We start from the raw sequence: 69,860 nt of genomic DNA, 5'->3' as shown, positions 1-69,860 counted from the left end.
GAAGGTGGTAGAAATACCAAAAAAACATAATCATACTATTTAATAGAATAATAAAAATCAAGAATAATATAGGATGGGTAATTGAAAACCCAAATGAGATAGCCAAAACTTTTGTCAATTATTATACAGATATCCTTGATAATTTTGAATCATCAAATTTAATAGCTTAGAATAAGATGTTAGGATCCATTCCAAAAAATAATAACCAAAGATAATATAAAGTTAAATAAGAAATTTAACAAAGAAAAAATTAAAGATGCCTTTTTTCAACTTAATCCTGATAAATCTCTAAGACCTTATGGCTTTCAAGTCTTTTTCTTTCAAAAATGTTGGGATATTTTGGTAGAAGACCTTTGGAAGGCTATTGAGGTAACTAGGAATTCTAGATCCCTTCTAACTGAAATCAACAATATATTCCTAGCCTTAATTCCAAAGAAAACTAAACTTATGAATTTAGGAGATTTTAGGCCCATAGCCCTATGTAATACAATCTATAAAGTATCTCAAAAGCACTAGCCAACAAACTTAAAAAGGTACTACCAAAGTTCATTTCAGAGGAATATATAGGTTTTGTTCCTAATAGGTCAATTCTTGATGGTATTATCATAATCCAAGAATTAATTCATTTTGTACAAAATAGTAAGGAATCTTGTATGCTAATGAAGTTACATATCCAAAAAGGCTACGATAAAGTGGATTAGAGATTCTTTATTAAAACAATCAAAACTTTTGGATTTTCTCATCAATGGATCAACTTAATTAATAGTTGCATTTCAACACCAAAAATATCTCTTCTCATAATAGTACCCTTGAAGGGTTTTTTAGCATATCTAGAGGAATCAAACAAGGGGATCCTATATCACCTTTTCTTTCATTATAATGGCAAAAGCTTTTGGCAGAGCTATAATTAAGGCTCAAACTAAAAGGAAAATTAGAAGAATCACAGTAATTGAGGAGGTCCTTAAAATAGCACAGCAACAAATTGCAAATGATACAATTCTACTAGGAGAAAGAACTTTGGAAGAAGCTCAAACTTTTAAGAAAATAATAAAATTATATGGAAGCTTCAGGTCAAAGTAAATGCCAGCAAATTAGAGATTTTCTTTATTAATACCAAAGAGAAAGTGGAGAGATAAATTTGTATTATAATGAAATTCAGAAAAGGAACCTTTCCATGCAAATACCTTGGTATTCAACTTGAAAAAGGCATTGAAGAAATTAAAGCTTGGAATACGATTTTCAAAAAAATAGATTAAAAAATGGGAAGTTGGAAAGGGAAATGGTTAACTAAAGCAATTATAATGAATATGATCAAATTAGTACTTTTGGCCATCCCACTTATCATAGGTCATGTCTTCCCCTCTCCAAAGGTGTAAAAAAGAAATTATACTCTAAACTTAAAAACTTCTTCTGGCAACGTAGAGATAATAAAAAATAAGCTTTCATAAAATGGGAAAAAATATGTATACCTAAAGAATTGGGAGGCCTAGGCATAAAAAATTTGAGTTGGCAGAATGAGGCATTAGGGGCAAAACTTATTTGGAGAGTGTTTAAAGAATATAATAGTAAATGGTCCAATATTTTATATCATAAATATTTAAACAATAGCAATCCTATGTCTTTGCTTAGAACTAAGAATCCTCCAAAAGGTTCAAGAACTTGGAATTTTATGTCGAATTGTCGTCCATTAATAGCTAATACTTAACTGGGGATGTCAGTTTAGGGAAAGATGTTTTATTTTGGAAAGATTCATGGGATGTGCTTTCTTTCTCCAAATAGTGTAAATCTACCTATAAACATCAACAACACCCTTTCAATTGTATGGGGTAAGAATGTGAGTGATTATAAAATTAAAATAAACGATAATTAGTATGGAGGATGGCAATAGAAAACCCTAGATGAAACTCCACTTTCATCAAAGAAAAAGTTCATTTTTAATCAATTTTTAAAAGTAGACAAACAAATTGTAAAGATAGGAAAGATGAATTAATTGGGGAGCCTCAAAAGATAGGAATTATAAAATCAAACTAGGGTATGAAAAGATAATAAATTCTCAACAAGAGATAAGATTGGCATCCCTCTAAATCTATGTTGGAATCTAGCATGTCTTCCAAAAGAATGTATCTTCCTTTGCGTTGCTCTTCAAAAGAGAATTCTAACAACATATAGGTTTACCAAAATGGGTTTTGAAGAACCATATAGATGCCCAGTTTGCGAAAAAGAATCTGAAACATTTGAACACTTGCTTTATGACTATCCTTTTGCTAAGAATTGTTGGTATTGGTTATGTGAGAAATTAAATTGACAAACCACATTTGCTAATAACCTATTAAATTTTTCAAAAATTTAGTTGAAACATGGTTGTTCTAAGGTTTATAATAATTTATGGAAAATATCCCCTTTCGTACTCGTATGGGAATTATGGAAATAAAGGAATAAAAGAATTTTCGTAATGAAAAGATGGATCTAACATCATTTTTAAATAAATTGGAGGCTTGTATTATTGAGGTAGCTAACACTAATCTCTTGAACTCATATAAAGAGGAAGGTTCCTTTCCAAACTAGGATACATATATGCGTAAAAAATGGTTTAAACTAATTGATCCACCAATGATTTACATAAAATCCAACAAGATTGCTAGGAAAGAATGTAAATGGGTACCTCCTCCTCCAAGATGGTCAAAGTTAAATTTTGATGGAGTCTCTAGAGGTAATCCAGGACTAGCAAGCTTAGGATGTATTATTTGTTCAGATAATGGTTCATGTCTAACTAAACGTGATAAACCTTTAGGAGTAATGTCTAATAACTTAGCCAAATTAGAGTCCCTAATAGAAGACTTAACTCTAAGTAGAGAGATAGGCATTAACAAATTAGTTATCAAAGGAGATTTGCAAATTATCCTAAATTTGTTAAGAAAAACAGAAACACAAAACTAGATCCTTAATTCTAAACTTGAATATGCCCTAGCCATCATTGATCAATTCAAAGAGCTAATCATAAAACATATTTATAGGGAAGGTAATAGAGAAGCAGATAATCTCACTAACAAAGGAGCAGATAAAGAAGAGATTCTAATAAGACAAGCTAATAGGATAAGTATAAGTTAGACACTTGTTCTTGAAGCGGAATTAGTTTAGAACCTTTAGCTGATCTCATGGAAGTTTAATGTTAATAAGTGACATATCTTTGATTATTCAAAACTTTTCCTTATATAATATTTGATTTTAAAATTGAAGATAATGGGAGATAAGTATCATTTTTTTATTATGTAGCATACTTATTTTCGTTCTAACAACTTGATCATGGCCAAGTCTACTTTTCAAGTTATACTCAAGGAATTAACAACTTGATCATGGCCAAGTTTACTTTTCAAGTTATACTCAAGGAATTATCAAGAGCAAAGTTATAAAATTGGAAACCAAAAATAGGTGCTAAAATTTGGCTAAATTACTTTGAGATATTTATGTAAGGGCTACACCAAGGATACCTATCAATCTGTGATCTTTGGTGCCCAATTGAAATGGTTTTTTATATAGCCTCATGGCCTCTTCTATATATATATATATATATATATATATTCCTCTTTTTATTTTTATTTTTGCTTGTGGTTGCATCTCTTCTATGTCTCTTCCTTTTCATATTTATTCTTATTTCTTGTATCTTTAACCTTATTTTATTTCCTCATTTATTTTTAATTCAAGTTATGAATTTTTTGCATTTTTAATTCTAAGGTCATAGATTGTGCTTTATTGTGATTCTATTCATTTAGTTCCCTATTAATTTTCTCCCATATTTTTTATTTTATTTTTGTAACTTTTGTCTTAGCTTATTTCTTTCCTTTTTTTTTCATTGTATTTATTAGGTGGAAACTTTTCTTTGTTTAGTTGTATTTTTGGCTCTTGTTTTTTTAGTGGTTTTTCTTTGAGGGTCTTTTTCCTTTTTTGGTTTTACTATTTTGGTTCTTTTTCTTTTTCTTTTATTTCTTATATCCTAGTTCTATTTTCTTATTGTTCCCCCTCTTCTTTTAACTCTTCAAGTATGCCTCTTGATCATTCATCATTTTGTTTGCTCTTTTTATCTGGGTAGCATAGTGTGATCTGAAACATTGATACAAAAAATCAAACACAATCAAAATAACTTATGTCACTTATTGCAACTACAAGTTAGAATATAGATGTCATGTAAAAGTTAAGTCAGTTACTAGAAGTAATTACTTAGATAGTTGTTAAAAGGAATTGCTCGAGTGATTATTTAAGTACCTAAATATTATTCTTTTTATACAACACCTATATATACAAAAGTTTTGCATTATAAAAGGAGGCTCTTACTAATGGGAAACTTTCAATAAATTTCTAGAGACATTTTGATGACTTTATTATTTAAACTTTGCATAGAAGGATTGTTGAGATTTACAATTTTATGGAAATAATAAGGATTGTATTTAACTCGTACCTTATGAATGTGCTTCCAATTTATTATTATTATTGATTTTTCTTATGAAAAAATTGATATGTTTCATTTATGTAGAAATCATTTGTCATCTTATGAAATTGATTAGTAGGAGATATTTTCCACAAAAAGTCAAAATTGTGATTTCACTAATCAATTGTTTGGTTTTTTAGTCTAACTAATTGACCCATGTTTCATGAGTAGTGGTTCACATGAACCATTACTCATGAAACATGAGTTGATGAGTTTTGACAAAAACTCACTACTCATGAAACATGGGTCAATGAGTTTGACTCAAAAACCACACAATTGAATCCTAATAGCAATAACAACCTTCTGAAATGATTGTAACCTGTGTAATTAATGTAATGAAGTATAATCAAATTTTGGTATCTTGGCTTGGATATATTGGAATTACTCACCTCTTTGTATATTGAGCTCTATGATCATTTTTTTCTTCATCATTGTATGTGAAAATGTACTCTATCAAGAAAACCTCTTTGGAATTGTTATCAATCACGAAGTTCTACTTGGTATTCATATGTTTGTTAATAGGGTTTGTGTTATTTAATTTTCTTTAGTTTTACCTTTTTCTCCTTTTTGTACTCTCATGTCAAAAATACACAAAAACTACAAATACCTTCATCATATCAAAGAATTAACCATATCAAACATAGATAAGATAAAATAAGATAAGATAAATTTATTAATGTCCAACAAAAGACCACAACGTGGGTCTATGGGACTGGAAGCTTACAACAAAGAAAAAGCAGACAAACAGAGCACCAAACGGTGTCCAAAAAAGAACAAGCACAACAAAAGAAGAAGAAAGCAGGAAACATCACGGAAAAGATTAGGTATTCGTCTTCACAGGGAAAAAGTCCAATAATGACTGATCTGTGCGGCTACCAGAAGCCCTATGATGAAGCTGAGTGCTATGAGAGGAGTGTCGCTGGCAAAAAGGTCCCCTGCGAGGTCTCACCGATCTGGAACAACCTGTGCTAGGGAAACTTTACAGTTGCTTCACACCCCGAGCTAGAGTTAAGGGCGAGAAGAAGGTCGTAATAAGCTGTGCTTGGGTCTGACTCCTAGGAAATGAAAGCTGTAAAGTATGGTCACGAAGCTGTAAGGACTTGTGGAGATAGAGTGCAATGCAACACTGATCGATGTACCTAAAAAAATTCGAGAGGGATCTGCAATCTCTAAACAGACAGTAAAATCTCCCTCTAATCTCGTAGTATATGTGGCATCTGAAAAGAAAATTAATATCAGATTCTGCCTCTGCTAAGGTACAAAGTGTACACACCCGGTCCTCTCTAGCAATATGGTGATCGACCTAAATCCGGAGTTTGTGTGAGCCCACCCTAAAGGAGCCAAGGGAGATACGCAGGGCGTGAGTCCAGTATCTATGTAAGTACTCAGAGCATACAATAATCCCATCTCGGATAACTAATAAGTGCTCAACGTAGAAAGCCATCCTTGGACGTAGTCCCCCTAGAGGATCCACCCAGGTCTGTGTGATATACTTCCTGTAAATGTCAAGTCTAACATGCCTGTTCAACTCCTGCCGAGAAGGGAGTAGATGAGCAGGGGCATCCAATGAGAACTGGTAGGGAGGAAGATGATCAATGTCGATCCCCACTGGACTCAGTAGGATAGTAGCCTGAGTATACCAACCGCAGGCTCTAGTGGCAGGATCGAAGTCAGCAATAGCAACTAAAGAGCAGTAGGCTAAATGAGGTTATCTGTGTTGGCCTTCCTCCGAGTCAGCAAAGCCACGAAGATGGTGGAGAAACCAGATCAAGTCAAAAATGGATGCAAGTCTGAATGGGTGAGCACCGAACTCGGCCAAAATAATACCGTGGGGGGTAGAACCGTGACATCTGATAATCCGACAGAGAAGCATAATCTGGGTACTCTCGATCTTGGCCCAATCCAAGTCTAAAAGAGAAGGATCCCAAACCACCGAACCATAGAGCATTGTGGGTCTTACTAAGGAATCCAAGAGGGATAGCTTAGACAATGTATCCTGAAAGTGGTGTCTGAAGCACTGTCTCTCGAGCATGGCAAAGGAACCCAACCCTTTACTGATCCGAGGCTGAATAGCTGATCTCAAGCTGAAACAAGATCCAAAAAATTTAACCCCAAGGTATGTGTAAGATGATGTAATCTCAACTTCCTGACCCTGGAAGTGAAAATGGAGATGTGAAGTCTTCAGACCGTTGAAGAGCATAACCCGAGTCTTCTCAAGGTTCACAACCAGCTGTCTCATATCACAAAAAGATGAAAGTCTATCTAAAAGCCTCTGAAGACGCTCAGGAGAGGAAGCAAGAAGAACCACATCATCAGCAAAGAGAAGGATGGAGATCAATACCTGGTGTAGATGACAACCATCACCTGGAAGCGAGGAGTCACTGAGAAAAGCCTCGAGTTCATCAATGTAGATCCCGAACAAGGTGGGCGAGAGAGGGCAGCCCTGCTTCACCCCAATGGTGCTCTGGATAGGATCAAAGAGGCCCTTTGTGGTCCTGAGTCTACCAATCACAGTCTCATATAACCTCATAATAGTCGTCAATAAAATCTCAGAAATACCAATATTTCTCAGTCTCTAAAAAAGGGTTGCTCTGAAGATGGAATCAAAAGCCTTACGACAATTCACAAAACAACAGTAGACTTTCTTCGAGTGATGTTGAGCCTCCTCGATAATAGCTCGTAGTGTAAAGATATGATCTATGGTCTGGTAGTCTGTCCTGAATCCTGCTTGACCCTTAGCCCTGCAATTCCTCCTATCAAGCTCACTGGATAAAATAGTATTCAAAGTTGTAGCATAAAGTTTGGCAAATGTATGCCCAATCATGATGGTCCTATAGTTTTCGAGATCAGAGGTCAACCCAGACTTATGGATCGGGTGAATAATGTGTCTCGACTAAGAGACCGAAAAACCAAAACAAACCACTCTATTAAAGAGCGTAGAGAGATAAGGGCCCAAGATCGTGGTACCGAGTTTGAAGAGCTCCGCCTGAAAACCCTCCTCATCAACCACCCTGCTACATCTCATAACTCTGATGGCCTCGTAAATGCTGGAGGTGGAGAATAAGTGACAATGGGGGAGCAGGTTGGGAAGGGGGGTGAGCTGACCCAGGATGTCATACAACGTGGAGATATGGGAAGCAAGGAGATGAAGGTTGGGGGTGGACTGGGGTTGGCTACGCTTGGGGAACATGATGTGCCAAAACAACTTGGGATACTGAATAAGTGTGTCTCGAAGGGATCTGCCCTGTGAAGCAATAAATAATCACTTCTTATGGCAAAGAAAGCATTTGTAAGAGAGTCGTAAATTGGTGAAAGCGGGGGAATGAGTATCAAAAGCTAAGCGCAAGAAGCGGTGGAAAGTTTTACAGTCATCATCAAACCACTGATTCATGGGACAAGTATTTCGTCGAGCCGATCTGTGAGTGCTAGAAATGGAGCGGTGAGGGATAGAGAGGAGAGCCAACTCTCAAATCGTGGTAGCTAGTGAATAAAACATGGTGGACACCTGACTATGATTCGTGAAGCTAGCTGGGCAGAGGAATCTTCTCAAATGGAAAATGAAGAGGTCTTGATCACTATCCTCGAAACATAAATGAGTGTGGGGGCGGAATCGGGCAGGGTGAGTGGAGATGGGTGGTAAAGGGTGGGAAGAAACACGGACCGAAAGGCTAAGAAGGGCATGATCAGCCAAGGGAAGACGGGAGATAGTAAAATTTTTGATGGAGGCGAGGAAGGAAGCAACAACGAGGATGTAATCCACCACGCTCGCACCCCCACTATGAGGCCAACACGTAAAAAGCTCAAAACTCGGGAAACAAGAGAGGCCATTCAAAATCACCAAGTTGGAGGACTCACAGAGCTGGAGAAGGTGGCGACCATAACAAGTTAGAGGTCCACTGTGATCCTTGGATAAACGTTGAAGCCCCATACTAGTAAGATCCCTCTCAGTAGTACAAATCAAATCGGACCCATGGTCATATTGGGGGGTCTGGAGATCTTTAGTCCGTGCATTAAAATCTCCTAAGATGATGATGTCGCCCATAGCCCCAAACTTGGAGATGCTCTCAAATAGGTCAAAAAAAGGGTTCCCATCCTCAACACTATGAATGGCGTAAGGTGAGGTAGTCGGCGAAAAGTAACAAACAGCAATGAAGATATCTTTCTGATGATGACTGGTACCTCCAACTCGGATCCACGTAAATCTGGCATAAGTGTCAGAAAGAACCAATGTGGTAGTACTAAACAGATCATCTCTAATCAAACAAGCAACTCCACCGGAACCACGCACACCACCCGAAGCTCAGACCTCCTCTCTGCAAACTGAAAGCCACTGATACCCTATGTAACTTGGAAGGGGCCGAGCAGGACTCTCATGAGTCTCGGTAACCGCTAACAAATCAGCATCCCCAACTGCATCATGAAGTAAGCCTAGCAAAGACCGTAGGGAACCACTGCCATTCCAACAGTTGACAAGCAAAGAGCCAATGGAGGGCTTAGACTTGCCAAACTGTTGGTGCTCAAAGTGTCATTTGGCTTGGGTATGTATCTCATCCCAACCCTTGAGAGGTGAGTCACAAATAACTACCTTTAGATTCCTTATTACTGCCCATTTTCCGTTACTCCTTGCTTCTACCACAAGACTCCTAGAGTGCTTTAGTTCAGCTACCTGTGATTTTGTGAGACCCTCATCAAAAAATATCTTTGTGTGAAGAAGGAAGAGCTTCTTTACTCTGAGAGCTTGTAGTCGATCAGCCAGTGAGAGAAACCTAAGAAAAAAGGTGCCATCGTGTCCAAACCATGCTCTGTCTAATGTAATATCTGAAATACCCAGTTGCTCGTTGAGAAATGAGTAGCCTGTGGGGAGAGGATCGATGGAGGACGAAGGAAGACCTCTAACCCGAAGGTTGAGTTCCCTGAAGCGCCTAACTCGGTCCTCTGCCAACTTCTCTTGGACAATTTTTTCAACCACTGGCAGAGGCGTAGTGCTGGAGTTTTTGCAAGTAGAGGCCCAAGTTTTAATTTGTTGCTTTGTTTCAGTCAAAAGAGATGATTGTTTTTTAACAAGCTCAGTCTGCTTATCCTTGAGGTTTCCAATGTCTCTGAAGTCTTCAATAACGGAGCTGATATCTTCTATAATGCCTTCCATTTGTGTGGTAAAAGTTTCAGAAAGGTCTTGGATGCATGAAGAATTAACTGGTTCAAGTCATTTAATGATTGAGATAAGGAGTGAATAGTATCCTGGAGAGTTTGATTCACTGATTCGAACTTCTGAAGCTGCACTAAGAGACCTTGGGAAACTGCTGAAAGAGAAAGAGTTGTGACTTTCAGAGCTGCATTATCCTTCTCTAATAATGCCAAGCGGTCAACTATCTGTTGTAATGTTGTTGGATTGGGTGGGGGGTCCATGACTCAAAACAATAGTAAACAATATATGAATAAACAATACTAAGTCGTATTTGAATAAAACAAAGCAAAAATGATACCGGACATTCTGTCAAACAAATCATGTACGGACTGTCTTGTGGATCATAATCTGTCTTGTGGTGTAGGTACGAACTGATTACGACTTCTCCATACTTTACTTGCACGTTCATTACAAGGGGATGATTTCTTCACGTATAACTTCACGGCGAGGCATCTACAGTCAAGGGCCTCAAATGTTAGGGCATAGAGGAATATCAACATTCTCCAATAATCTCTCCAAGTAAGCACAATTGTCACTACTCTTTAGAGTGAACAAGGTCAATTTAGAAGATAAATTAGTAGAGATAAATATGTATACCAACAAACCTAAGTATTTTCCCAGCCAAATAATATTTCTAAACAATATTGAATCTAAAAACTCAAGTTTTAAACACCCATCAAATTATATATTAAATAAAGACTAAAACTTAAACAATATCATATTTGTAGTATGTATAACATTATGGCATGATTATTTAATTTCTAAATTTGAAAAGCATAGATATTTTTCACTAAGTTATGGTTTTTTCTTAAATCTCCATATGATTTGAGGTCCATTTTTTCATTGGTTCGAATTCATTGTTGTTATTGCCTTTCTTTATGTACAAGATTTTGGGAATCTTTCAATTCCTCTTATTAATTCATTCCTCTAACAAAAAATGTTTTTCTAATAAAGAACATTGTATTCCAATCTTATTTACAACCAAATACCATTATGTTTTTCCAACATCAAAAATATAATATTTAAATTTAATAAACATAGCGACATTATTAGTATTGAGATGTCAATAATACCTTGAAATTTCACCATTTAAAGATTGCATTCCATTTCCACACTTACAGCAAGAGAAGGACAATTATTTTTAAAAAATTGAAATAGATATTTGTAGAGTAAAGAACGTAAAAACTAATTTCTTTAATTTTTAATATTAAAATAATTAATTAATTATATTAGTATTCAACAATCATAATCATGATATAATATATATTTAAACACTAATCCTTTTGAGAGTATTTTATAAATTGTAGGGTGAGCAGGACAAAATTAGTACCCTTTGGTGCACATGCACAGCCTGTAGCACACGCCCACCATTCACACCTGGGGTGGTCTCGAACCCGAGACCATGGGGGTAACTCACGACCTCAAGCTTGGCCACTAAACCAGGTGACTTGGGCTATTCACATGAAGGTGACTAAATTTTATTTGCGCAATTCAAGACTTGTCATTGTTTTCCAGCATATTCTAATTCTCTGGAATCCAATGTTATTTATGTGACATTGGAAAGAACTTTAGTGTAGGTCTAGTTTTCTCATCCTCGGGGCATGCTTATAGAAAGAAGTAGAGGCATGTCCATACATGTCTTTGAGGGTGGTGACGCACACTACATTTACCAGGGGTCAAGATACAAGTCTCCTAGTAATTGCTGTTCTATTTCTGCTCTATTAATTGCGAAGTACTATTATTACTTTGTTTGAAGTATACATTCTGAGCTAGTATGCTAATTACTGTTCTACTTCTGCATTATTGAATACATTCCAATTTTATTGAAAAGGGGCACCCACCAATTTTTTTGGTTTCAATGATTGATTACAGTAAACTGTATTAGCAGAAGCTAGGTCATGCCTGATCACAAAACTTTGGATGCAAAATCACAACTTTTGTAATCTCTAGAAGTTGATTATTTAGCTATCCAACTGTTTCGCACACGCTACACATTTACTTTCACTATTTTAAATTACTGTGCATGGCAAGTATTCATATGCTTAATAATGATGTTAAACAATAGCTATCTATCAATGCAAAGACTTAGTTTCACATTAAACAAACTCTTTTGAACAGCATTCTTTCACACATCCACCAAGCACAACGGTTGAAGATCATTGAGTCAACTGGGCTTTGGTGTAAGGGCCAAAACATCATTTACGAGATAGTATACAAGGCAAAATTCACTGGGTGATTTTAGTAATAAGTTTAGTTATATGTAATAAGTACTCTATGGAAATAGCTAGCTGCAACTGCCTAATTTCATTTGCTGAATACTATGTTGAAATCTTACAAATACCCATTATACACACCTAAGCAAGCTTGTCATTGCCATAGTGTTTTTGAAAACAGAAATTGGGTTCTTGAAGAAGGTACATTTATATAAAAGAATAGTTCAAAATATTACACAAGAAAAATTGTTCAATAGAAAATGCAGGCTTCAGTCCTCTTCGTTTTGATTTTCCTCTTTGTAAAGCTTGATCATGTCATCAATTCTCATAATTGTTATCGCAGCCTCAGTTGCAAACTGCAAGCAAATATAAATTAGTTGCATCAATGGGTGACAAATTTCAAACAACTAATTTTCCTTAAAATCTCATATATCCTTTACAAAATCACCAACCTGTATGATTTTGACTTTGCTCATCGCTGGCTCAAGAACACCTGCTTCAAGATTGTTTCTCACTTGTCCTTTTATAAGATCAAGTCCCATGCTACAGATCAATCAGCTCAAAAACATGAGGAAAAAACTCCATAAATGACTTGACGCCTAACGAACTTAACATAAAGGATAGCATTTAAGAACCTGGGATTTTTTCTCTGTAAAATCATGTAATTTTAGCCTACGGATAGGAGGCATCAGAAGTTGAAGTATTTCAAAAATGCTTACAAATCTACTTTTACACATTTTCAAAAATAATATTATTTTTAATGTGTTCATCTCTTTACCCAGATTTTGTTTAAATAACCTCCAAATCTAAACAGTTGACTAAAAAACACATAATTGCATTAAAACTAGGAAATCTTAAAAAAATTCAACAACATTCGTTGCAGCTAAATATTCTTATAATAAGAATGATTCCCTTGAGTTATTATACCTGGTTTCTTATCAGTTTATTAGATCCTGGATTGGGGTTTTTATTTTAATAAGGAAACACACCAGTTAACTGCAAATATATTAGTAAAAACTAGGATTGAAAGCTCCAAAGGAACCAAAGCAAACAAATTCTTAAATTTAAATGTTGTATGGCATCTAACGGACACTTCAAAAATCCTATTGCATATAGGGACAGAGCTAATAATTATAAACAAAAACAATGCTATCCCTCATACTTTGAAAGATGTTGTTTGTCAGACTTTGTTTGAGCACTATGATGGTAGGCACGAAGTTTTGCAACAAGCTCTGTAGCATCTTTTGCAGCATTGACTGCAAGAACCTGCAATATAAAACAAATTTGTATTCAGATCAAAAGGTTTACATCAATAAAAATTTGTGTATAAAACCATGTTTCAGAAAAAGCAGTTATGCAGTAACCTTTGGTATGATTAAAAGAGATTCTGCAAACTCTGCGATAGCAAGTTGTTCCCGAGAACCCAAGGTGGTTGCCAAATTCTCCAAGTATACAGATAAAGCTGCTTCAACAGCACCGCCACCAGCAACTACCTGTTGAGGGAAAGAAAAACCCAGCCAAATAATGTCAGAAGGGCTTATGAAAACAAAGAATGGGAGAAAATGATGCCATAAGACAGAAATCTGAAAACACCATCAAAAAGTTGGAACCGATAGATTATATAAATGCAGGAATCATACAGTGTTAGACTCCAGTGTTCTCTTCACAATAGACAGTGCATCATGTATAGAGCGTTCCATTTCATCCAGCATATAATCATTAGCTCCTCTTAGAATTATGGAAACCTGACTCATCAAATGAATATGAAATACCTCATCAGAATTAGTCATTCTATCATACTGTTTCAGATCCCTAAAAGAATACATCAAGGAACAGAAACATCCTTTCATTCTGAGCAAAGAACTTTCAGCATTTAGCATCATAAGTAATTTTACACACCGCCCTTGAACTCTTTGGTCCCTTAATTAAGATTGCATCATCGTCAGCAATGCGCTCTTCTACAACCTCATCCGCAGAGCCAAGGAATGATGGATCAAATGTTTCACCGCCTTCCATATCAGCAAATGTCAGGACCTAGACAACCAGCATCCACCACTAAGCAACAACATACATTGACAGGAAAATCTCCTCTAATTACTTAATGGTTAAATTTGCCAAATATACTGAGTGGAATCCTGAAATAGGAGTATCTTATGTTGACTACTATAAAATAATTCCCCAAAAATGGATATAACTTTTATCATCCCAATCATGGTAACAATTTTTATGGTCATATGTTTTGCAACTCAAAATGTTGAAATTCAAAACTGCTATCAACAATGTTTAAAGAATATACAAATATTAAACGATGAACTACTGAACAAAGAAAACAATGTTGCAACTGCAATAGCGGTTGGATATTATGACTAATTTATCAACTGGCTTGTTCGAACTGATGCCCTTTTCCTTTTAGGCCTTCAGTCACAACTAGTTCATATTCAAGAGCTAATCATCACAAGTCCAGAAACACCCCTAATTGTATCTACTACGACAGAAGAAAACATTTAAAAACATATTGTACAAATGTTTGAGATTGCAGCAGATAAAACAATTATTCACAAATTGACAGTTAAATTGTTCACAAATTGACTGTTGACGTTGACTGTTGACGCTATTTTGATTGCTATCTTTATATTAGATTATATTAAAAGTTTAAAAGTGCAGTTCACAAATTGAGATAAAATGAATGTATATTTAACAAAATAAATAGGGTATGCCTCAAAATCATGACAGCATATGATCCCATTCAACATGAGCAACCCACTGTGTCTTCATCTTTTTCAAGACCAAAATCTAATACCATACATATGAAATGAGAGAAGAAAGTTTCAAGAAGGAACATTGCATTTAAGGTCACAGGTGTGTCATGCTTCTAATCCTCACATCGCATTTATTACGTCTTTCTTCAGTACCTTTCCAAGAGTGGGGAGTTTCCTTAGGCAACAAGCCTTAAAACAAATATTATCTCACTTTGTTTCATAAAGTGAATTAACTCTCACTGTGTATTTATCCCTCGTAGAGATTTCCACACAAGAATTTTGGTGTGATTCACTCTCTCCCCCCACCCCCACAACCCTCCCTACACCACCATGTAAAAATCTTGGTGTTCCTATTGATTATTGTTGTGTTTAGTTTTCTTTTAAGATCTTCATTCAATTATAATTTGATGATTAACCTAAAATGAAATAGTTTAACTTTTATTTCATGATTTAGGATGATGAAAGCGAACCATTTGGGGGGATGTAAATAGTTTAGTTAGTAAATTCCTATTTTAGTAGGTTTTAGTAACTTTCTATTCTTACTTCAGTTCTCAATCATTCCCGTTATGGAGCAGTCTTCATCAAAAAAAGGGACATAGCACTTAAAATGTTTCACACACACACATAAAATGCAACCATTTGACTCAGCAGTGAATGAATGGTCTAGCATCCATTAACCACAACATACATCTTCAACTCGTGAAAATTCAATGCTAGAATTTGCAATTTTAATTATTGTTTTATTGCGACTTGCTTCAACTTATGCCTTCAAACTAATCGTATCAAAGAGAGTTGAGAAAAATCAACTAATTGAACTTGACCAAATTGTTTGTATCCAAAATGGATAATGATGAGCAATTTTAAATGCTGAGGATCTAGCTATCTTCGTATTTGGCACATGAACCTTGGAGTATCAAAATCACAATCCTAGAAGCACCTTATTGGCTCCCTCCCTATTTGACATGGATACCTGGGGACTCATCTTGGAGACGAAGACACATCTCCAATACTAGAGATGTACCCAGAAACTTACCAATACACAAGGCTCTATTAGCTGCAAAATCCTGTTCATCTCCAAAGTCTCCTGACTTAAGATTGTTGTCTACCCCCAAAAAACTTAGGCCAAAACGTATTAAAAGGCCAAAAAGGAATGCAGAAGAAAAATATAAGTCTGCATAATGTTTCATGCTGATATTTTGAACAACAGAAGAATCTATTCAAAGTTATAGTGGTCATATTTGCTAAAAGCGTAGACTTTTTGAGAGGGGCATAAAATTTAAATAGTTGTACGGATGATTTCTTGTCATTGTAATTATCTAAAGAGAAATTGTTCTCATGTGACTGATTTACTATTCTTCATTTCAAAGTTCTCTGTCATGATATTTTCTAGAAAGTATTGAATTATGTTTAAATAAAAATGATGTCTCCAAGTACAAACACACGCACACACCCCACCACAATCTCCAAATTTTTAAAATTAGTCATACCAGTACCAGTAGTAGTCTCTGGCATCTCCAAATACCCCCATCTCTAAATAACTATGCTATTTTGTTAGTTAAAAACTTAATAGTTGTAGGTCTATTTATTTTTTGTATTTTGTTATTTATTTAAACTTTTTAGGTTCAAACTTTGAAGACAAACCATACTATCATCAACTATCATGTGCAAATCAGTAAGACAACAACATCATTTTTTTTTTTTTTTAAAAGTCATGGTATTCATTCTTTGTTTGTTCCATTTTATGTTGTATGCCCCTATTGGTAACAAAAACTTAAAAACTACTTATTTGCAGATTTTTTTTCCAACATTTTTTCCAATTGTAATTGAAACACTCATTTTCTTTTGGTTTGACAGGCTACTCCTAATTAAGATCTTTGGCATCGTGCATGGCATCAGTTGTGAGAAAAACGCTCATTTTTTCTCTAGAAAATTGTGGTCAACCTTTCCAAGGTGCTTACATTTCAAGGTAAAGACAGAAAGATTTCTTTCAACAAAAGAGGGTGCTTATTGATCTCAGTAATGAAATTGCATTTCATAGATTTCATAGATTGTCTTCTGACTGAGAATTCCTGGAACTGATTGAGAAATCTGTTCAATAATTGTGGGATAAAAGTCTACCCAAAATACATATTATTAAATGCAGGCAAGTTTCTATGAATAGTTCCTATACATAATGTCAATAGTTTTCACCAGCTATAGTTTTAGGTATATTTATTTTTTGTATTTTGTTATTAATTTGAACTTTTTAGGTTCAGACTTTAAGTCAAAGCATACTATCATCTACTATCATGTGCAAATTAGCAAGGCAACAACATCAATTAATTCTTAAAAAACATACGTCATGGTATTTACCCTATGTTTGTTCTGTTTTATGTCTTATGCCCCTATTGGTAACAAAAACAACCAAACTACTTATTTGTACATTTTCTTCCAACATTTTTCCCAATTTTAATTGAAACACTCATTTTCTTTTGGTTTGTTAGGCTCCTCCCAATTAAGATCTTTGGCATCGTGCACAGCATCAGTTGAGAGAAAAACACTATTTTTTCTCTAGAATATTGTGGTTGACCTTTTCAAGGTGCTTACATTTCGAGGGAAAGACAGAAAGATTTCTTTCAACAAAAAAGGGTGGTTATTGATCTCAGTAATGAAATTGCATTTCATAGATTGTCTTCCAACTGAGAATTCCTGGAACTGATTGAGAAACCTGTTCAATAATTGTGGGCTAAAAGTCTACCCAGAATATGCATCATTAAATGCAGGCAAGTTTCTAAGAATAGTTTCTGTACATGATGTCAAAAGCTTTCACCAGCTATAGACGTCATTGCCAATTCTAAAAATCACTTTCCAAACATTGCAAATCAAATTCAAATGGATGCTATTTACAATTAAAATATGTTCGTCTTGTTTGTAAAGCATGAAATAACTTATAACAGAGAGATAACATACAAGAGAACACATGCACAGCAGAAACCCTTAAATGGGTCAAAACTCTAGCAAGAGTGAACAAGTACTCCACGTTCCACTATCACAGTCAAATAACAAATGTTACAATGATCCCAAGGCTTCGAGTGTCATAACGTCTACAGTCACTCCTCACATCTAGATAATGTGCCTCTACAACTTAGAAACCCTTGCGCTGTCATTGCCACTAAAACAGTGAAGAATACAATGAGAAAACTTTTCTAACCAGTTTACAATGAACCTATGCTTCCTATGACTCCCGAGCACAAAAAATGGAGGATCGAATGTCAAAAAAGCCAGATCAAACAACAAAACAATTCAAATTCCAGGGACTCAATAAAATCTTCTGGATCATTTAAGGTGTTCCTCAACAATAATATAGTCACCAGTACCCACTGCTCTGCATCGCAGAACTTTAAAAAATCACATTTCTGAGGCAATTAGAGAACTCCTTCACTGTAACAAAGAAAACACCAGGACCCCAATCATCCCGTTTCTTCTATGATTTTCAGATCAAAGGCAATAAGAAAACTAAATCTTGAGTTATCATCAAGCTCTACTGGTGTTAAAGCCAAGGCTAATTAGTCATATGGCTCAATTCTTCGGATTCATCACTTGCTGACCATCGATTGAGGGTATGGTGGTGTTATACTAGCTTGAATTAGAGATTACTTGAGGAAAAAAGGTGTGGTACTAATAATCAGATGCTGGAATCCATCCATGAGATTGATAAAATGCAAGCCGAGGAGAAGGTGAGTATTACTAAAGTAGGACTTGATGTTAGTCAAGGGGACCTAACTGCAATCACGTTGCAGATGCACCAAAAGCTACTGCTGGAGCTTCTGCTTGCTCCCCAGCATTGATGTGATTTTGTGAGGCAAAACATGGTCTGTTGAAGCTTTAGAGGGATTCGATTGTTAGCTAAGGGAACCTGACTACAATGATGTTGCAGATGCACCAAAAGCTACTGCCGGAGCTTCTCCTTACTCCCCAGCATTAATTTGATTTTGGGGGGTTAAAAAGTGATGTGGAAGCATTTAAAGGGATTTGTTAATGGGCCTTATGTTTGGCATACTTCTGTTATTACTAGTTTGTTGTTTCCTGTTTAGTATGATATGAAACTGTCCTCAATAGACATATTACTTTGTGAATTTTTACGCATCTAAAAATAATATAATTACCACTCACTAAAAAACGACAATAAGTTCACTACCTGTGTAGCACCCGTTGCCTTCGCAACATGACGCAAGTCTTCCTTACGTACACGACGCACAGCAATTGCGCCAGCTTCTACAAAGTACTGTACAAAGCAAAAATCAACAGACATTAGCCAGCTGGTAGAAAGAGCAGTAACATTATCAGATTCATTGAGTGGGACAGCATGCAAGTGCACCTTTAGAGCCATGTCATCTATTCCTTTTGTTGTTAAAATGACATTTGCACCAGCTTTTAAAAGCTTCTCAATACGCTCTTTAGTTATATCTGCTTCTCTGCACAAACAAAACAAATGAAAAAAAAATGACAGTGATCACTAATATGCAACAGCAAATAAAAGCTACCAATACTCAACCATCTATCCAACTCCACATTTCTGGATCAGAATCTACACATACCATACTCACTTTCCATCAAATATCCACAATTTCTAACAATGTAACAGACTAATAACAACCACCCAAATTTGAAAATCATGAAACTCCTGCCTGTCTACTATTTCTATCAATTACCTACATATTATTTGTCCGGGGCAATGCTTAGCACATCTTTGCAAATAATTTTACAAGAAACTCTAGGTTGTGAACAAAGCCCATCACAGTGGAAATATTAAAAGCCAACAAATCAGATATGATTTATCCAAAATTCAACAAACACTCTAGTTCTCATCAATAAATAAACTGCAAAGTTTATCTACCTTTCGCGGATTTTATCAAGCTGCCTTGGATCAGTAACAAGAACCTGCACTCCCATCTGCATTTTTGTTTTCTGAAGATTGAAATCCAAACATGCAATTCTTGCTGGGGCCACTCTTGTAGGCATTCCTTGAGCTGTCCGACCAGTATTCAGGGCATAACCGTTTAATAGATAACTATCTTTAGATCCCTGTCCATGTGCCTTCAAAATATTGATGCTCTGGAGAGAAAAATGAAACACGATCATTCATAAGTAAGCATCCAAAAAAATGATTCAATTTTCCTAATCTCCATTCTATGCAGAAAAAATGAATAATCTGCCCACGGGTATTTATGCAGTCCACCAGTTTCCAAGGAAGTCAAGTCAAATAAGAAACAACCATTGGACAGAAAAAGATCCAAAGGCTCGTTACTTGATACAATATATAGCAGACAAAGGTCCTGTTAAATAGAGCACTGGTATGTAGGAGTTGAGCTAGCTGTTTCTCCCAAAAGATTGCATCTATTCAAGAAGCTGCTACCATCCCAATTAAAGATTTCCCAAAAGACATTTAGACCATGTCAGAAATCCCAAGGAGATATGCTCAACACGTTCCAACAATCTTTCCCTCGGTGCTACCCAAGGGGATTCAAACCTGCACCCCAATACCACTTGTATGAAGTTGAGCTGGCCATTTCTCCCAAAAGATGCATCTATTCAGGAAATTGCTGTTTGACCATGTCATAAATCCCAAGGGGATATGCTGGACGCTTTCCAACATAACATCCATCAATTGATAGAGTCAAGCAACCAACGCCATATTACCGAAAGTCATCAATAACAAATGGTTTGCACTTATGATTGTGCATCTCTTGTATGATACTCAAGGAAAATGGTTGGTAATTACACAGAAAGACTATCTCATCGAGTTATTAGCTAACTTCCTACTATACACTGTTAATACAAAAGTTGGTCCATTCTTAGGTTTGTTTATGCTTCTTATAACCTACCTACCTGTCTAGTCAGGCAAAAGGCTAACTTTAAATTGAGCTGCTATACTAATGTGAAAATTAACCTCAGAAATCTTAATATAACAGTCATATTACTCTCTTCTGTGTTTCATCCTCCAATAATCTTCAAATCTATGGTATTTTACTATTTTGTTGAAGTTAAACATTGGGAATAAAGAATTTCAAGAAGCATAATATCAAAAAGACTCAGAACAGACTGATGACTCTTAAATTATTGCAAGGTTTAACTTCAAATGACAGTTTTAAATGCACATATTATGATTGCAGCAATACAGAAATTAAAGACAAGGCAAAAGTCCAAAGATTTTAACTTTTGCAAACAACAAACATTTTCTGGTGCTCTCCAAATGGAAATTTGGCTCGATCCGTCTGCAGGGCTTAGTAGGATGGCGCCTGTCTGGGTGCAGTTACCAGACTTGCTGCTTGAGTTCTGCGAGAAGCAGATCTTTCAGTGGATTGTGAACTCTTTTGGGCATTATCTCACAGCCGATGTTGTTACACTGATCAGATCTGAGTTAGTGAAAAAAGAAAAGGCAGTGAATAAACAAATGTTGAATGGTCTATTTGTCCTCTTTACAGATAATGCAACGGTTAGGAAGCTGAAAACCATTTTTTATTAGGTTATCCTGAGTAAGAAATTTACCGTGCATAGCTGTCCACCAGAAGAAGTTGAATTTGGGAATTGGTTGAGAGTTCCAGACTTTCTTCCAACTATCAGCGTCTGTATTGCGAAGTATGGGAAGATTTGACAGAGAAGGCGCTCAAATTGTTCTTCGTCCATGTAAAATCATCATTTCTTGAAAAAATATGTATCCTAACTCCAGCCAACAAACTCTGCAATTCATGGACCTTTGGCCGCACTGCCCAAGAGAATTCCATTTACCTCTCCGGGAGAAGTAATCCACAACAAGGTCCCCAAAATGGTATTTTATTCTACTCATTAAGTGACCGAAATGTGTGGTAGCCATAGGGTTGTCACGCAACCAAACATCCTTCCAAAATCTGATTGTTTGACCATCACCCACCTACCACTTCATCCCTTTGGCCTCCTATATTTGGAATGATATTTTTAGAAGATTGTATCTTAAATAGGCTTTAAATGTGGATCTACAGCAATTCATCCAGAATTGCAAGTGTCCCTCAAAACAACCTCTAATAAGTCAACTTTGGAAGAAATTACGCCATATGTCTATAAGTGTTTGTGGAAGGAGAGAAACAACAGGATCTTCAAGGAGTCTGAAAGTACTATTGACAATGTGCTGTCAACTAACAAGCTTCTCCTTGAAAACATTGTGGTAAGTAACTGGAAAGTCCCAGCTGAACCTCCTTTCCCTTCAAATTGTAAGCTGATTGAAACAATGGAAACTTCCAGTGTCTTTTCACAAGCATAACAGCTCTAAGAAAATCAGCAAAAGGAACACTGTTTGGAAACCCACTCAACCTCCCAGCTTTAAGTTGAATTTTGACAGTGATGCTAGGTCGGATCTTGCAGCTGGAGGCAGAATTATCAAAGATCACAAGGGCGAATTTGTTGCTTATGCTGGTAATCTGGGCAATCAAATTCAGGATATGGCCTTCTTATGGGGACTGAAATTGATCTTTCTATTGGCAGTAAGGCTCTCAAGATTGAAGGTGATTCTAAATTAATTATTGAAGCCACTAAGGGAGACCATGAAGGCAGGTTTGAGAATTGAGGAAATCCTTAAAGACGTCAAACCTCTCCTTACTAGCTTAGTTTCACTATTCAGCATGCCTATGGGGAAAGAAATGATGTTGCCGACTCCATGGCTGCTTTGGGGTTGGAAAAGAAGCGTCTTCTTTGTTGGAGGCAGATTCATGTTCTACCAAAGACTATTAAATCCCTAATAGAGAAGGAACAACCGAAACAAGTTCACAATGCAGGGCATTAAGATGGTGGTTTGGACCCTTATGGGCAGCATGGGACACACTTCAGATTTAAATTTTTGTACAGCTTGTCATTCCCTTACCCTTGCAAGAAGCTAACTAAGCGATTCTGGGCAGCGCCACATCATATGACACCTAGTCATGAGGAGTTGTGGCAATTTTTGGGCATGAGTATTTGGTATGATGACATTGAAGTACAGCAAATTTATTCTAAGGTTGGCCTCCAATGCAGGGCATTAAGATGGTGGTTTGGACCCTTATGGGCAGCATGGGACACACTTCAGATTTAAATTTTTGTACAGCTTGTCATTCCCTTACCCTTGCAAGAAGCTAACTAAGCGATTCTGGGCAGCGCCACATCATATGACACCTAGTCATGAGGAGTTGTGGCAATTTTTGGGCATGAGTATTTGGTATGATGACATTGAAGTACAGCAAATTTATTCTAAGGTTGGCCCTTAAGATTTGCACAGATTACTACCCCATTTTCTAATTAGATTTTGAAACATCCCATATAGGAGAAAGGACTGCCCCCACATAATCCCTGACATCTTTAAGCTAGCATCGGACGAGGAAGTAATTACTTCCCTTTTCCACCCATTATTTGGCCTTTTGAGCCTGTCTGCTTTTTGTAAATCCATGAATCAAAATTAAATTTTGCAATTCTTCCTTACAGCCTTTGTGTCATAACTCTGCCAATGGTTGCTTGATGATTTTGAATATGGGCGGGGACTGGGTCCATGTTGAACTAGACAAGTATGAGGAATACAAATTTAACCCTATGGTGTAGCATATTTGCAAGGGGGAATTACTCCATTTATTGAGCAAATGACTGGTTATAATGAGAGACTTTCCCGCCAGTTTGTTTCTTCATAGGCAGAGCAAAGAGTCACCATGGGTATCATTAACTTTGAAATCAACAAAGATGTTATAGCTCAAGCTACGGGCTTGTGCACAGAGGGTTCTAAGTGGAAGAAGAAGAGTCGTGTGGCCAACATGGCCAGCTTGAACAATTTTTTATGTGCCACTGAGAAGTCAGTGAAACTTTGCAGGGGTTTTAACAGAGAAGAGCTTCTCGCTCCTTGAGACCAAGTGTGTACTATGCTTATGAAATTTTTCAAGTTGGAGGGCAGGTATAGCATTCGTTGCTATTATCATGTGCCTTTCAACCATGATTTAATTTCCATTCCTTTCTTTTTACTGCATTTGCTAGAATATACAGTTAAGGATGTCATTGACTCAAAACAGCAGGGCAAAAATTATACCATCCTTAATCAAGGGCTCATATTTAGACGTTATCAATTCCACCTCGCTTTGTGTCCTCCCCATCAAATTACTTTCAAGAGGCTCCTCCATCCCCATCTCCATCCCCACCACCTAGCAGTATAATGGATGTCACAGGTTCTAGTGAAAAGAAAAGCATCAAAAGACCAAAAACCCTATGGAGTTCCCCAAACAATTCCCCCATCTTTGAGTCCCATGAGAAACCAAAGGAGGGAAACAACCCACCTACCCAATTAAAAGCCAAGACCACTAAAAGGGCTAAGTTTAATATTCAACACATTGACTCCGATATTGAAATTACTGAAGAAACAATCCTCTGATATTCCACTACGCTGGCTACCAAACCCTTGGGGAAGCGCAAGAAAATGAAGAAGGATTTTGTCAATGCGAAAGAGTCTAGCGAATCTAAGACCCATGAAGATAACACCCAGAGCAAGGAGACACAATTGACTGAGAATAGTTCTTATCATGTCTCAGAGAGTCTCAAGATGGAATCCTTGGATCTCACACAGAACATGGAGGAATGTAGTAAAGCAAATTCCCCAATTAATGCCCCCTCCCCTGCTGACATCAGGGGCATACCCATGGATGACAAGAATGTTGTTAATGGGGAATGTGGCAAATGTGGGCCTGCATGGAAGCGAATTGGTAATCTCAAAACTGATATTATAAATTTGGAGAACAGGTTCCTCAAGCTGTCCAAGTTCACCCTAAAGGTGATACACTTTTCGGCCACCACTCTTCATTGCAGACGAATAGGTTGGACCAAAGGACTTAGAGGAAGGTGATTTCAAGGAACTCTTTCAGTTCCTGACCTGAGGACTGGGTGCGGATGATGTTGTCTTAGTCCAGTGTGCTAAAGAAGAAGGCTTAGTTTTGGCCTCTATGTTCTTATTGTGTCTTTTCTAGATGGTTCCTTTTATGTTGGTGCTTCTTCATTGTTTTCCCTGAACACTTTGTGATGGAAGTTGTAGAAGATTTTTTTGCTGATTTCCAGTTTTTGGTCTTATTTTTAAATGAAGATCGTAGCTCCCACAGATTTCTTTATCAGTTTTTCCCAGAAAATTGAATCGTTTTAGATCTGCAAGGGTTATTATTTGTTCTTGTTATGGTAAATCGAAGTTGTTGTAGTTGTATTAAACAAAGGAGATGAAACCTCCTCATATAGATTTACAATGACCATGTTTCTAAAACAAACAATCGTGAACTAAAAACAGAACAAGAAACTACCTAATAAACTAAAGACTAACTAAGATGACCATTAAAGAAACACTTAACCAGGCTTGCAATTTGCAGCAAAAATCCTTAAAGACGAACCATAAAAGTTTCATTAAATACCTCTAATGATTTTTATTTCTAAAAATTTCAAATCAAATGAGGCTCAAATTTCCCTTTAAAATCCACCAAATTTTATGAAATCTCATCGACCTGCTCTGGTACCATGTTATGGTAATCGATGTTGTTGTTGTATTAAACAAAGGAGATGAAAGCTCCTTATATAGATTTACAAAGACGATGTTTCTAAAAGAAACAATCGTCAACTAAAAATGGAAAAAGAAACTACCTAATGAACTAAAGACTAACTAAGATGATCATTAAAGAAATACTATAATATTGTAAAAGTTCTTGTGACCAACTTAGTTGAGATTTCTTTAACATTTTTCCCCAGAAAATTGAATCATTTTTAGATCTGCAAGTGTTATTTGTTCTTGTGAACAACAGAGTTGCCGGTTTTCCTAATCTTAGTGGGTTTTGCATGTTTTAGGATTTTTGGATTTGACTAATGTTTCTTACTGTAGGCACCTGCCGTACGGGGTTTCCAAAGACCTCCATAAGGTCGGGTATGTGAATATAGTGGAGATATTGTGGATTTTAAACTTATAGTTAAGCATTTACATTCACGAAAGAGCCATTGTGAAAGATACTGTTGTCATGAATAGAAAGAAGAATATATAGGCAGGGAAATATTTTATGTAAGTTTAATGTTTACAGTCATATTCCTGGGCAAATGTATGAGAAGTATATTAAGCAAAAATTATCAACTCTCCTCAATAGTTATCGGGGAATATATTAACTGGAGGCATGGCAGGCTAATATTAATGAAGGTGGATTTTGTATGAGCCAAGGTCTGCGTGAGACTAGCTGTGGGGACCGATTTCATTAGAAAATTATTTGATGGTGGCACTAAAGTTTGGAAAGATTAGTACCATGTACAGTCACACTCCTCTTCCAAGACGCACTATACATGTGGGGTCACGCATATGTCATACAATCAATATAAACATCTCCCATGAATGTCTCAATATTCACCTTCAGCTTATATTAGGTGGAATACACTTTATTGTGTCCAGCTATATCTATAAAGGAGCAATACTTTCAGTAACTGCCATGAGCATGATGATTGTTGTACATTTTATATAAGAAGCCTTTGGAGCCTAGGTCACCACCATCCACACTCAATAGAGTTGTCATGATGTTCATTGGTCCTCGTATTACAAACAGATTGAGGACAGCCTATATTATGCCGTTCATTTGTATTGAACATTAAAGCCATAGCGGAGGAGTCATTGATACTAGGTTGTGATGACATAATGTTTCCAATCAAACATTTCATCCAGATAACTGTTCAGAAGTTTGTCGTGGGTGACAGTAATCAGGAATAGCAGCTGATCTGCAGCACATCACCTCTGCATGAGTTCCTAATACGGTGTCTGTTTAATCAAAGAACCATTTGAGGCTAAAGTAAAATATTTTTGAAACTAATGGGACCAGTTTATAATATTTCTAGAATGGCTGTGACTGTGTGACTCTCCCAGAGACATGAAGAGTCAGTGCTGTGAGCTTTTGAATGCTGATGTTCACGACTGCTTAAGTATGTGAAGAAAGAACTGTTACTTCTGCAATCCGAATACTGGAATGGAAGCAAATAATATTCCACATGTGTCCATCTTTGTATCAAATGAGAACTGGGCATGTTTACTGCATAGTTGCACTGCCCAGGGGGATGGGGGGGCGTCGGGACAAGGGGACAGGTTTTCAGGCAGGGGGACAGAGGGGCCTCAATTTGGGGACGGTGGCAAGGGATGGGAGGGGGAGTGTATATAACAATATAAGGCATAAAGATGTAAAATACTAATTTACTAAAATTTAAATATTTGAACATTGCATTGAACATTGAACATGAAAGTGGAACATTGAAAAATAAATATTAAAATTTTAAATACTTGAATCAACAAATAGAAGATTTCTAACTTATATAAATATTAAATAATAATAGCTAAGTTGCCGGTTCGGATCAGGGGACGGATTCAGGTTCGTGTTCGAATTTGGGTTCATGGGTTCGGGCAAAAACAAATTCCCATTTGGGTTTGTGAGTGGGTTTGTGAATATATATGAATGCATTATGATACAAGAGATGTTCTATGATTCTTGTATGTTGATTACTCAATTCAATAATCTAAACTACAGAAAACATAATTCAAGATTTCAATTTGTTGCATCAAACTTTCATGACAAGATTCAAATCCAAGTGCAAATTTGGGAGGAGTTAAAAGTGTCTTTTGAGGTTTTAATCACAGCATTCTCATAACTAAATTCTTGTACAACTAGATAAATACAAGTCATGACCTGAAACATACATATATTTCTGAATATCTTTGATGAAAATAGGACCAAAAATTTAGGGTAAAAAAATACAGTATCACAGGATCGCATCAACCATTTTCTGAAATTCACACAATAGACAGCTCCTGATAAAGTAAAAATAGTTTTTTCATTGATTAAAGGTACAAAAGCTGAAAACAAATCTGTGAATAATACTATATTGTATTGGATCAAGCTTTTACATGTAATATTTTTGAAAGATTGCATTACAATGCTTAGCAAATGCTAGAAAGAACTGAGTACAAGCTGACCTAGACGTCCTTTTTCTCTATCCAGCAATAAGTGATAATATAAGACTTTGACTTGGTAGTTTGACCTCTACTTGGGTTCTCCTGGGTCCTTGGCGGGTCCCCACAAGATACATATTTCGAACTATGGGTCCGCGCTGGCGCAAACCCGGACGAAACCACGGTCCGAAATACGGACCCTGTGAGGACTCGTCACGGACCCGAACCCGAATCTGCTTGGCAAGGTCCAAACCCCGTAACTTAGAATAATAGTCATAGATATCAAAAGTATGAGTATCTCATCATAAAGATGATTACATTGGGCACCAGATATGATATCCAATATAACCAATAGGATATTAAAAATAAATTGTTTTTTTTAACTTTTTTTTTGGAGGTGGGATGCCCTGTCGTCCCCTAGAGGGGTCAAGGGACTCATTCCCATCCCCCTGTCCCCTCATGGGACACCAGGACATCCCCCCATCTCTTCCTGAAAGGCGATGGACTGGTTGCACCGCTGGAAATGCCAGAACAGTGTCCTCGTCTCGGAGATGTTGGGGTTTTGTTTGGGGAGAGGGGGGGAGCAGGACATGTATTCATGTTAGACTGGTTTACTGCAATCTAGATTGTTTGGGTTAATTTTCCATTGACTCTTCTTGCAAAAAAAACTACAGCAGCAAACAGAGAGATATGCTTCCTAAATAGATGCACTTGAAAGGAAGAATTTCATGATTGGTACTCCATTTAGTTACCTATTGTTGTTGTCAAGTGAGTTTTGTAACAGACCTGCAACTTCTTGATGATTGGTCAGTTTTCAGTGCCTTGCCATTGAACCAGTGCGTGGAAGTTCATTTGGATTGAGGGGTCTCACCCTTGAAACTAGGTGGGATCTCTAAACAGGGTCAGATTTTTGGAGAATGATACACTCAATGTTTTGGCAATGAAGTAATGGGACTGAGGATTCAATCTGTTTAATCACTGGTATGCATGCGGAGATTGTAACTAATCTCTTGACTGCCATTATCATGTGCAGAAACTGAATCTGGAGTTGTGCAGGATTTTGGTTTCATTTGAGAATTACCAACAATGATGGTTACTCTGATCTACTTTTTGTTCAGTCAGATCTTTTCACTTTGGAAGATGGTTTTGTCATTAGGAATCCTGAAAGAGTCAACCCTGCAAATCCCTTCATTGAGTTGGGCCATGAATTTAAGATGACTGGTAACTTCCTAAAACATTTCAAGTCAATACCCAGAAATGAGCATCATTAGCATTGACAGTTTAAAGTTGTCAAGACATGTGCTTTGCAATGATATCTTTTATGGCTCATGTGAGAAGGGTATACTTCTGCGTCAGAGGGAGCAGCTAGAGAGTATGCTTCAGTTATCTGAGGATCTTGGACATTTTGGTTCAGAGGGAGTAGACCATGTCGAGATGGTTTCTCTAAACATCAAGTATACTTCCATTTGGACTATGACTTCTCTAGTTATGTCATGAAAGGCGAGTTGCATCAGTGAGATATGATGATTGATTTCCTCATTGGGAAATTGTAGCAGTCAGAGGACTATGACTCATGGAATGGAGTCCAATGTATGTAGGCTGGACGGCATTTATGCCGTCACCTAGGATGTGATATTCCTAGATAGATGGATACTTTGTGAACTTGGGGTTCACCAAGAGTGATGAAGACTCCAACCTTATATTTTATGATAGATCAAATCATGCGGAGATCAAATATAACTATATTAGAGATATGGTGCAAAGGAATGCTATTCAGTTGAGGTACATTAGCACTTATGATCAGACAGCCGATATTCCACCAAGCCCCTTGGAAGAGTGATGTTTGTGCATTTTTTGAGACAAGCTTGGAATTGTGGAGAATGAAGCCCTTGCTGAGACGGAGCCTCAACATCAATGATTCCTTGAGATGTACTATAATGTAATCTTCTCTATGTGAAAGAAGTTTGAGGTGCAACCCCTTGTTAATGCAATCTTCTTTGTGAGGGAGAAGTTTGGGTGCAAGCCCTTGTTAATACATTCTTCTCTATGAGAAGTTTCAAGTGCGGGCCCTTATTAATGCATTCTACTCTACGAGGGAGATGCTTGAGGTGCAAAACCCTGTTAATGCATTCTTCTCTATGAAAGAGAAGTTTGAGGTGAAAGCCCTTGTTCCACCCTCTAGGAGTAGCCATGGTTGATGTCATGTGAGAGACTCAATGAATTAGCACTTGTGTTTTATTCACCCCCTGGGAGCCACCCTCTAGGAGTAGCCATGGTTGATGTCATGTGAGAGACTCAATGAATTAGCACTTGTGTTTTATTCACCCCCTGGGAGTAGCCATGGTGAACATCATGATAAGATGGTGACATCACATTGAGTGATTCCATGATGAGCACTTGTGTTCATTTGCATTTCAATTCATGGGAGTAGCCAACATGGACCCACAATCTGGGAGTAGTCATGGTGGATATCACTACATAACTTAGATATCGAGAAGGATTCCTCCTAGCTAAGAGGGAGTGTTGATGTTATTTGTAGCTATGGTTGGTTTCCTTCTTGTCAAGATAGATAATGTAAAGGTTGTCATGATATAATTAATGGGGCCAACTTAGAAGAGTGGTGACCCTTGGTGAGTGGGTACTACTACTACCAATAGATAGAAAGGAAGAATGAATCTTCCTCTCTTTGTATTGAAATACATATACAATCTGCAGATCTGTTTTAGTCTTTAGACGAATGCTCAAGAGAGACGATAACCACTTACCGTTTATGGTTTGGAGAGGAACAATGATCTGAGTAATTGCCAATGGTTAAACGACCAACAAAAACAACAGGTTTTACGAAAAATTCTGATTTTCTTTGTTTTGTATTTGCTGGTTTTTGACAATTTCTTGATAAACATGGATTTTTACTGTTTTTTCCACAAAAGTTTTTTGACGAGCTTTACATAAAATCGTGGTTTTATATCCTCAAAAAAAAATTATGACGATTTTTTGTAAAAAAATTGTGGTTTCTTGCACATTGTTTTCGGGTCTCACCTAGGGTTTCTAGGGCGAAAGTTATTCCAGCAAATGTACTCAAGTTTATTATTGTCTTTTTGCAAAATCATGTGTCGTCTCAACATTGTATAGGAGGAGTTAGTGATCATTTTTCCAGAAAAATGTGGTGCTATTTTGCAGCAGCTTCTTTTGACCATTTTTGGCAAAATTGTGGATTTCAAAGTGTTTTTCCAACTTTTTAAGAACAAAAATTGAATTTGAGAAGCTGGACTGAGTCTCTAGATAACGAGAGGGATGGCCTAGTTACCCAACATCAGGTTGAAAGGCACTTAGTTTGTTCTTGTATTTGGTCACATACATAAATTTTGCAGAAAGCAGTTGGTTAGTCAGAAGTCCAACTAGGAAGGATCTCAAACGTAAGCTCATGTTGCAGAATGTTTTGGGAGAAGGAATCGTGCCCAAATAACCTGCAGATTATGTCAAGTCTTTTGTAGGGTAGTTAGTACCATAAGATCACACTCAGATTTGGAGAGTACTCGGCAAGCTCAATAATTTTGACTTGTCAAAAGCTTTTAAAAGTACTAAAAATTCTTACAAAAATACGTTTTTTAACAAAAATCGATTAAAAGTTTAACAAAAAAGTCTAGAAAACATATGAAAGTGTTTCTATTAAATTTGATTATTCAATATAGAAAAAAAAAATACACCCATGAATGGGTGCTCAGGGGTCGACCCCTCTTTTTCCTTGAGGAATGATGTTCTCCGGGTAAAACCTAGTGTAGGATGGTGGAAATGCAAATTTGATGTTGCTTTGAAATAAAAATGGGGATCTTATGATTTGTGGGGGGAAACATCTTGTGGATGGCAGAAACAATGTGGCAGAAGTTGAAATTTCTCTCTTGGCAATCCGGGCACCCAAGGAGCTAGGGGTCAAAAAACTGCAAGTGGAAGGTGACTCACAAATCATTATAAATGCTATTATCAAAGGCGACATGATGGCTTAGCATTTACAGAATCACATATAGATCAAATTAATGCAGAGTTGGCATCTTTAGAGGACTTCAAATTAACACATGTCGAGAGAAGGTAATAAAGACTCCGATACCATGTCCAATTGGACATTGAGCTTTAAAATGTACGAAGTTGTACTAGAAGACTTTCCAGATGTAAGGATTGAGGAATGAAACAATTGTCCTTGTCCTTAATTAGATCACAGCCATATTTTCCCATAAATGCAACATGCAAGCCACAACGCTGAAGTGATGGGAGTTACTTGTGAGGTGTGCTGGAATGGACAAGTAAATACTGATAATCAAATTGGCAATAACGGTAACTACTTGGTGTCTGTGCAAATAAGTTCGTACATCACTATGCTCAATACACCACCACATATATTGATAGAGGGAATAAGTTTTTCTTTTCATTCCCAAATGCACAAATGACATATATTACAACCTTTTGGCCTTTTTACCAGGCACTTCAAGGGTTGGAGGGTTGAAGTTGGCAAAACAAATTTATGAAAAAGTCAATGAAAATGGGGGTTTCAGTCAAAATTGTTCCAAAATTCTTATCAAGTCCTTTTGAGAGAATTTTGAGCAATAATAACTAGGGCAAAATTTTGAGCGAATTCGAACCAAACCAAACTTTGCAGTGAACTGAATCTCAAATTCCAGCATGGAAGAGTGAATGTGGTAACTTTGCTAAGAAAATTAGCATTAAAAAAAATTGAAACTCAGTATATTCATTATTATTTTTAATCAATTTTTACATTAAGAATTTATAGCAATAAATAATTTTAATGTTGAGCTTTGAAAGATGATAAAATGATAAGTCAAATAAAAAAAATTGCATGGTGCCTATAATCTACATCGATGACTTCACACTGGATGAAATTGCGAGCAAAAACAAACATAGCATATGCAACAGGGTGAAATCCCAGGCAAAGACAATTGCAGAGTATGCAAAGTATGAAATTGCAAGGTAAGATTTTCACATGGGAGTGAATTTGGTGAATGAAAAAAATATAGGGACAAATATTCACGCAGAGTATTAATTCGAACGGAATACCTGCAAATCAACTTGTGGGTTTCTTATTGCATCGAGGGGAGTTTTAAAGGAAAAAAAAAATGTTTCTAAAGTGCATATCCAGCATTTTTTCCCGTGTTTGGATTGTGTAAAAAAAATTGCCGTCCCAATGAGTGTTCAGCAAGTGTTCTGCATTTTTTGGGCGAGTTTTGTCCGAGAAATAGGCACGAACTAACTCACAAGCTACATGCTATAAGAAATTTCCAGCGACTACTCACATATTTGGCAAATACTCGCCTAGTATGTAAACCGTGGTTAGTACAATTACCATTAAGCAAGGGTATTAAAGTAATATTGTGATATTTAGTCTAATGGTCATGTAAGTAGCTTTCTTTTAAGTTAGTCGATTAGTTTTTAATTTTTAATAACTTTCTTTTCTTTAAGCTGTTTAGTGAATTTAATAACTTTCTATTCAATCTTTAGTTCTAGATCACTCCCCTTATGGAACAATCGTGTAATTGCTTAAACAAGGAATATTCCTCTCCTTTGTAACATTAAATATCTCATACAACCAGATTGTTTGAAAAAAGAAAACCATTATATCATGATGCAAATTAGAGGTCTCCTTTGTAGATGGCCCATAAATACTTGCACAAGGATTAACAAAAACAATAAAACTATAGATAGCACGCAACTACATGCTTTATAAAGACCACCATCTACCTTTATCGGATATTTCATTTCACCCTTGTTTCCAGGAGTTTTTACTGCTTGGACAGCTTCAACAACCTACAAATCAAGACAAAGAAATTAGCGATTTTGCCACACAGATACAAGAATCCTAGTCAATAGCAAATACCTATTTATAAACACAATATTAGGAAGCCAATTTTTCCTGTTTAGCTTGAACAATAATTTTTATAGAAAATGTGAATTTTTCATACTTGTTTATAGGAATTGTCACTTCAGGTGTTAAACAATTATGCCTCAGAACAAAAAGCATGTCAATTTTCACCATGAGAACACTACCCACACCAATAGTTGTTTGAATGTTTTCCAATATGCTTATCCTTTGTTTTGTGAGCCAATCAACAAAACAATTTTCTCCTAAGCACATCCAGAGGCCAAATGTTGTTTTCCAAAAAGGCCCAATATTTTATCCTTGCTGCCTCGACCCAGCTTTTTCCTTCATTTTATACAATTGTTTTCTATTAGAATATTGTGAGAATTTTTAAAAAGGATTTATCAAAGCAGATTTTACATACCAAACCCTCTAGCTTGGTATAAGACAACTTTATCATTATACCACTTTGGCCTTCATTTAAAAACAAAGCGATTACCTTGTTAGCAATTTTTATTCTAATACTTAAAAAGGATTTATTCCATTGAGGTATCATTTTGATATCACACTGACCTTTATTTAACACAACTAGTAGTTCAGGGTTTGATTGAAAGAGATTGTCACAATTGCAAAGCTTCTCTTGTTGGCTTACATTAAACCTGAGCTTAAACTGAAATTAAAAGGAACACTTGCTAAATGAAAATATAAAATAAGTTATCTGTGTGTGGAACTCTGTGAGACAGAAGCAGGCAACGACAGAGAAATATAAAACAGAAACAATGTATGTATTTAATTTATTTATTTGCCTAATACATGGCATACGCTTGATAAAAATGTCTATTGGCTATATTGTATCCATCTATATACCTGCCTACTAAGCTAATGTTACAGATAGGCCAAGAGGCATTGGGTAAGTAAAATCACTTCCATGGGACTCAAAACATCCCAAAAGTTTTATTGTGTGAATGGAAGGTGTGCAATGTGTTGGTCAAAACCTAAGTCACAGAGTTCAGCACATTTCAGCTATCAGGTTCAAAATTCCACGAACTTCAAAACAGCACAAAAAATTCGTTAAAGTTTGCCTAATATTCGTATGGATGTATCAGGCAGTCTTTAATAAAACGTCATCAAGGGTTTTCTGCATTTTCTTCCCTGCATGCAGAGGCATTGATCCGTGATTTTTCCCTGCCCGCATTTTAATCTTCTCTTAGAGCGCCATTACAAAGGTTTTTGTCTGTGTTTTTATCTTAATGCCAGTCAGGTATATCTTATATTTTTTATGTTATTCAGTTCATATATCTGAAGCGCACTTTGAATTAAAATATAATTAAAAGTGGTAAATATTATTTATTTATATTATAGTTTTATATGTTTAGATAATATTACTTTATATGCTAATATTATTAGTTTTATTTATACTGTGATATTTGTAGTAGACGATAGTTTTTTAATTTTTTTATGTTATCAACAACATTATTATTATTATTATTTATATAGTGTTTTTATATTTAGATAATATTATTATTTTATATGATAAATAGTAGTATATATAATTTATCAATTTAAATTACAATATTTTCTTGTATAATATTTATCTAAATTTAAATTTATTATTTATTATTTTTAAAAATTAATTATATAGATGAATTTAATGTCGATTTTTTTCCAATTTTTTTGAGGTCTTGAATTTTATCCGAATTTCATAGTTGCCGAACTCGAATTCGAATTCGAACCTTGTGACTTAGGTCAAAACCTAGTATGACAAAAAAATCAGAGATGTCACCTAGATTACCACAATAACTACACTTTACCTAATGTTGCAGGGTGATACTGGAAACAACATGGTTGACCATGAATTAGGTGGACCTTGTTGAAGATGTGATAAAAAATTCCAGAAGGTTTGGCAGAAGTGTGGTTAGCAGTTAGCACACTGTGCCACTGCCAGGGTGTGTGCAATGTCAACAAAAGAGAAATGGATGATCCTTGTGTTAATACAAGGATCTGGGAGGTGCTCTGGTCTGCTACAAATCATAGAAGTGGAGGTGCTCTGGCGTGTTACGAAACGTAGAAGTGTTACCATAGGTACAACATGGTTTTGATGTCACTACAGAAAACATTAATAGTAGATCCTTCATTGCCACTGCTTGTAAAGCAAGTCTCAATTGTATTGTCTATGTAGAAGTGTGGATCATGGACTTCTAGCTGCCGCTCAGTGAACCGTTTGACTTGCTATATCAGTTGCTCAGACCAAACTACATGGCACATAAAATTCTGTGCAAAAATAGCTTCCAAAACCTAAATAGTCTTTGTCGTACAAGTCATCCATTGATTGAAGTTGGAACAGTGGAATGTTAGGTATGCATGCTTATATTACACGGTTTCTTTGTAGTTGGGAAAACATGTATTGAGATTGAACTCACTTCAAGAACCCAATATCTCTTATTGCCCACTGACACATCTATGCTGCAAGAATTTGTTGTATATACACTTGTGACATGCAGATATCAATGCCCAAGTAGAACACTATAGGCTTCTATCAGCATCACATCAAAACTAACTACTTAAAAGATGAAAAGCACATGAAAAGTGGCACTAGAGAGTGACATGTGTACCTTGGGTGTTGCAAGAATTGAAGCATCCCAATTTGTAAGGTTATGAATAAGTTACAATTGGCAAATTCAAGCGCATGATGGTTGCTGCAAAAATCAAGTTCTTTGTGCTGCCGCCATCAATCAAGAAATTTAAAGCTGCCCTTGCACCCACATTTGAGACCAAAGTGTTTGCTCCACTTCAACTTCTAGCAATATGAGGGTTTCTTGTGCAGTGTTGACTGAAACCTTGTGATCAGTGTCAATAACTCCATCTAAGGGGTTGGCTCCATGATCCTCTATTTATATTTGTGTAAGCAAAGTATTTGAGTATGACACTCTGCATTGCATTAGCTCCTAGACTTGCATTTGCCATATCAATTACATAACTTGGATGATTTGTTCTTGTCGAAAGGCAGTGTTAATCCTTGTGCATAGGTTGATTCTTGCTTATCCCTTATCTTGAACTCCTCAACAATTGCTACATGGCAACAAGCTTCTCCTAGAATCTTGACTTTAACCAACTTCAGTTTGGACTATTTGGATGGTCATATGCAATTGTGGTATTTGAAGACTCAATATTGCTTTGATTCAAGTAAGAGTATCCTTTGCCAATTCCTTATATTCAGAAACTTCAAGGCAGTTGCCAACAAAAAGGAATCAACTAAAAGTTGGATTCCTTTGCATTTATGGTTATACAAGACCAATGAGGGTGATCTATAAACAGTACCAAAATTATTGTAAAACAGCTTCTCCCTTAAGTAGAAGGATTTTCCCAGGATAAAATATCTGTGTTCACTGTTCTATGTTTATTTCTCTACTTAGCGCCATATCTGACCTAAAATTAACCAAAACGACATATTTACAAGCTGTTTTGATTCATAATAGTCTCCATTATTATTTTAAAGCAGCTCTGCTGAATCAGATTATGGAAATCCTATCCACTCAAACATTGTCTTGGAGCTTCATCTTCGTATAAACATTTTTATACTTAAGTGGATTAAACAAACTCATCTTATGTTAACCAAGTTCAATATCGCATGCAGGATTTCATTAGTCATATTTAGTTTTTTACTTCTATGTTGTTTGTCTACACTGGTTTAGGATAAAACCTAAAAAGTAAAATAATTGCTTCCTAACAATGCTAACCAGGAAACACCGTGTATTTCAAGCTCTTCCCATATTTGAAATTTGTAGGCCCAAGGAAAGTATTTATTTGGAAAAGTACAGAGTCAATATACATGTTCAGCCATCATCAAATAATATCTATATACAATTCATGAGTAAAAGCACATTTTAATGGCAAGAACATGTACAAAGCTGAAAATTACACCATATTTCTGCTTGCATCCAAAGTTCAACACTCGAAGCACAATAATAACTCACTTCATTTATTTTATATGCTCGATAGATCTGGTAAGACTTACCATTTTTGAGAATAGGTCATTGTCAGTAGCTACAATTTTTGAAGACATGCTAGTCTTCGCACAGTTGATAAGAGAATCTTTGCCGAGCTTCTCAACCTGTTATGAGACATTCAATTCCTCAAAGTTGGCTCCACTCTTGTAATAAACATTAAACATTGAAGCAAAAAGAATCCCATTAAAATAATCTAGATGGTAGATCAAATATAGGAATCTGAAACATTATTCCTATGCAAAAAAGGCCACCTCCAATAATCAAGTCAATACAAATATGAGAAGCTGAAAATATGACTTCCCAGTGAAAAAGCTTAATATGATGTCAACTGCCAAACCTAAACACACAACGTATGACAATGTACATCAAGCAATCAATGATTCTAGAAGCATCCTTAACACTTTCGATGCATAACTCACCTTGACAGCCAACTTATCATCAATGTATTTGCAGGCTTCCCTCATTGCAAGCTGTTCACAATAATAATCGCAATATGATTTGCAATGGACATTTGAGTTATATAACAATCATCTAAATTACAGCAAAACAGTTGATTTTACTGCTCACAAACTATGCTTATTTTATCCCTATTCTGCAGTCCATAAATAAAATTCTTTATGCATTCATTTCTTGTTAGTAAGATAAACAGCTTAAATTACCCTATATCCACTGATGATAGAAGTTGGATGGATTTTATTCCGAACCAGGTCATTTGCCCTCTGTAAATACAAAAATCAAATGAGCACACTCAGCAGACTGTAAGAAATATGTCTTTCTGAAATTTGAAATAAAAATCTAAGAAGCAAAGTAAAGATTTAAAGGTCTAAGTAAAATGTGAAAGGTAACACAAAAGAAAAACTCACTAAACTGAGATATAATCTATTTAACATACCTTCAGCAACTCAGCCGCAATAATTACAACTGATGTTGTACCATCCCCAACTTCTCGATCCTGCAATTCTGCAAGTTCCACCAAAACCTATAGATAGATGAAAATACCAACCTTGTCAACAATACATTTTGTGAGCAGTGGAAAAATTTATGGGATGAAATTGATAAACATTAAAAGATGATTATGTACTACTCAAGTAATGAAAAAAATTCCATCCATTACCACTAACAATGTGCAATAGCATAGAAATTAAGAATAACAAAGGGATGATAAGAAACAGCAAGAGAACAAATGACCCAACCTTTGCAGCTGGATGCTCCACCTCCAGCATCTTCAAAATCGTTGCTCCGTCATTGGTGATTGTAACATCTCCAATATCATCAACCAACATCTGTCATATGGCAACCATGTTAAAGCATAAAACCAACATTGTGGTCAAACATGTCTCTTATCATCTTGTAGTAAACAAATTTAAATACTACTGTCTGGCCACTGACCTACAAATGCTTAAAATAATCATATTATTGTAAAATCTCCACAAGTTCAATCCCTAATTCCTCAAATGTTTTATACACCTTTTGGATACCCCATATAAATCACTATCTTGTTAAGATGGGAGTATGCATCCAATATTCACAGGAGGAATCTTACAGCAGTACCTTCCTCTTGAGGAACAAAGCTTTCCAGCCCTGTTATGAGGTTAGTAATATGCTCCTACAATTAATTTTTTTTCAGAAAATATTTTGCTAAGATAACAGTTCATTGAGTGGATGACAGGAAACAAATTCAGTATAAGAAGTTCAAGGTTCAATACATATGGGGACCTGGCCAGGATACAGTCAGATGCCTGTGACTTTGTCCAGGACAAACATATGACAATCCCAGCAGAACCCAGCCCAGAAAAGCATCTATTTATTTTTAATGCTTTCTGTTCGGTTTTTTTCTGTCCACCGTAGAGATCCATTCTGAAACCATAACTGTCCTTCAATGCAGTGTCAACATATGTTGCCTGACTCGCACTTGCTTTCATTGCGTCATGAACACCAGACATGATTCTGGCGTTTTGTTGTTGCGACTGCCCTGGTGAACCCTTAGCGAGCAAGTAGGCTCCCAATTGGGGTTTGAGGCTGGAAGGTTTGTCTATTACTAGTAAGTGCAAATAGAGCAAAATGAATTAACAAAAAGTTTAGAAATAATTCCGATGCAGTGTTCCCTGAAGTGCAGATTCATTCCAGAGAGCTTGGAGTGAATGTATAATGCCCCATTATATATGTTTGACAGTTAACTTGTGCCACATTAAACAATTCAATCAATTTATTTAGTTGAAAATTTTTAATTTAATATGTGATTAAATTTTACTTTTTAAAATTGAATAATATATTTAAAGTAAAGCTTTTTAATATTATTCAAACTTATTATATTTTAGATCATTTTAATATTATATCCCTCTCACATTGTCTTACAACATCGTGCTTATGTTTTATTGAAAGTGGGCTCTCTAATTTCTTAAGCTTTCACACTCTAATTTCTTAAGCTTTTACATTGGGGAGACAAGTTACAAGCAAGGTTGGATATTGAAGTGCGTCTTTTGCTCCATCTTTCTCATTAGAGAAACATTACATTCCTAGATGTCCAATTTGAAAAAAGGACCAATGCTAATAGGGATTGGCAATGATAACTTTGCTAGAAGAATTTTTGCTCCAAATGTGTTACACTTTAGGGACATCTAGTTTTTTTGTCTGTAATCATTTATTTTTTAGAAAATATAATTGTTTAAGCTAGAGGTTCCATTTATAGAATCTGATAGAAAAGGGTTAGATCCAATTCCCTTGGAGTCTCCTCTGCAGCTTTAAAAATGCTAACAAAACCCACTTTTAACTTACCCTTTTGCAAGATCAAAGGAATTCACTAGAAATTATGCTTTACAGATGTCTAGACCTTATTATACGCTTTTCAAAAAGTAAAATTTTCAAATTTTTCATTTTTATTATTTATTTATTTTATTTCTTGATAATATAGACTTTTCACCTAGCATCAAGATTTGTGTTCACATGTGATAAAATACAAAAAAATACAAAGAGAAAAGGCAAGAGCCTACAACACAACAGTAAATTGTGAGCCTCTTACCTGGGAGGTCTTGGGTTCAAGTCTACTCGAACTTATCACATAATAATTATTAATATCTACAAACAATAACAATAAATAATAAATACACTGGGCTTCAGCCATTCACTGATCAAAAAAAAAAAAAAATACAAAGAAAAAAATTATCAAAAATTATATATTCCCTATGTATTGATGTCCTTAATTCAACAAAAAAAAGGAAGAAATTAATTCAAATGAACACAAAAAAGTCATGCAATACAATATACACTTGTGTATAGATCATACATGCAACAAAAAAATATGAAAAAAGTATCCATGCACTAGATATTGGTGTTAAAAAAATTAAAACTAGAACTTTATCCTTTCTTTAAAAAAGTTATGCATTATGACATAAACGTGACTTTTTCGAGATGTTATCATATATAAGAAAACAAGTGTAAGTTATATTAAAAAATCACAATTTATTTCTATTTCTTTTTAAATAAAATCTCATCAATTACTAGTTCACATTATCTTCAAATTCTTAACAGTTTAGCTGCTATAGGTGTCAAAAGTGAAGATTCAGTTAAAAATGTTAATTTCAATGTTCCACTTAGGCCAAAAAATGTAACATACTATTATGGAGTTGGATCACCGTAAGACATATAATTGACTCCAGAGAAAAAATCTTTTAAAGAATTTACAATTTATGGCTTAGCACTTGCAAAGAGTTTTCTGCTTCAGCAACTACATGGCTAAGACATCTACATATGCCCTTGGAACTTTATTACAAACAACTAGTTCTTAATAATTGGGATAACCCTGTATGATTCGACATTTTGAAAATCAAGGAGGGGACAACCTATTTAACATATTGAAATTGCATTGACATTAACTTCCAAAAAGAATTGTCAGGTGTTGGTAAGCTGATATGAACATTTTAATCTGTTGAGGGTGGCCCATGTTCAATTTCCTCCAAAATCACATCTAGCGTAAAATGTGATTTAGGCAGTTACATGCCCTTCACAAAAATTGAAATTATTGCCATGGTTTCCCCAGCTACCTCCCCATCTGAGCAGAAAAATAATATTCAAGACATTCCCCAAATTGGGAATTTATACCAAGAAGTGGCTACCACTTCAACAATTTACAGATGTCATATGAGTACAGTACATGTATTCTACTAGCTTTTGAGATGCAACTAAACAAGTAGTAGAATTATTTAAGCCTCGAGTAGGATTTCTGAGACTAGTGGATGGGTATAAAACCCCCATGGAATATTTGTTCAAGGCCATGGATAGAAAATACAAGGATAGGTATATGCAATTATGGAACATAATTGCTATGAGATGGGATCAAAAGAGGCTCTCTCCGCCCCATGCTGCAGGGATGTTCTCTCAATTGAACTTTGTTCCATAACTCTTAATTTTGATGCTGAGATAAAACGGGGTGTGTTCATATACAGAGACAAAATGTTTCCAACCTCAGAAAAATTGCATGAAGCTATGACAGAGTTGCCAATGTGCAAACAATAAAAGGATTTCTCTCTTCCAAGGTTGTTGTGTAAGGTAGGAAGACCTTACAACAAGGAAACTCTATAAACTTCTGACAGTTTCTATTTGATGGACATGATCCTCAAATGTGTTAAAATTTTAAAATATTCATACATTATATCATCTATATATAATGTGTATTTCAATGAAACAGTGAGATTTTTCAATCACAAAACCTAAAAGCTTAGGTGCATGACGAGACGAATTTTGAGCCAACCATGCGGCTCATCCACTTGTGAGTGTATTTGGACTGTTTTCCAATACTTATTCCAAGAAATGCAACCACCTAACACAACAAATGATGAATAACTTGATGTTTTGTTCACTGCAAAATCTTCATGAAGCTCAACAAAGCTGACTTTTAAATTGCCTGCAGTAGTTTAACTCACAAGGTTCGTCCATGAGGTTGAAAATTTGGCGGACTTCAAAAACCTAACTAAAAAATATTTTAAGATTCACTGAAATTTGTCTTATATTCTTATGAGCAACGAGTATAGCTTGTTTAGTAAAATATTAAAAAACAATATTCACTACTCCCGTTGAAGTAAAGGTTGGTTCAATATTTTCATGTTAGGGCAAACTCGCACATGAATTTTAATTGGCTTTCATTATCCATATTCGCGCAAGAATCAAGCCCCTGCATAGGCAAGATTCCGCTCCTTTCTTTTGCCATCTCATGGCTCTCTACAAACACTCCACAAAAACATTCTCCCCATGGTTGTTGCATTTTGCCGCACGTTAACATTCTCAAGTACACCATGGATGTAATCAGGTCCCTACAAAGGGATAAGGAACAACACAAGAGTCAATTGAAAGTTCTATGATTTATTCAAGATCATAATCCTCCAGGAAACTAATGCCCCAAATGTCTATGATCCCACCCAAATTGGTAAGCTAAGTGTGGAGATTAACATATTTAGTATAATATTTTTTAAATGTCTTAAGGTCTTTAATACACATGATAGTATATTTATTCAAATTTGTATTAAAGCTTTATTAGTAAGAATAATATATATTAGTTCTATTCACATTTAAGCTAATTATTTTATATTATTTATGATATTATAATATTTTTAAATTTATTAAAATGTATTTTAATTTTATACGATATTATTTTATTTTATAGATTTAATACTCACATTTTAAAAATCAATTTATATAAGATAAGTTTAATCAATAATTTGATTTGAATTTGAATTTGAACCTTGTTATGTAGGTTGAAATTGCATTCATTACTTTTTCACATCCAAGGCAAAGGACTAATTTCTACATGGGCAAATATAGGATCCATTAAGGATGACGAGTCAATTGACCTTGATGAAAATAATCCAAAGTCTAAGTGTATTATTATTGATGAGCCAAAGATTTTTGACATCCTGATGGAGGCAAACTTGAATCCTCATGTTTAGACAAGCTAAAATAGGGCCTTACTTGGAAGCTTCATCATCAATCATTGTTACTACTTATAACAGCAAAAGCCATTGGCTACATGTGAGTATTTGGAACTTTGTACTTAGTTTATGTGGATGTATAATTATCACCATATAGTTACTATTTGTACATTATGAAGTATACTTTGTGCAATGCAATGTAACCAGCAATATGAATATGAACAAGAATCTATTTTCAATAATTTGTGGGTTAAACTCTGTAATTTATTTTCTCTTTATCTCTATGTTATGAACTTGATTTTTAAGTAGTTTTTGTATCCTTTTCTACAAGCTTTTCATTTAAATCCAATTTTTCGCCTTTTTTTACAAAAAATCTAATACTTTTGGTTTGCATAGCTCTACTTATAGCAGCAAAAGCCATTGGCAACAAATGAGTTTTGGAACTTTGTACTTAGTCTATGTGATTACTTTGTATAATTATCACCATATAGTTACTATTTGTGCATTATGAAGTATGCTTTGTGCAATGCAATGTAACCAGCGATATGAGTATTAACAAGGATCTATTTTCAATAATTTGTGGGTTAAACTCTCTAATTTATTTTCTCTCTTTATCTCTATATAATGGAAAAGCCCTTAAACTTGTTTTTTAAGTAGTTTTTGTATCCTTTTCTACAAGCTTTTCAGTTAAATCCAATTTTTCGCCCTTTTTCAAAAAATATAATACTTTTGGTTTACCAATATTCCCCCCAATAATTTTTCTACTATGGCTTAAATTTTTCAACTATTATATGATATTAATTAGAGATATTTTGTCCAATAGAGTCTATAACTAGCCACAAAAACCAAGTACTCATGTTTTTGAGTAGCCATTGCTAATCACGAAATGTCATGAGAGTCATCTAAATAAAACATTCTTATTTGCAAGTACAAAACAAGTTTATGTTTAGGATCTTATATTTCTAGGATTTAAAAATATTGTTAAGGGTATTTAAGAATATTATTTAGGGATTTCCAGAGTTTTGAGACTTAGCAAAATTGATGGACAAAATTTTCAAACCCACTTAAATTCCACACCAACATCCTCTAAAAGAGTTTTTAAAATTCACACAAGAAGCCATCTCAACCTAGGGCAGTTTCAAGGGTCATACTACAAAGAATTGAATGGAGCACTTCTTGAGAATGGTGCTCCCTTTGAAAAGGGAATTTGTCACAAACCATCAGTTGACTAGAAATCAAGGGATCACAATTAAAAATTGCTCAAGCACTTCTTCATGTGCTTATGAAGGACCTTGTCATTTTAAAAACATGGGTCTAAGAAAATTTACTCAAAATCCTACACTTGGGAAGAGTTACTCTAAAGAGGCCAACTCTAGTTCTATGAAGACAACTCTCCAAACTTTGCATGTTGAAAACAAATTCCCCTTCTCTTGCATGCCGAGGACTACAAAAGCACCTATTGTCCTCAAGTGTATAAGAGGTTTATATGATCAACCAAATAATTAAATTTTAATTGAGATTGGTAAGGTTTACCAATCTCATTGGTGGGCTCATTAGAAGGGAAAATAGGACCAATCTAAGTCACTACCACGTTTTCACTTTATCATTAGCCTCAAGCCAAGAGTGTACCACAGATGTCAAGGCTTTAACAATAACACAAATATTATTTCCTAAATTACTAGCACCAAAATAAGTGTAATATCCGCTACCTGAAATGAAAAAACGAATCATAATAAAAAATTAAAAAACATTAAACTATTAATTAATTAATACAATATAGATTGATAAAATTTAATGGAAGGTCAGAAGATTTGTGTTGAAGAGTTATGACATTCTCAAAATAAGATATTAAAGATAGGAGACTTAATTTGAAAGGAAAGATAGAGGAAGGAAGAAGAGGAGAACAAGGAATTGTAGAAGGATTAATGGAAGAAGAAAGGAATGTGCAGAAATGAGGAAGTAACTCTTTCAAAATATAGCAATGATGAAGGGTTGTAACTCTTTCAAAGGATTACAATTATGAAGGGTTGTGACTCTTCGAAAGGGTTGTAATTATGAAGGGTTGTGACTCTTCGAAAGCGCTGTAATTATGAAGGGTTGTCACTCTTTGAAAGAGGATCAACTATGAATGGTCATGATTCTTGCCAACAGGCATACATGATAAAGAGGTGAAACCTCTCCCTCACATAGGAAGATATAAAGGAGAAGGATTAAATGGAATAGACAAAAGGAAGTAGAGATGACCTAGAGCAGATTAAGAGTCTGAAATAAGACTTGAGAAGGAAAAGGAAATAGAGATCTTAAATGCGATATGTGCTGATTTGAAAAGCAATAAAGACAGATTTGATCAATGAGAGATATGAGAAGATTAAATAAGGAGTGAAAGGGGCAAGAGTTGTCAAACACATGTATCTTTTCATAACCAAAGGGTATGAGCCTTTGGTAAGAGCATTAACAAATGAAAGGGTGTGACTCCCTACACTCAAAGGAAATATTAAGAAGAAGAAGTTCCCATTTGAAGAAGAAATCAAAGAAGGGGAAATCAATTTGGAGAATAATATATTATTCTCTAAGGCAACAACAAAAAGTATTATTAATACCTTGCAAGATAGGTAAGTCCTGCAGTGGAATGGACCATGCTACATCATACAAAGGCAAGAGATAAGTCCTATTGTGGAATGAACCATGCTACATCATGCAAAGGCAAGAGTCGTGGTAGAATGGTCATGATACAAAGGCAAGAGTCCTAAAAATGGAATGGGCATGAGCTACATCATACAAAGGCGAGGGAATAAGGCATGTAGTGGAATGTGCGTGACTTTCATCATACAAGGGCACTATTTGTGAAGGATAGTCTACATGGAAGAATTATTGTAAGAATTTATAACCGTATAGGCAGATTATATTACACTAACAATATAGTCAGTTTGCATATACTTGTTTCATATTTGGTGATTGCAGGACCTAAATCAGGATTTACCTTGTTATAAGGTATTTTACATGCTAAAGTTATATCTCTAACCATCTTACAATCCATATTTTAATGGAATTTGTGATTCTAGGGCAAAATTTAGGGCAATTCCAAAAAGAGGACATAACAATAAGACAGCTTGTTGGGTCTATAACAACCGCATTTATGTTTGTTGTTGACATTAATCCAACATTCCTTGCTCTTTGCTCAAAGCATTACACTCATTATATTACAAGTTAGTGTCATCTAGTGGGCGGCTAAACATAAGTCTTTGATTTTGTGCTCAGAGGATTGGCACCTAAAACAAGTGTCTGGTAAAATGATATACAACACATAGCCCATATCACAATCTGTATATCAATGATTCCTTTAAACTTTTAGAGCCATAAGAAATAATATACACTTCATTATGCTGAAGCTAATTAAAACATGTTTGTTATGACACAATCAATCCTCCAAGGAGAAGACATTACAGTTTTAAAATGGCCAACAAAGAGAAGGAAAGCCAGGAAATATAACATGTGCTACCACTGCAAGGGCTTATGGTAAGCCACAAAAATCTCCTAGTCCAAGGGAGAAAAGCAAGGAGTTTGATCACGGCAACTGCCGTCTCTAAAGACAATATTCACATGTTTAGCTTCTGCAAAGCAAAGAAAAATCCTTGGTTGAATTTCGAATTGCAACCAGTTTAATCGCATTGGGGACCCAAGCTGTATCAACAGCTTTTAAGTGTGCTTTTCAATAAGATTCTTCTTTGAAAATTTACTATAAGAATGAATTCTTATCAAAATATGAAACTGAAAGAACAAAATCCAGATAAGTTTCATAGAGTGCAGCTTGTGAAATACTGAAATACATTTGATTTATTTGAAAATGGCATCGTGAGCCACTACAATACCAACTGCTTCAGCATTAATAACTGAAGTGATAGGTTTGACTGCCCCCAACAAAGCTAACTACCTATAAACAATAAATGCAGGATATCTGAAAATATCTCTGAAAGTGGTCTCAAATTATATTTCACAACACATAGCTCCATAAAAAACCTAGATTGTGTAACCAACCTAAGGCAAAAAAAAGGACTGCTGTCGAACTCCTAGATTATGCAAATGCGAGATCTATGCTTGCTTAATTTTCATGATAAATTTGTTCTTAAGCAACTTATTGTGTTGTCTTAAAACTGCAACACTCTACAACAGTCACAAGCTATTTACACAGCACAGAAATGGCATGGCATAAGTGCAATCGTAAGTTTTTCCCAACATTTTGCATGGTTGACTTGGGACTATATTGAATAATTTCCATTTTTTCACTAATATTTTGCAATTTTAACTTTAAAAAATTTAAGTGGTTAGAAGTGGCGCTAGAAAACCAATGAATCATAATCTCTAGATATTACTCGCAAGTTTTCCCCAAATTTTGCCATTGTGCTCCATAACATTTATTCAAGTAGTATTATTGATTTTAATTGGAAAATGATTTCAACGTAACTTTGTATATTAAATAATTCAATATTCAAACCGAAGGCAAGAAGAGTGCTATTAAATATTATAAACTATGTGCCTATCGAGGTTTATTCCTTTTGTTGCTCATGATGAAGGCACAAAATCCAAGCTTTGGCAAGAAACTATCCAACATGTCCTCTCACTTTCACTCTGCCAAGAAGCTGGCAAATCTCTTTATCATTTCAATCTTGGCAGCAGTTTGCCTCCCACAACTTAAAAGACAACTCGCTTTTGCTTATATTCATATAGTATTTATTAACCCCCTGTTTTTTTCCCTTTTTTGGTTGCTCATCAACGAAGCTCAACATGCTTTATAATAATGATTATGAATTATTATTTTTCCTTACTCATTTGCTGAGAAGTAGTATTTAAATGTACTGTAACTGTGCGCTATTTCAAACTGATGTTCCAGTACGCACATCAAAAGGCTCAAACTTATTTCAGTTCTTCCAACACTATATATATTGTTTTGTCTAGTACGAAACAACAGTTATGCATTTAATCAACTTCCCAACCGCCTAGCCAGCCTCATTTGCCCACATGGAAGTTATCAATATTTTTATTTTTATATCATATGTTTAAAAAAGCATATAACTTACATTGGTATGTGAAGTGAGGTTTAAAATCCACGATTACTGAACTCATAAATAGAATCTGAATCTACCAAAGCTTTTCAAACACTAAAGCAAGCTTTGTCAAAGCATTTGGCTCAAAATGCATACATGAATGATCAAGACATTTTTTGAAAGTTTTTAGAAAAAAAAAAATCTATTGTCATAAGTCAAATTATGATATTGCTATCAAGGTTCAACCGTATAGTTTTTGTTACTCGTGAAATAAAGATAAGTAAGTTTGGCACAAAAAAACTGCACGGTTAAATCCTAATAGCAATAGCATAAACCCTAGTTACTAAAGGTTTAGGGTTTTAGAAGAAAAAAACTAAACTACTCACCTTGTCCAAACCAACAGGTCCCAGAGACGTCTTCACAATGTTTGCAACCGCTTGGCATGCCGTTACTGTGATACGACTACCACAGTTAGATTTTCATCCAAAAGCATTATTTTAAAGATTTAAGTGTTAAAATGCAAGACAAACCATTTTGAGTGCGGACGTCCTGCCCGGAGTGTCGTTCGCCCATTATGTCCAAATTTTGCATTGAAAGCGCCATTTTATGTGATTGCTAAAATGTATCAAACAAACCGTTTTAAGAGACCTATGTGCAACAGAAATGAGGAGCAGTCCAGATCCAGATGGTTCGAGGCTGTGCGCAGCTGATAAATTTAGCGCCTCCTTTTACCTCTCTGCTCCGTTGCGGTGAGGTTTACTGCAGGTCACCTATTATTTCAGCAATTTTTACTCCTTTTGTATCCTGTGTTCTTTTAAGCTAGTAATGGCACTGTAGTGGGGGATGGGTAGGTTGAAGAGGTGTCGATGGTCAATTCTTACAGTAAATTTTATTTGGTAGAATTTTCAAAATTGTGTTAATAGTTTTCTTAAATTATCAGTTTTAGTTAATTAAGCTTGAGAGTAAATATAATTAGTATTATAATTAAAAGGAGTTGTGATGGTTATGTCTATAGAAATATTTGCTTTTGGCATGTTCTTAAGGTATTGAGTAGCCCTAAACAATCATGACAAATTTTATTAGGGCTTCTTCTTATTTCTCTTCCTTAAAATTGTATGTTGGTTTTTTTTTTTTCATTTTGGAGTATCTCTTGAAGAAAAAATTTGGTTAAATGTGAAGAGGTGAAGAAATTGTTCTGTGGAGTGAAGGCAGCGATGTCACAAGCAAGAACAACATCTACATGAGATCGACGTGCAAGTATTTGAAAGCAAGCTTCCTCCTCTATCCCAATGTTGATTCCTATGGTGTCTAAGCTTCAAAGTCTCTTTCAATACCAACTACAATATGTATCCTAGTTCACATCATTATAATTGTTATCTCTACTCATGTTTTTATTGACTAATTTACTATGCAATAAACCACTTGCTAATTTTGAAGCATTTCTCTATTGTTTTTATGTGTAGGATATGTTGTTTGTGACAAGCAAAGATTTTTAGGGGGTTGCTACCATGTTCCAGGGCTTCTTAAACTCGATTTAGGCTTATGTTTAAATCGGAGCAAATGTTCATTTAAGGTTGTGCATTTGATAGAAGTTTATCGTGTTTCACTCAATGGACTAATATCCACAACTATCAAGTATGATAAAATGACAATCCAAAAAATGAATGGTCATATGTGTGGTTTAAAACCGTTGGTAGCTTTTCACCAATTGTATTACAATGATCTTTATAGTTTTTAACAACACAATAATGGGTGTCATTTTACGGTATAATTTTTTTAATTTAAAACTTTTCAAACATCAAAAAATGCATGAACTTCATTTAATAATGATAATTTCTTACAATGTAAGTGAATTGATTTCTCTTTTGGAAATAACCCGTCATAGATTCGACTTATGCATTGTACTTGAAGGATGTCCATACCTTGTACCAACTGTGTATTTTAGCATAGGCTAGGGAGTAATCACTCCAAGTCAAGGAGATGTTGACAAGCAATTCTCACTTAAGGATTTGATAGTATGGGGGATGAAATATTATTGTAGGAAATAAAAACAAGTATTCCTTTAAAAAAAATTACACCATTTCCAAATCACAAAAAACAATGGCGGCATCAAAAGCACAGGTTGCTTGCTCAATTATATTATACAAGCTTAACCAAATAATGCCTTTGTAATTGGGATCGACACTTCAGACACTGAATTCCCTCATTTTCTCTATCAGACTCCCTCAAATTGTTGGTGTTTTGGATTGCTTGTGAATTGCATGGAGGATTTTCTCATATTTGGTAGGCAAAATGAATTCACTAGACACTTCACTAATTTAGCATTGCAAATTGAAATCACAAAGTATTGTTTGTTGTGAGATGTCGGCAAGTGAGATTGAGTTGTGGTCAAAGTATTAAAGGTTGTGAATGTTAAATATATAGCACCACTTGTAATCACCCAAAAATGGTCATCTAGACTATTAGCCCCCTTTCTCAACATTTTTGCTAAAATTATCAAATCACTTATCTTGCTCAAATCTTTAAAAATCAATTTATTTGATTGTATCCTATAGTTTGACCATTATATTCTAAGTTCTTATTTCATTATAAGGAACATGTCCCCTTTTTATTAAATAAAAGACCCCTTTCATCTCTCATCCTAAGTTGCACACATAAAGGCAATTTCCCACTTTAAAAATAAAATAAAAGTCTATTGTCTCACATGTAGATACAAAAGTCAACTCCTTGTGATTGGTGGAAATGATTGTGCACATGGATCATGCAAAAGTCAACTCCCCACCCTTGATTAGATATTCTGGTCTCATGATCTCCACTGTGAGTACTTCTTTAAAAGGGAGAGCTCTCTCCTCATCTAAAGATCCACTCTTTTGTACTAATGTTATGCTACAAGTTTTTCTATAGGTACTCTTGGAGCTTTGGAAGATCTTGTGGCCTCATTCTCACATTTGCATAGCATAGTAGCTTAGTGTCATATTGCATTAGTATAGCTTCTTTTATGCAATAGAGTAACACATCTAGTTTAATTAAAAGGCTTGTAATACACTCATCTTGCTAGTTAGTTGCGTTTCGTACATTTCATGTAGCTTAGTTATGTTTTTGCATAACATCTCATAGTGGTTCTCGGACACTAGCATCTTTTATCTTATCCTAGAATCTCCCATTTCATTGTGTAGTTGCAAGGGGCTACATTCTTATGCTTGACTAAGGGCCATTTTACTTTCATTTACATTCCTTTGCATGTCATGACTAGGGAGCTCTATGTCAACATTTGAGGCTCTCAATCCATGAGATCCCTTGAATAAGACTTATAGAAGTGCACATTTTTGCACTCACCATGGGGTAGAACATCCTTGTTTTGCCTTCTTTTTTTGCATTTTTTTGCTTGTTGTTCCGCATTTTTTTTTATAATAAATTTGCAAACAAAACTATCATACAATTTTTTTCCAGTATCGTACAACAATTCCTACAACTATCGTGCAATACTTTACCAGTTAAAATTGTGCTATAGTTTTCTAAATTTTAAGCTTGAGAGTAAATATAATTAGTATTATAATTAATATTCGTATCAAAAGGAGTTCTAATAGTTACATATATAGAAATACATACTTTTGGCATGTTTTTAAAGTACTGAGTAACACTAAACAAACATGAATGAAAATTGTCCATTTTTATTTTCATAATGTAGAATAAAATTTAAAAAGTAGGAGGAACCCATGAGAAAATAAATACATGGAAGAGATGATTGACTTGAATTTGTAATCTATCATTTGTTACCAAGGATTTTTTTTGCATGTGGGGTTCTTCTTATTTCTTTTCCTTAAAATGTATGTTGGTTTTTTTTTTTTCATTTTGGAGTATCTCTTGAAGAAAAATATTTGGTTAAATATGAAGAGGTGGAGAAATTGCTAGAAAATTTTTGTGTGAAGTTCAGGTGGTGGTGTCATGAGCAAGAACAACATCAATGGGAGATCAGCGTGCAAGTGTTTCCTCCTCTATCCCAACATTGATTCCTATGGTGTCTAAGCTTCAAAGTCTCCTTCAATAGCAACTACAATATGTATCCTAGTTCACATCACTATAATTGTTATCCATGTTTTTATGAACTAATTTATTATGCAATAGACCACTTGCTAACTTTGAAGCATTTCTCTATTGTTTTTGTGTGTAGGATCCATTGGTCGTGACAGGCAAAGATTTTTAGGGGGTTGCTACCATGTTTCAGGGCTTCTTAAACTTGATTTAGGCTTATGTTCAAATTGGAGAAAACGTTCATCTAAGGTTGTGCATTTGATAGAAGTTTATCGTGTTTCACACAACTGACTAATATCCACAGCTATCAAGTATGATAAAATGATAATCCAAAAATGAATGGTCATATTTTTTGTTTAAAAATGTTGGTAGCTTTTCACCAGTTGCATTACAAAAATCTTTATAGTTGTTAACAACACAACGATGGGTGTCATTTTACACTATTATTTTTAAAATTTAAAACTTTTCAAACGTCAAAAAATGCATGAACTTCATTTAATAATGATTTTTTTTACAATGTAAATGAATTGATTTCTTTGAAAATAACTTTTCATAGATTCAATTTATGCACTATACTTGAAGGATGTCCCTACCCTAAACCAACCATGTGTTTTAGCACAAGCTGGGGAGTAATCACTCCAAGCCAAGGAGATGTCGACAAGTAATTATTGCTTGAGAATTTGATAGTATGGGAGATGAAATATCATTTAGTAGATAAAAATAAGTATTCCTTTTTTTTACACCATTTCCAAATCACAAAAAACTATGACAGCATCAAAAGCCTAGGTTGCTTGCTGAGTTGTATCATTTGAGCTTGACCAAATAATACCTTTGTAATTGGGATTGACAATAAAAATTGAATTCCCTCATTTTCTCTATTAGACTCCCTGAAATTGTTGGTATTTTTGGATTGCTTGTGAATTGCATGGGGGATTCATTCATAGTTGGTAGGCAAAATGAATTCACTAGACACTGCACTAATTTAGCATTGCAAATTGAAATCACAAGGTATTGATTGTTGTGAGATGTTGGCTAGTTAGATTGAGTTGTGATCAAAGTATTAAAAGGTGTGAATGTTAAGTATATAGCACCACTAAAGCAAGACAAGGATGTTTGTAGGATTATGAAAGCATGTGGACTGATCTTTGCTAGATGGTTTCGTGATAAAGGGATTGTGAATCGAGTATAACATGTTTGATGGTGATTTAAGGCAATAGTGACTTCACTACAAAAAGGACTTAATGAAACCCATACAGGGAACAAGGCCCCATCCCCTAAGACCATAATGGACAACATCACATATAGAGGCATGGTGATTTCCCAAACAATCCTCAATAGACAATATTGCTCTACTTGATATTTAGCCCAACAAACCCCATAAGGAAATATTGGGCCTATAGAACATTGTCGCATTTCTTCCCTATGAAAAAATATGATATACATGGACTATGTCACTCCGAAAAAAAAATTTACCGACTTTTGGCAAGGCTTAGATGGTCAACAAAATTTGGCGTGTGAGACATTACTCTTTTGGTTAAAGTTTTTTGTATTTTTTTCTCCTAACTGGTAAGTTTCTGTCAGTTCTTTTTTTTCCAGTATAAGACATCACTAAAACTGATGAAAGTCTCTAGTATAATAGCCTATGACCTAATTAAAAATAAGCACATTTATTAGTCCATGTTGTCAAGGTAGGAGACTAATGTTTTTGGGTTGTTTTTTTAACTAAGTTGGCATTTGAAAATTTTGTGCTTAGAATTATTTCCCATGCTTATTTTATGTTTGATATATAATAATATATTAAATAATTTTTTATGATTTATTAGCTATTTTCTTATTGGTTATTTCAATTTTTCCTGGTAGTCTTCTTCAAATTTTGTAGATTTTGACATCCTTATCTTATCGAGTGATGTAAGGACAAATATTGCTCTCTAACCTTACCTTCTCTTAGGGTCTTCTCTAGGCCACTTCTCTAGCCTATCAGGGTTCTTCTACTAACTCTAGCTCAGGAGGATCATATTCCCAATCCTCCTCTTCTTCAACTTGTCCACACCAACAATGAAGTCCACTCAACCCAACCAATGCTCCATGGATGTCTTCTTGGATCATCCACACCAAGTACTCCAACATGATCAAGACTACCTAACAATGGAGACAAAGGCTTTTTTCTAGGGCATTGGATCCATTCCAATGCTCATCAACTGAAAGTGCAAAGAAATCCCTATAGATTTCAAGAATTTGCTCCAAACGAGGCCAAATAGGGCTACAAGGAATTAGGCCTCCAAACACACCTTTTGGCTTATAATTCAAAAACTTGCTTAACAAGGTGGCAAACAAACTCCATATTCTAACACCCTTTTGGAAGACCTTTGAAATTTACCTAGTCTCACTTCCCCAACCTATTTTTTATAGTGGTTTTCTAGAATTAAGCCTAAAAATAAGGGTTTCATCAACATGCTGACAACATCCTCAAGGGTTTGTTCAAAAACCTATTAAAACTTGTCACCAAGACCTCTCCTCAGGCATGAGGTTTCCTCACACATGTGACCACCTCTCTAGAAGCTTGAATTGAGGCAATGAATGCACTCAATCTACCAAATTGCTCTTGCAACCTCTGTCATCCCTAGCCATGTTGCTCTGGCTTTCCTGGGGCATCATTGTAAAAATAACAAGCTTGCTCTCTAGGGCCCAAAATTATGCACACTTAAATTATAGGAAGTCATCTCACAAATACCAAGAAACTGTATAGATGTCATGGCGGGAATGTGAGTTATGACCCCATGAGTTAAGACTGCCCGGTTCAAACCAACGATAGTGCTAAAACCAAAATATTTACAAAATACAATGAAATAAAATAAAATAACCTATCTACTCACACACATAATCAAGTAACAACCTCTACTAACACATGCATGAGCTACAGTGTAGAGATCAATCCATTAATGCCAAAACGCAAGTAAAAATGCCTTAATTGTGATAAAATTGCTCAATGTTTATGCTTGCCCTTCATCAAAAAATTCTTCAAATGTCAACCAACCCTTCTCACAGGTCAAGGAAGGCCTTAACTAGGTCCAAAAATCCATTTACCAACCATTCTAAGTAATTATTCAACCCCTTTCTCGAAGATGCACTCAAAACAACAAAAGTTGTCATGACAACTTTTGCAATTTTTGCAAAGTTGTCATGCAACTTGACAATATTTTGCATAGTTAGACCAAACTTGGTCAAAACCTCATGAAACTCTACCAAATGCTTAAATATGAACCTTAGGACATGTAACCACTATTCCACCCTTTCTTTGTCTAATCTAGCCCTCCAAATGCACAATTTCCATATTTGACAATAATGACAATATTTGCACAATACCAAGCAACTTTGGACAAACAAGTAACATTGAATATTTCCAATGACCTAATTAAACCTCCTAATTGTTAAGTCACATTCTAGGACTAACTATCCCCCTTATTGTACTAGTGTCTTGGCCAAGACCACTACAAGCCAAAAATTGACTAGGAACCCTAGGTTACAATGTAACCTTACCTAGCTCAAAGTTTGTAGCTACGACCCATGTTGCCTCTAACTCTAGCTTATATTTCTACTTTACGAGGTGTTTCATGTACACCCTGTGTCTAGTAGTCTTCTTGACCCTTGAATCCAACACTTTATCTGCCTCTAGATGCATCTTGGGAGGTAAGGCACCAAGTTCTACATCTATCCCAACCTCCTTATTGTTCATATCCATCTCAGTTAAAGGTCCCTTAAACTTGACCAAGTCTACCACATTGAAGACAAGTGAGATGCTCAAATAATTTGGTAGATCCACTTTTTATGCATTATCCCCATACTTGGCTAAGATTTTGCAGGGTCCCACTCTCTTCATATGTAGCTTAGAAGGAACTCCTTCTTGCAACCTATACTTATTCAAATGGGCCATGACATAATCACCTATTTCAAACTGAACATCCCTTCTCCTCTCATCCACTATAGCCTTCAATTTTTGTGTAGTCTCTTGTATTGTCCTCTTCACCTGCTCTTGAGTCTCTTTCATGGTTTGAGTGAAGTCTTCAGCATGACCACTCCTATACTCCATATCTCCAAGATCTCTAAGTTCACACACACCCCTTGGATGCATCCCATAAACAACTTCAAATGGGCTTCTACCTGTTGTCTTGTTCATGCTATCATTGTATGCATACTCGGCTTTAGGAATAACCACATCCCATTTCTAACCATATTATTTAGTTAGGCACCTTAATGAGTTACCCAACACCCTATTAACCACTTATGTTTGGCCATTAGTCTGAGGGTGGTAAGTTGAACCAAATGATAGGTTAGTTCCCAACCCACTCTACAATTTTTTCCAAAAATAGTTCATAAATTTGACATCCCTATCTAACACAATGCTTAGGGGTAGTCCATAGATCATCACAATCTCCTTAAAGAATAAATGTGCAATATGGCTAGCATGATGAGTAGTTTTACAAGGTATAAAATGACTCATTTTGTTAAACTTGTCTACCACAACATAGATGCTATCGCAACCCTACTTTTTTCTTGGCAACCCTACAATGAAGTCCATGCTAACACACTCCCATGGTCTATTAGGGACTGATAAAGGTTGGTACAAACCTATATTGCTAGCTCCTCCTTTTGCTTTCATGAACATTACACACTATTCCACATATCTCGTCACATACCTTGACAACTTTGGCCAATAGTAAAACCTTTAAACTAGCTCTGTGATCTTGTTAACACTAAAATGACCACTTAAACATCCTTTGTGTTTTTCTTGGATAAGGTTCTCTCTCATGGAACCCTTAGGAACACATAACTAGTTTTCTTTGAACATTAGCCCACTTTGCAAGGTATAATCAACAAATAAACTATGGAAATGATTCTAAAAATCAAAACATACCTTATAAGCTTCAACAAAGTCTTCATCATCCTTGTAGAGGTCCTTGAAACTCTCTATGCCAATGATATGTAGTTAGGCCTCTTGAATGGTCAACATCCTCATGCTCAGTGCATTTGCAACCTTGTTCAACTACCCCTTCTTATGCTTGATGGTGAATGTGAATGCTTGAAGGTATTACATCCACTTCAAATGTCTATTGCTCAACTTTTCTTGTGTATTGATGTAGTTGAGGGCTTGGTTATTAGTAAACACTAAATTTTTTTTGGGTAGAAGGTAATGTCTCCACTTCCTAAGAGACTGAACCAAAGCATACAACTCCAAGTCATAAGAAGAGTATTTTTTCTTGGCTTCATTTAACTTCTAACCAAAGAAGGCTACTGGCCTACCTTATTGGCTTAACACACCCCCTACTACCATCCCACTTGCATCACACTCTAGGGTAAATAGTTTGTCAGAACTAGGTAGTCTAAGGGTTGGTTATGTTGCCACTTGTTCCTTCAATTTTTCAAATGCCTCCCTTGCTTCAGAGGTCCACCTAAAGTTGGTCTTCATCCCACCTTTGATGGTGTCTAGCAATGATGCACAAATACCACTAAAGTTCCTAATGAATTTTCTATAAAATTGAGCTAACCCATGGATACTTCTTACCTTTGTTGTTGTCGTAGGTGGTGGCTAGTTTAAGATAGCTATAAATTTGTCTTGATCCATCTTCAAAGATCCCTCGGATACCACAAATCCCAAATATACAAGTTCTTTCTTTAAAAACTCACGTTTTTCCAAATTGATTGCTACCTTCTCTTCGTGCAACTTCTTTAGCACCATCTCGACATGTTTGAGATGCTCCTCTCTTGTTTATTGAAAATGAGTATATCATCCAAATATACCACCAAAAATTTTCCTCTATAATCTTTCAATACTTCATTCATGAGTCTCATGAATGTGTTAGGAGCATTTGAGAGCCCAAATAGCATCACAAGCCACTCATACAACCCATATGTTGGTTTTCTTCCACTCATCACCCTTCTTATCCTTATCTAATGATAACGACTTTTGAGATCCAACTTTGTGAAATATTGAGCCCCTCCAAGACAACCCATCAAGTCTTCAATTCTAGGTAGAGGGAACCTATATACCTAATGTTGATCATGTTTATGGCCCTTGAATATGTGCAAAGTATCCATTTCCCCCCCTTCTTGGATGTGAAACCCACTAGCACTGCACATGGACTAATGCTCTTCTTTATCAACCCTTGATCTAGGAGTTCTTGCACTTGTCTAGCTACGTCTATGTTTTGATCTAGAGTAGGCTTGTAGGCTGTTTTATTCGGCAATGATGCACTAGGTACAAAGTCAACCTGATGATTTATTACTCTCTTAGGAGGTAAGATTGTAGGAGTTCCATCACTAAATATATCCTTCTACTTCACAAGCATCTCTTAGATTTCAGTTGGCAAAGGTTCTTGTTTGGATTTCTCTTCTTGCTTAGTCTTAGGAAGAATGACATTCCCTTTACTTCCTTCATGCTTAAGGGCATTGATAACTTTGTCCTACTACTTAACAATACATTAGGGGTCTTGTACTATGAATCATCTTCCTCCAATAAGGATTGGATCTTGAAACTTCTTCCATCTTTCTTGAAATAAATGGAATTCTCTTTTCCATCATAAAAAACACCCTCATCATATTGCCAAGGCCCTGCCAATAGAAAATGACATCCATCCACAGGCAACACATCACAAAGTAACTTGTCCTCATAGTTTGAAATTGAAAACTCAACCCATGTTTGTTCATTCACCAACATACTCTACCCTTTTTTCAACCATGTCACCTTGTATGGATTAACATGAGGTATCTTTGCCATCTTGAGTTTGTCCACTACTTCTTATGATATGATGTTATCTGTGGAGCCTGAATCCATGATAACTTTACACACTTTCCCCAAAATCTTGCACCTGATTCTTAACAAGGCTCTTCTATGCTTGGGTCCATCCTTGGTTGGTTGCCTAATCAACACTCTTTGGAACATTAAGTTCTCTCCCCTCTCTGATTCAATATGATCCACCTTAGATTTCTTATTACTCATTGTATCTTCATGAGAAAATGCAACCCTCTTGTCATTGTTTGAAGAAGTAGGTTTATGAAATGTCCCTTTACTGATTTTATATGATATTTCAAGCCTCTAATCAGATCTTTAAAATCAAACAACCAATATTTCAAAGATCCACCAATTTCTCAATAAACCCCAAATCGGGTATGCCCGAAATAGTGCCAAAAACTTCACAGCTTCACATATTATTAATAAATCTGAAAGTGGAAATTTTTATAGAAATTTCAGCAGCATAACAGCCTACAAAATGACATTTCCAGATCTGTATAACATTTACACAACAGCTCCCAAACGAAGGATAAAAACAATGCTCATCGGGCTCCCGAAAACAACACAGGATAGCCCGAAAACACCACAAAAACACTAATAATCTATCACAGAAGTGTAATCATGACCAAATACATATATTCAGCTCTATTTTAACATCTAAAAGTCTGAAATACAGTAGCAACCCAAACTGATATGAAATACTCAACCGGAAACACCAAACTCTTACAAAAAAACACACCCGAAAACCCACAAATCTGCACTGTTCAGCACAAAGAAAAACTTTGCATGAGCATGCACATGGAATGGCTTTAAACTCCTATCCTTAGCCTTCCTGAAAACCTGCAAACTCCCGTTCTTGGGTCTCCTTCTCCACAGGTTTGGCAGCCTCTGAAGAACAACAAAGAAATGAGCAAAATCAAGTTCTGGAATGGGCCCAAAATGCCTCCAAACTCCTTAAAAGAGGGCATAACCCTAACTCATGTCCAAGAGGGGTTAATAAAACATATTTTAATAATAATTTTCATTTATTAGTCCAACAATTTCCAAAGATTAACCCCTTTTTTCTGAAACTTCACCTTCTTGGGCTTGCCCGCCTTTGGCAAAAATTATTATTTTTAATTATTTGAAAAGGGACATGACAAATCCTCCCCTCCCAAATATTGCTTGTCCTCAAGCAATGGCTGAACAATAAACCAATCAATCCACCTGGATCCCAAATGTAGTCATGAACTATACTACTGTCAATTAACATAGGCTCCTGCAATATCCTTTGCAATATAACCAAGAGGAATCCATAATCAAACTGACAATTACAGCTCAACCAAACTCCAAAATCACCACTGCCACAGTCAGAAACCCACGAGACACAAAATCTTAGTGTAGAACAAGATTTAGTATGCAAAGAACATTAACAAATAAAGTAAACATTCACAAACCAAAAACTAAATTCACATATATGCTTAGACAAATAAAGCAAACAAGAAGTGCAAACCTCACAAGAGAAAACACTCCATGCTTTCTGGATTCTGTAGATGTGTCCTTTTGCTGTGGATGTATGCTCAAGATGCTCAAAAGCTGCTTCAATGGGGATGGGTAATGGAAAATTGGTAGCTTTTTGAGCTCTCAATTTGACATTATAAGGGTAAGATTGATGGCTTTGGTTCTCAAAATAGCATGGTAACTTTAGCTCAAAGATTGTTGATGAAATGGCTTGGGATGGGATTCAATTTATAGGCTAAGGGGTAGAGGGATGGAGGGCTTAGATGCAAGGATGGATGAAGGCTTAAGGAGGGCTAGGATGCACTCAAAGGAGAGCACATGGATTGTGCTTGTTTAGCACCAATGGGAAGGTGACACTTGTCACAAGGAGGATGAGTGTGAGAGGGTAGGGTAAAGGGTTGGTTAAAGGCATGATGAGTGGGGTTGAGTATGTAAGAGGGATGTAAGAGGAATGAGTGTGGAAGAGGGAAGAGTGTGGAAGATGGGTGTAAGAGTCATGAGTGGGCTTGTAAGAGTCTTTTATGTTTTGTAAGAGCACTCATGACTTAGTGGTTGGGCTTTTTGAGGGGAGACTTTGGTTTGGATTAGGAAAGTCTTAAACTTTTTTAAGGAATGTGACAACATTAGGGGATGGATTAGGCTTGGGTTTAGGATTAGATTAGGGATATTAGAGATGTGCAAGTGGATGGCATTAATGAGGGTGGGTGAGTTAGTGGCTAAGTTTGGTTAGTATGGGTGGATGGGGTGGATTAGGCTAAATGGAGGATTAGAGATAGGTTAGGGGTTTTTGAATTTGAGGATTTCATTTATCAAATAGATTTATTTAATAAATGGGGATTTTTGGAATTAGATAGGAGAAAAGGATTTAATTGATAAATAATAGATTATTTGATTTATCAATTAGGACTATAGATGATTAATTAAATTAATCAACTAGGGATGGCAAAGGATTAATTAAATAAGAATTTAATTAATGATGCCTTTAGAGATGGCTAAATTAGATTACCAAAGCAGTGTAATCAAATTTAGGTGTCTACATTTTGCCCCTCTTTGACATAGTGTTGAGACAACACTATTTCAAAGAAGTTTGAATGAAGACGACACGAGGAAGATGTTTTAGCAACAAGGTTGCCCCAGTCTCGAATAAGAAGAGGAGAGACTAGACTTAGATGATGCCCCCTCAAGAAGGCGGCGGGGAGAGAAATGAGGCTCGACGACTTCTTGAAAAGTACAAGAAATTGAGACAAGCTGAGACGCAGGTTGGCGAAGAGAAGGGGCTGAATTAGCTCAAACTCTCACTACGGGAGAATGATAAAGGGAAATCAGAGGCACAATAGTAAAGCAAGCTTAAGACTTTCCAGGATTGGGAGGGGGGAGATGGAGGAGTGGAGCGCTATAAAAGGAATCCATGGTAGGGAGATGGATGATAGAATGATAAAGATGATGCAACAGGATTTCAAAGAGTCAGATTAGCAGAAGATGGGTTTCGGAGATCCCTAGGACTAGGATTGTGGATCTCGAAAGATGAGGCTTGGTGGCTTGATTTGATTGGTGGATCCCTAAGACTAGGATTGTGGTTCCCTAAAGCTAAGCGTGAGGAGTGATTCAAAGAGATACTGATGCATAAGCTGGGGTAGGAGCGACAGATGTAGGATATGGATGGGGGATAATGGAGATGAAGGGAATCCATTGAAGCTTTTTGAGCGGGGGGATACTTCAAAGAGAAGTACCACCATGTAGTTGAGCACTAGATTTGCTATAGGACTGTTGGTTAATTGCCAGGGTTACCAAGAACATCAAGGCCTTTTTACCAACCATCCAGAGGACTGACGAACTGACTCAAAACAAACACACAAGGATTGCCCCAGTATCACACATGAATCCCAGAGGAAGCAGCGTGGAAACGACAATAGGTAACCCACAAGCAGAAAAAGAAAACAGGCAAAAGACTTGATCAAGACCTTACGCTCTAATTGCCCCATTCACAGCATACCATGATATGGAAGATCGTGGCAACCTTGAGGAGGGAACAAGGAGATTTCTTGGAAAAGATATTTCAAGACCCAAAAGGGAAGATCCCAAATCAAAAGAAAGCGAAAATCCAAAAGAGAACTATTTTCCAATGAGATGGGTAGGACAAGGTACTAACGGACCAAGATTAGACATGAGGAAAGTTATATCCTGCAAGGATCTATCAGAGAGCACCTAAGCTGATGGATCTGGATGAGTGATGCGTCTGGCAAGCTGAACTAAGAAGGATAACACTTTGGTGACAGGAGATCTAGCTAAAGGATGCATTGGAATATCTAACCAAGGTGTGCGATGTGTGCAAGATGTTGACCAAGGATGAACTAACACGAAAGCCGGATAGATACAATGATACTAAGCTAACAAGTTTGTTCATGTTTTGGTTTTTTGTGAGATGGAAATGTTTGTGAAGGATGGGATGTCTATAATAGTTGATAGGTGGATAGGTAGATGGTTTGTGAAAAGCTTAAGGAAAATGGGATTCTGTGTGTGCATGTGATAGGATACAGGCTAGGATACAAGATTATTTACAAGCTGGAATATGGTACAAGCTTTGGACAAGATTCGAATATATACAAGGTATGGTACAAGAATTACAAGGTATAATACAAGCTTTGGTACAAGATTTACAAGCTGCACAGGAGGTATTGACAAGCTCCATCAGATTTTGGATATTTGATTGGAACACCAAGGGAACAAGCTGGTGTTTTATGGGATGGTGGGTGGATGGATGAGGGATATGATAGTGATAGATAATGGATTAGTCTTTAGCACACAAGGCGCCTGAATTACCAGGTTTTCACCAAGGTACCTATCCAAGGCGCTTGAATTGCCAAGTTTTCACCATTGGATGCTTATTTCTCTTTACTATTTTTTTGTATTTTTCAAAAGCTGGGTATGCCAAAGATCTTCAAGCATAGAACTTCTTGATATGAATGATGTTAGTGGGATCATTCAAGAGTTCTCCTTCTGGTGTAGATAATTGATAGGCTCCGGAGCCAAAGGAGGCAGTAACCACATAGGGACCAAGCCATGTAGGTTCAAACTTGCCTTTCTTTTCTCGATCTGCTTGGACTTTCATATTTTCTTTGAGGACCATATCACTTGGCTGAAAGTGTCGTGGGAGCACCTTCTTGTTGAAATTCCTTTTGAGACAAGTTTGGTAGACTGTGAGATGGTCATAGGCTTGTTGTCTCTTCTCGTTTAAGAGATCTAGCTGGGTGAGTCGAGCTACTCTGTATTCTTCATCTGAGATTTGCCCTCGCAAAGATATGCGTAGTGAGGGAAGGAAGTTTGATAGGCCCATAGAGCCGAATTTATTTGAAGGTGCCAATCACGGCCGGAATCATTGACAACTTTCTTAAGGATTTTGAGGAGGGTTTTGTTAGTTGCCTCTGCCTGGCCGTTACCTTGTGGAAAATATGGGCTAGAAAAGCGGTGATGGATGCGGAGGGAAGTGCATAATTCTTCCATGTTGAGATTTTCAAAGTTACCTCCGTGGTCAGTGAAGATGGTGGATGGGATGCCGAAGCGACAAACAATGTGGTACAAGATGAACTTGGAGACTTGAACTCCTGTAGCTGAGACTAGGGGGACTGCTTCCACCCACTTAGTGAAATAGTCTGTAGCTGTTATTATCCATTTATGTCCATCAGATGAGAGAGGAGTGATAGTTCCAACTAGATCAAGGCCCCAACAAGCGAAAGACCAAGGTGGTGCAATAGGCTGTAGATCTTGTGCTGGAGCGTGCACAAGATTTGCATGTTGCTGACATGGGAGACACTTTCTGACAAAGTCACAAGAGTCTTCTTCAATGTTTGGCCAATAGTAGCCTACTCTAAGGATTTGTCGTGCTAGGACAATACCACTCGTGTGGGCACCGCAAAGTTCGGAATGTACTTCTTTTAATGCCATCGCGGCCTCATTTTCATCTAAACATCGAGAGAGAGTATCTTGATAACCTTGACGATATAGGGTATTGGCTATGATAACATAGCGGGATGATTTTCGAATAAGGTTCTGGCGTTGGGTGTGTGTGAGGTGAGGGGATATGATACCATCGTTAAGGTAAGCGTGAATTTCATGGTACCAAGGGGATTGGGGACCAACCAAGATACAAACACGGTTTGAATCCTCATTCGCATAAGCGGGTGTGAGGAGCTGCTCAACTAAAAATTCATACTGCGTAGCATCTTGGGGAATTTCCAAGAGCGAGCCGATAGTGGCCATGGCATCTGCTGCTTTGTTTTGCATTTGAGGCACTTGTGTAAACTGAAGCTTTGTAAAATGCTGGGTCAGCTGATCAACTAGCTCTTTGTAGGGTAATAGCTTTTCATCTTTGGTTTGATATTCATTTAAGACTTGTTTGATGATGAGTTGGGAATCACCAAAGACTTGTAACTCAGTGATATTCCATTCTGCAACTATCTTTAATCCTGCTACAAGAGCTTCATATTCTGCTATATTGTTGGTGCTAGGGAATTGTAGCTTGAAGGCTTTTGGAATGTAATCTCCTTGAGGTGTAACTAATAATATTCCTGCCCCTGATCCATGAGAGGTGTATGAGCCATCAAAATAAAGCTTCCATGGGGGCTGTTCTTCAATTAGGCAGATATGCTCATCTGGAAATTCTGTGAGCAAAGGATATGCATCTACTAGAGGTGCATCAGCTAGGTGATCTGCTATAGCTTGCCCTTTGATTGCCTTTCTGTCCACATACTAGATGTCAAACTCACTTAGTAGCATAACCCATTTGGCCAAACGGCCTGTAAGTGCTGTTCTGGAGAGCATATACTTGAGAGGGTCAATCTTGGAGACTAGTTGGATGGTATGACTTAGCATGTAGTGGCGAAGCTTTTGAGTTGAGAAAACAATTGCCAAACAAGCTTTTTCCATAGGAGTGTAATTGAGTTCATAACCAACTAGGGTTCTACTGATATAGTAGATGGCTCTCTCTCTGCTATAATCATCATGTTGTGCTAGAAGTGCCCCTAGAGCAGTAGGTGTTGCTGATATATACAAGATCAAGGGACGACCAGGAACTGGTGGAACCAAGATAGGGGGATTGGTGAGGTACTGCTTGAGCTGATCGAAGTTGCGCTGACATAAAAGATCCCACTTGAAGTTCTCATTCTTCTTTAGCAAGTGTGAAAACGGTGTACACTTATCTGCAAGTTGGGAGATGAAGCGCCAGACAGATTGAAGTTTTCCCTGAAGAGAGCGAAGCTGTCGCAGTGTCTGGGGAGGAGGCATGTTTAAGATAGCCTTGACCTTTTTGGGGTCGATCTCTATACCTCGTTTAGAAACTATGAAGCCTAGAAGCTTGCCAGATGTGACCCCAAAGACACACTTCTTGGGATTTAGCATGAGATGATATTGGGCCAACCTATCAAAGACTTTCTCCAGGTCAGCAAGATGATCCATGAAGGTGTGATATTTGACTAGGATATCGTCCACATAATCCTCCAAAATGCTATGGATAAGATCATGGAAAATGGCTGTCATAGCTCTTTGATAGGTAGCCCCAGCATTCTTTAGGCCAAAAGGCATCATGGTGTAGCAAAAGGTTCCCCAAGGGGTAGTGAATGCTGTCTTATGCTGGTCCTCTTCTGCAATCTTGATCTGATTATACCCAGAAAATCCATCCATAAGGGACAGAATTTCATGTCCAGCTGTAAGATCTACAATCATATCTATGTTGGGCAAGGGAAAATCATCCTTTGGACAAGCTTTGTTAAGATCTCTAAAATCAGTGCAGATTTTGATGTCACCGGAAGGCTTAGTGACAGGGACCATGTTGGAGATCCATTCTGAGTAGTCGATAGGTCGGATAACCTTAGCAGCTAACATTCTTTCTAGTTCAGCTTTGACTAGTAATGCCACCTTGGGGTGCATTTTTCTAAGCTTTTGTCTGACGGGCTTGATCTTTGGATCAACTGCAAGATGATGAACTACAAGCTTTGGATCAAGTCCTGGCATGTCCTGATATGACCATGCAAATCGGCCAATGTTCTCTTGTAAAACCTCAAAGAGGAGGTCAGCTTGGTCTTGTGATAGGGATGCAACAATGTGAACAATTCTAGGGATCTCTGAAGAACCAATGTTGACTTCTCTAGTATCCTCTATTAGAATAAAAGACACCTTTGGTCGATTATCTTGAGGAGGCAATACTAAATCCTCATGTTCTGCTTGTGGCTCTGGATTTTCTTGCTGAGGGGTTCTCTTCGCTGCCTTAGCTAGTCCCAGATTTACCTTAGTTCCAGTTTTGGGTGTATCGAAACTAGGTTGGGGATTTTCTCCAAAATACCCCTTGGGATCTAGCTTGTAGATGTAGGTAGAATCTGGCTTTGTCTTCTTATGAGGAGTTTCAGCTCCCATGAATCTTAGAAGCGCTTCCTCTGATGCGAACTCATCAATATGTATGACACTTGGTTGGTCCCAATCTATGAGTTGTGGATGAGCAAGTGGTAGGTCAATGAGATGGATGGATAGTTCTCGGAGAACAGAGTCTCCTAGGAAGATTTGGTCTGGGATATCGTCGTAGGCTCTCTTTTCAACTTCCTCAGGAATGTCTTCGATTTTGACAAGGTTGCGGTGGATGTTCGAAAAAGCATGACCGTTCTCGTTGGTGCCCCCAGTTGTGGGTATGCCAAAGCCAAGACCTGACTTTATTTCCCAATTATGTGCTTCGATGGGACATTGCATGCCCCTTTCTTCTGGTCCTAGTCCACCTCCTTGATAGTTCCATTTTTCAGTGATGAGCTTATGTTGTTGGGGATACTTCTGGCTGAAGTGATCAAGGCGTGCTTGATTTCTTGGAGGTGCATCCTTATGTAACCAATTGTTGATATCTAGAGTGAGCTCCTCATGAAGAGGGGTTTTTGAGGACACAAAGGTGGTTGGACCAAACTGTTTGTATCGAGGAGGTGGAATCTCCTTAGCTTTGTGATATGTTGGCCGTCCATGGGTATGTGGATCAAGTGGGATTGCTCCGACAACAAATGCATTTGATAGACTATATTCTCCACAACTTTTGTTGTTGATCTTTACAGTAGATAGGGTGGAGGCAAGGATGGTTTCTGCGTCATTACAAGTGTGGGATGAGCTGGCGATGGCTGTGCCGATGTCTATTCCAGAGCAATGGTTTGTATATGAAGCTTCAACCGCATTGCAGTAAGCAAAGGGTTCTGGATCGGCATGGATGGTTACCTCAGTGCCTTGATGTGGAAATTTGATGCACTGATGGTAGGTGGATGGAACGACCTTCGTAGCATGAATCCATGGGCGACCAAGGAGGATGTTAAATGGTAGGTTTAGATCAACAACATGGCAAACTGTCTCTTGGATGACCAGCCCAACCTTGATTAGTAGCAAAATAGTCCCTTCTGTGGTCCTTTCCAAGTTGTCATAAGCTTTGATGGTGATAACCTCACTGATCATATCTGCCTCAGTATACCCAGCTTGTTTTATGAATTTTAGGGTGCAAATGTTTAAGGCTGATCCATTATCTATCATTACTCTTTTCACGGCAAAATTGGATACTATGATGGCTATGCGAAGCGGAAGGGTGTGATCTGGCTCAACCGTGGGTATGTCGGTGGGTTTGAAAGATAGGGCACATGAGGATGAAAGGTGTCCAACAAGATTCCGAAAATCAGTAGCATTGATATCAGAAGGGACACGGGATTCTATGAGAGCACTGTCAAGGATGTCTTTGTACACAGGACTAGTGCGGAGAAGGTCTAAAATGGAGATTTGGGCTGGCATGTTCCCAAGGTGTTCCAAGATATTGTACCGACTTTTTGATGGAGCTGATGGTGCTGACGAAACTGGTGGGCCTGCGATGTTAAATTGCGCTCTTCGAGTGGTGACCGCACACTCATTGTCTGGTCCTCGGATATTGATAACATTGACAGAAGGCTCTTTCTCAGATATACAACCTATAAGGCTACCATAGTCTATATAGGATGAAGTGTGGTCATTGTTCTTCCCATGCTGTTGGTTTGGCTGGCGGTTGTTGGTGTTGTTTTGGATAGGTGTTTTTCTAGGATTTTGGTTGTTGTGTGGAGGAAAAGCATTTTGATAAATTTGTAAGCCTGCATTGGGAGAGGTTTGGGCACCAACAGTGATTTTCTTCCGATCAATGAGGTCCTGCACATAGTCTTTCAGTTTCATGCATCTGAGGGTGGTGTGACCGTTTACTCTATGGAACTTGCAATACTCATTGTCCTTGTACCATGCAGCTTTGGATTGGCTTGGATCAATTTTTTGGGTAGGAGAAAATTTGATGAGGTTTTCCTTAGCCAATTTCTCAAAAATAACATCCAATGGCTCACCAAGGGGTGTATAGTTTCTAGGTGCAGGTTGGAATCTGGGCTTTTGCCCTGCAGCTACATTGATGGCATTAGCTTGATTGTTAGACCCTTGAAAGTTGGGTCTTGTATTGTGGTTTTGATAGCTTTGGTTATTTCGTTGTTGGTAATTGATAGCTTGTTGGTTGTTTGTTTGATATGGTGGGTTAGACTGGTTTTGAGAAGGACCAACAATATTCACATGTCTGATGTCAGTAACCCCATCTGTTGCAACATGCTTGTTTTTGTTCCAATACCTAGACTTGTCATTGGAATGTGATTGATTTTGGTTGGCCTTTTTGTAAATCTTTACCACACCATCTTTGATGAGTCCTTGCTCAAGAATCATTCCTTTCTCTTTGATATCCTTATAGGTCTGCAAACAGTTCATGGTCATGTGGTGAGCCAAGCTGGGATGTGCATTATCAATAAACATTTTCACCACATGGCGTTCTGGCAAGGTGCAGGATATGCGAGTGGTAAGGGTTTGCCATCTTTGCAGGTATTCGACAAGGCTTTCTCCACCTTTTTGCTTGGTGTGGACAAGATCAACTATTGATAGCTCTGTTTCAACAAGATGGGCATATTGGGCTACAAATGCCTCAGATAATTCAGCAAAGTTTTTAATTGTGCCATAGGGGATTCTATAAAACCATTCAAGAGCTGGTCCAACCAAGCTTTTGGGAAAAAGGCGCAAGAGGAAGACATCATTGTATGCCACGT

The 69,860-nt window shown here is 36.5% G+C and overlaps 1 protein-coding gene across 1 annotated transcript; it reads right to left on the bottom strand.

Moving 5' to 3' along the window:
* Positions 1 to 11,949: 11,949 nt before the first annotated feature.
* On the bottom strand, positions 11,950 to 49,223 carry LOC149556449 (T-complex protein 1 subunit alpha-like). Its single transcript, XM_089830759.1, has 17 exons — positions 48,971 to 49,223; positions 48,827 to 48,891; positions 38,671 to 38,760; positions 38,370 to 38,456; positions 38,137 to 38,196; positions 37,897 to 37,947; positions 37,486 to 37,581; positions 33,353 to 33,418; positions 19,517 to 19,734; positions 18,998 to 19,094; positions 18,818 to 18,904; positions 13,781 to 13,915; positions 13,522 to 13,626; positions 13,246 to 13,374; positions 13,044 to 13,147; positions 12,334 to 12,424; positions 11,950 to 12,237 (listed from the first exon to the last, which is right to left on the bottom strand). Exons 1-17 carry the CDS (start codon positions 49,041 to 49,043, stop codon positions 12,151 to 12,153), a joined length of 1,641 nt encoding a protein of 546 aa, XP_089686885.1. The 5' UTR covers positions 49,044 to 49,223; the 3' UTR covers positions 11,950 to 12,150.
* Positions 49,224 to 69,860: the final 20,637 nt, after the last annotated feature.

This window comes from Cupressus sempervirens, chromosome 5 (genome assembly GCF_028749045.1).
Source record: "Cupressus sempervirens isolate cs-2001-9-10 chromosome 5, ASM2874904v1, whole genome shotgun sequence".
Classification (NCBI taxonomy): Eukaryota; Viridiplantae; Streptophyta; class Pinopsida; order Cupressales; family Cupressaceae; genus Cupressus; species Cupressus sempervirens.
Note: the sequence above shows the minus strand (reverse complement) of the source record. Positions and strands in the feature narration are given on the sequence as shown.

Excerpts from the sequence above, each read along its gene's own strand:
- LOC149556449 (XM_089830759.1), bottom strand. The coding sequence starts at position 49,043 with ATGGCGCTTTCAATGCAAAATTTGGACATAATGGGCGAACGACACTCC. Across the intron at positions 38,761-48,826 it reads GACCTGTTGGTTTGGACAAG|ATGTTGGTTGATGATATTGG; the intron begins GTGAGTAGTTTA and ends GCCATATGACAG. Across the intron at positions 19,735-33,352 it reads AAATGAAATATCCGATAAAG|AGCATCAATATTTTGAAGGC; the intron begins GTAGATGGTGGT and ends TTTTCTCTCCAG.